Raw genomic sequence first — 72,089 nt, forward strand, 5'->3', positions numbered from 1 at the left:
GCGAGGGCCCCTGCAGATCACCCAGCCGTCACTCAGGCCGATAGGCCGCCACAGCCCCCACCGGGCCCACCGTCTCGATGTCCTGGCAGCGGATGGAGCGTTATGTCGCAGGGGCAGTGCTGCCAGCGGGGGCCGGTGGCAAAGGAAGGCCACGAGGCCAGGCCCAATCCAGGCGTGTTGCGACCCTCAGCCGCTCCCGCCGACAGCCTCACCACGCCACCGGTGTTCCTGCTCGTGAGGGGGTCCGTTCAGATTCCTCCGCCCCCCGATGATCCCCACGCTTAGAGGTAGGTCTGCTGGGCCTCGGGGGGGGTGCCCGTCCACACCCGCTCCTCACCTCCGCTCTCAGGGCTCCTCCGCACGCCCCTCTAGCTGGCACCGTTACTGTCCGCAGCCGTTAGGGGTGATCCGTTGGGCGGCAAGGTGGTGCAGCAAGCCCGCAGAAGCCCCCGACCAGGGACCACGGGGGCCTCGCGCTCAGCAGCGCGGGCCGGGCTTGCTGTCGCTGCAACCACCGGGTTCAGGAGCACTCGAGGCGGCGTTCGGACTCTGACCACTACGGCCTCGATTCCCTGCACCGCTCTCCTCAGGCCGCCGGAGCCGCCAAAACTCCGGGCAGGGTCAGCCGGGGCCCCACGCCGGGAACCGGCAGCGCTACTGTCCTGCACACCCCCGCGGCAACGCTGACCTCGGGCCCGCCAGGGAAGTGCTCGGGCCGGGACAATTGCTGTGATAATGCTGAGAAATAGCGGCCGGCGGCGGGAGCTCGACAAAGCACGTCCGCTCACTCCGCCATCTTAGCCACGCCCCCCCACGTTGCTTTTTAAAAGGATTTTGAATACCTTTAACGTTCCATGAGATAATTCGAAGACCAGTCATGTATGAAAGTGGAAGAAGATTAGGCAAAGAAAAGTGAAACCAACAGGAGAGTTTACAGGAAAAGATAAAAAGATTTTAGGGAAGAAAAAGAAGAGTAAAAGGTATTGCAAGAAAAAAAACAAAGAAAAAATATTCAAAATAGATAATAGTAAAAAAGAGAACTAGAACAGAGCAAAAGAGTTATAGAAGTCATAAGGTATATTGGAAAGAAATGAGAGAGTGTAAGAAAAGGAAGCCAAAGGAAAAAACAAATAGCCACCACAATAGTAAAAAAAAAGTGAATGAGTGAAGAAAAAAGAAAAAAAGCAGAGAAATGTAGAAAGGAGAAAAAAAGGGTAGGGGTGCCAGAAAAGCAAGATAAAGAAAGAGAGGAGGGGTAAAGAGAGTTAAAACAAGGAAAAGAAGGAAATGAACGGAGGGGAAGAAAAGGGGGGGAAGGAGGGAGAGGGGTAGGAACTCGGGAGCATAAACTCCCAAAAAAGTTAAGAGAGAGGAGATGACAAAAAGCCAAGAAGCTTTAGTCATGATATTGAAAAAAAGGAGAACAAGCAATAAAGGACTGGGGGGGGGGGGGGGGGGCGGATAGGAAAGACCGAGACAGCCACGTCACTGAGAGGGAAATAGAATAGAATCGACAATATACCATGGGGTAATATGAAGGGAAAAAAATCTAGACGAATTAAAACAAACGAGCATGGCTAAAATAACATATAAATACGAAAGACAATGTAAAAGGAGAGCATACCAGGATAAATAGGTGAACATCAACGGGGAGTAGTAGGCAGAGGTACGAAAAATACATACAGGAATCCAAAAATCACAATAAAGGACGGATTTAAATCAGACAAAATAAAAAACAAAAACAAGGAACAATGAGCCATGGCACCAATCGGAAGCGTTAAACAAAAGGGTACAAACAGAGGGAAACGTAGAACACCACAATAAAAAATGTTAGTGTCTGCTTAATTCCATCTACTCTTTCCGAGAAGTGTAAATGAACTTCCCGTTGACCTAAAGAGAAAAAGGAAGTAAAACATTAGTTTTAGTAACTTTGGTAAAAATTAACAAGTCAATTTGTTTGCCCAATTCCATATGCTCCTCTCGATGAGTGTGGATGAACTTCCGAAGATGAGCTGGGTCGTCAAATGAAAATGCTCTGTCTTTGTAAGTTACTTTGAAAAAGCAAGGATGTATAAGGCCATGGCGGGCATTCATGGATTTCAAAGCCGGTCTGAGATCTAGGAATTCCTTGCGCCTAGTAGCAGTTGATTTAGACACGTCTTGACTGAAAAAGATTTTATGGCCAGACCAGAACATCTGCCTATTTTGTTTAGTTGAGATGAGAATAGTCATTAGGTCAGAGTATAACAAAAAATAGGCAATAATGTCCCTTGGCTTGGTGGCAGAGGATGCACTTTGGGGTCCCAAATGATGAGCTCTTTGGATGTTGAAGTCAGATGATTTTGGGAGGCCAGCAATCTGTAGGACTTGAGACTTCAAGAAGGCTATCATGTCAGACCCCTCAGAACCTTCAGGAATTCGATAAATGCGTAAATTATTAAGCCAATTTCGATTTTCTGAGTCCTCTGTAGATTTCTTCAGTTGGTTAACTTCCTTGGTTAGAGTGTCAACTTTAGCAATAATATCCTGAGCATCGCTTACTTTTTGTTCAACATCAGTTAGTCTCATGTCCAGGCCAGACCATTTTTCTTCAATTCTTTGGAGAGTAGTAGTAGTGTCTGACATGAATGGGCGGAAGAGACGTAGTTCATCCATAATATCCTCTAATGTTATAGGAAGAGGAGATTTATTTGGAGAAGGGGAATCTTTCTTCAGACATTTGCTGTTACTGCCGATAGAATCCTTACGGTACCCAGAAGCAGATCCTGAAGCATTATGTGATTTATTGGACTGCTTGGGTTCCATGTTGGATGAATGCAAAGGGCAGCGAAATACTGGCGTATTGAAATCTTCAAAGACCAAAACTCGCAGTGCCTGATAAAGTAAACTGTGGTAACACAGCGCGTAGGATAAAAGCTAAAACATGCAGCCAAGAGGATATCAGCGTGAAACTCAGGCGCATATGAACTATGCAGGTAGTATCAGAGAAATTGTCCAAGGGCATGCAAAAAATAGCACTAAAAGATCCAACTGTCACGAGGAGACAGATTAGTACAAATAGAGATGCTGTTCTGGAAGAAAAAAAAAACTTTTGAAGAAGATTTATTGTCTAAGCATCAGAGTGTGCAGTTATGTGAGGTAAGTCCAAGTGATATTTATGCCCTCATAATACCGGCTGAAAAGCACTGCCAAAAATTCAGAGAAGGACGTATCTTAATAAAAACAGACATGCAGTGGAAGAAGTAGCACTTAAACAGAGGAAGAAACGCCCATTTCACTAAAGATGTCTGTGAAAAGATAGCTGCCAGTTCTATTGAGCTGAGGCAAGAGAATGCCACACTTGCAAGGAACTCAGTAGAGTACTCAAGTCGAAAAAATATCAGTGCTGAACAAGGCGGAGAAGGGCAAAATAGTTGTTGTTACCGCTCCACAACACCGGCAAACATCACTGGCATTGAAAATTTGGCAGCCACTATTAAATTTGAGGAGGTTCATTGCGCTTCTGCTAACGTGCGTAAAATGGCGGGCGCGAGTGTGAGGCAAAAGCGGCAGAAAGGAAAAGTCAGAAGAAACTAACCTAGAGTCACATATCGGGAGTCGGAAACCCACTACAGCAGTCCAGGCGGTTTCCGACGTGTAATCTGCGGCCAGGAAGCAAGAGGAACGTCAAATAGAGCCTCCTTCACGGCAGAGTAAAAGCCGATTCCGCGGAGCTCCCTCAGGACGCGGCCATCTTGCCGCTGCTGCTGCGCGCTCTCCCCTAATATAGGTTTTAACTAATGTATGTCAGGAACCGGGGGCCTGTGTGATTTACTAGCAATCGTTCTGGGTATATAGTAGCATAGCAGATCGAAGAGGGGGGGGGCTCGGAGCGGGACTACCCCTGAGATCATTATAATGCTGTGTTAGTGGCTGTTAACAATACATATGTGTCAGCTCCATCACAACCTTGTCATAGGGCGGGGTTTGCAATGTTTAATTTGGACTCTATGAAGGTTAGATATCTGTGCCGTTCCACAGGTGGGCATATGTATGGTGTTGGCCTGGAGTATCCTGTGTTCTGCCACTAGTTTCCTACGGAGGTCAGTGCGCCATGTATGTATGTTAGGCACCATTGCTGACTTCCAGGCAATTGTTACAAAAAACAAGGGAACCCAAAAGGTATAGTATAGAGACCTTGGGCAGTATCATGTTATAGAGAACATTGGTCCCTATTTTCACAAGAAGAATCACATTTATACAATAATCATACTCTAAATAGGTAGTATGTCTTTTGTCCAGCCGGACAAGAATTTTTTTTCCATATATATAAAGGAGATTAACTTGTTAGTAACACTTAGTAACAAGTGGGCACAGCCGTGACCCACGGAACAATGAGACAAAACAACGAAACGCAGAATGGCCAAAGGGCATGGTGAAATACGTCTGTACACTCGTATTTGGAAATTTTAACAGACTTAAATCATTATTTTGTACACCATTGCACATTACAATATTGTTTAATCATATTGCATATGACGTTTTTTAGGTGTCGACGACGTTTCAATGCCAACACTAGATACTGGGCATCAACCTCAGGACAACTAATGATTCATTGTTGTCTTTAGGAATTACAATTACATTATGCCTTTATCGCATTACTGTACATATAAATGACACAGGGAAAGAAAATGGGGAGGAAACAAAAAGCACATAAATTGATAAACATGAATGCTGCTAGGCATGTAAAATTGGTGACTGTCGTGGATTTAAAAAAACGTCGAGAAGTGTAGGGCATCAAGTGAGTGAGAAAGGATTACAAACGACGAATAGCGTGACTGAGAGCTTTGGATTTTAAAGACCTCCAGCCATCGTAGCTGCAACACAAGCACGCTGGGCCTCTACATAGTGCATACTAGAGAGAGCGGCTGACGGCTAGCTACTGGCCACTCGCTCCGAGCAAACATCCCTGCAGGACTTGTCTGGTTCTGCCATCCCGACGTGGCCTACATAATAATAGAGTGGAGGCCTGTGGGGCGCAGCAGGAGGCAAGATCCCGAGATCCGAGGAACAGCTTCCAAACGGCCCGGGCGGAGGGGCGGACCCCCAGGAGGTCGGGAAGGCTTGATTACCGTCTGGTGGGACCAATCCTGAGGTCTGGACTATACGGGCGACTAACAATCCTGTGGGCCCCGGAGCCATGCCATGGCGGGCAGACAACGTAAGGACAAACCTAACAAAGAGGGGCTAGTCAAGGTAGTGCCATCTTCATCATCACCAGGACCCAGCCAGTCGCCCCCGCAGAATGACGATGAGGCCCCAGCCACTAAGGCCTTTATGGTCGAACTCTTTACAGCCATTAAGGATGACATTTCGGAACTCCGCTCATCGTTGGCATCAGACCTCCGCGACGTGAGGAGAGACGTAGATGGAAGAACACGATCTGGGTTTAGCGGAGGACGTACACCAACTCCAGCAAGACGTCCTCCGGCTCACGGCTCATGCCGAGGGTTTAGAGAACCGGTCCCGCCGGAATAACGTCAGGATCCGAGCGGTGCCCTGGGCGGGAGAAGGCAAGGACCTAAGAGAATATGTGAACGCCCTCTTTAAGTTTATCCTGGGTGAGGAAGATCCGCAGGAGATTCGCATGGACAGGGTCCACAGAGTCGGACTACTTAGAGGCCCGAAGGCACCACCCCCTGACATTCTGGTGTGTGTGCACAACTTTCAATTGAAAGAACGGATACTAAGAAAAGCACCAGACATCAACCCTCTGCAATTCCGGGATCATCATCCCCAACTGTTCCAAGACCTGGCGGCCTCGACCCTGCAGAAATGGCGGAAATTTTGCCCCTTACTAATTTCCTTCGGGACCAGAAGGTGGCCTATTCCTGGGGCCACCCCTTCAGCCTCATCTTTCTCTTGCAGAACAAGCTGGTCCAGGTCAGATCCCTCACAGCCTTGGTTTAGTCGACTCTACGGCGGCACCCAAGACCGACAACTTTCCATCGAGGAGACAACAACGCTCCCCGGCATGGCAGAGAGTGGGCGGTGCTGCAGCTGTGGGGAGACCAGACACCTCTACCGGCCTCCAGGAGAGAGGGGCTGCAGTGGCCTATGTAGCGCTGGTGACAGACTCTGCATCGCAGGATGGCCCTACCACTGAGTGAGTCCTGTGAGGCAGAACCGCGAGCGTCGGAGGGACACCTCTTCATCAGGTACTGAGAGTGCTTAATGTTACCCCTGAATACACGCTACCCTAGTGGGTTCAGGAGGGACACCCACCGCCTATATGAACCCCGACCCTCGTGTTCGTTCCCAGGGACTTTTTCCTCGGGCCCTTACACCATTTTAAGCTGCCTTGTTTGGCTAGGCCTGATTGTATTTAGAGCTAAGGTTGGGGGAGGGAGGTCTGTTGGGGAATGGGGGGAAGGAGGGGGACGGGAGGTAGTGGTGATAGCTGGGGGGATGGTCGAGAATTCTGTTACAACTGAGACACGGCTTGTGTGGAGACACGGAGAGACTGAATGGGGAAGCTGGGAGGATATCTGATATGCATGGATTGTGCTGCACTTGAGTACACAGATGGTTGGGGTGTGTGAAGCTGGAGCGGATCATGGCTGGGGAGTGGGAGGCTGGAAGGCCCCAGAGCTCCCCGATATAGAGAACGACCTATCACCACAGCAATGATGCCCCTCACTTTGGGGACTTGGAATGTGAAATGGCTGAACTCTCCCCAAAAGCGCCAAAAGATCTGGAAGTACATACTCGATCACCTTCTAGATGTGGTGGGGCTTCAGGAAACACACTTGGCTAGGCTGGAAGACTCCTGCCTTCGGCACAAGCAATTTCCCCTAATATATAGATCCTCAGCCCCCACAAAGCATAGGGGAGTGGCCCTCATGTTCCACTCGTGCCTGCACTTCCAACCCATGGGAGTTCTTAATGATAAGGAGGGGCGCTGGCTGGCGGTTAAGGGGGTGCTACGCAGTACGCTTTGCATGTTTCTGGTCCTCTATGCTCCCAATGTGGGTCAGAACGGATTCATACAGGGTCTCCTAAAGACAGTTCTAGACTTTGTTGAGGGGCCTTTAATTGTTATGGGGGATTTTAACCTCGTTTGGCAGAGGGAATTGGACAGTACTCATCACCAGAGATCTGAAACCGGCTAGTTCTCCACTGAAACACAGCAAATGATTGCACATGGGATTAGTTGACAGCTGGCGGTCTCTGTATCCGCACTCCAGAGATTACACCTATTTCTCGCATGTCCAACGATCCTACTCCCGTCTGGACCATTTCTTCCTTAGCCAATCTCTTCAGGGGGATTTAAGCGAATCCAAGATCTTCCCTTTATCAGTCTCTGATCATAGCTTGCTTACTATCTGCCTCCACTGGCAAGCGGTCGATACCACCCGCCGTAAATGGTACTTTCCGGCCTCCCTGGTTCAGGATACACCCTCCTGCCAAGCGTTGAGGAAAGCTATCAACGAATTCTTTGACCTTAACGCCACGGGCGACACTTTGATATTTAACACGTGGGACGATTTCAAAGCTTCTATACGCGGCAGCTGTTTAGCCCTTAATGCGGCCCTTAACAAATTGAGAAGGAAAGAGCGGGAACAACTGGAGGAGGAACTCTCTGTGCTTGAACTCGCTCACAAGCTGAATCCCTCCCGGCAGGCGGTGCGCCAGCTCACTATAATAGGGGGTTAAGGATGAGGGAGGGGGAGCTCACTATAATAACAGAGCGGAGCTCACGTTGCTGAAATTACGGCGCCTCTCATACTCCCAGGGGAATAAGGTGGGGAAACATCTGGCCAGTCAACTCCGAGACAAGAGGGAGAAGGAATATATTGGGGGTATACAAGACGCAGTGGGGACCCTCATACACCACGATGGCTCCAAAGCAGGGCTCTTCGGCGACTTCTATGAAGCGCTTTACACCTGAGTAGCCCATAATGCCAGGGCACAGGAAGAATACTTGAGGGCGCTCCCGCTTCCCCAGGTATCGGCGGAGTGGAACGAGTTGCTCACCGCCCCCTTCCCCAGGGAAGAGGTCCTATCAGCCATCAAGGCCCTGAAGCCTCACAAGGCCCCGGGGTCAGGCGGATTTACCGCGATTTTTTACAAAACTTTCTCCTCTGAACTAGGCTACTTTCTGGTACAACTATTTAATAGCATGGCGGAAGAAGGTGTGACTTCCGGGTCCATGGCAGAAGCGATTATCTCAGTTATTCCCAAGACCGGGAAAGACCCGTCGACGTGCTCCTCGTACAGGTCGATCGCTCTGCTCAACCTGGATGCCAAACTTTACACGTCCATAATTGCCGGCAGGCTGAATGACTTAATGCTGGCACTTATTCACCCGGATCAGTCCAAATTCATAAAGGGACGCCAAACCAATGACAACACCAGGAGAGTGGTGCATCTCATCGAGAAAGCCAACAAGTTTAAGATCCCTGCTGTCCTGGTGGGCCTCGACGCCGAAAAAACCATTGATAGGGTGGACTGGGGTTTCATGTTTCAGACCTTGTCATCATTCGGCTTTTCGTCCAAATCTTTAACGATGCTTAAGGCCAACATCAGCTCTCCCCGATCTAGAGTGGTCGTCAACGGCCACATGTCTGAACCCTTTCCACACTCCTGCGGCACTCGTCAGGGTTGCCCTCTCTCCCCCCTGCTTTTCTTACTGAGCATAGAGCCACTGGCTTTGGCAGTGAGGGAGAACCCGGACATTCGGGGTCTTCCCTTCACTGAGGAGTCACACAAGATCACCCTGTTCGCGGATGATGTCCTGCTTTCCCTCTCGGACCCCGCCCACTCACTCCCCCACGTTCAGGAAGCCTTACTATGCTTCGAAGGGGTGGCAGGCTTTAAGATCAACTATGGGAAATCATTTGTCCTCAACCTCACTTTGTCCCCAGCAGACGTTGCACACCTCCAAACTCTCACGGCTTTACCTTGGACCTTCTCCTCTATACAATACTTGGGGATTCACCTGACTCCCAAGGTTGAGAAGCTCGACTCCACCAATTTTCCCCCACTGCTCACATCCATTCAGAAGACCCTGGCTCGGTGGAAACCGATGTTCATATCCTGGTTAGGGCGAATACACTCGATCAAGATGTCCCTTCTCCGTAAGCGCTTATACCGCTTTCAAGCATTACCCATTACTCCAGATGGGGAATTCTTTCGGCGCATCAAAACACTGATGCTTCGCTTCATCTGGCAGGGTGGTCGAGCTCGGTTCTCCTATGCTACTTTGCGCTGTCCGAGGAAGGAAGGGGGGACGGGCCTTCCCGACATGCACCTGTATTACAAGGTGGCGCAACTCTGTGTATTGGTGGAATGGACCCAACCTGCGTCAGAAAAACACTGGCTACACATGGACAGAAGCATAGCAGGGAGGACGATCTGGGATCTAGTGTGGAAACCCAAGGGCGACAGGCCCAGGAATGCTTACATCAGCACCCCCACGAGCACTACCCTTAAGGTCTGGGACTTGATCTCTGGTGATGACCGATGGACAACCTTCCCTTCTCCTTTTACTCCTATACACTTTAACCCAGCCTTCCCGCCGACGGCACTTGAGGGCCCCTTTGACAGCTGGAGGGAGGGGGGATGCCTAGCTCTAACGCACCTTTTCCATGGCTTTGCGCCTCTCACGTTTGATAACTGCATGCGGGACTACGGAATCCAACAAACCGAGAGATACCACCACACCCAGCTTTAACATTGGGCATTATCCTCCCCGGTGAGAGATGCAGCCACCAGGCCTTTTGAATCCTTTCTCTCAAGGACCTCTGCCATGCGGGGGTCATCGCCTTTATTTATAACCTTCTTCTGTCAAGTGTTGTGTCCCCTAGACCTGGCTACATGTCCATGTGGGAGGGTCTGCTTGGCCGGAACGTCACTGAGGCGGAGTGGTCCCACCTGTGGGCCGATGTGGCGAAACATAACCATTCGGTAGAACTTCGAGAGGCACACCTCAAAATGATGATGGACTGGTATCTCTATCCAGCCAAGCTGCAACAGATTTTCCCGATACCCTCGGATAGGTGCTGGAGGGGTTGTGGCCTGCTGGGGGACTTCCGCCACATCTAGTGGGACTGCCTCATCATTCGACCTTATTGGGAAGGGATTTTATCCCACATTAAAGAGATACTGGGCTACCCGATCGAGGACTCGATAGCTCACATTTAGCTGGGCCTTCGGGACCCGGAGCTCAAACATCAAACCAAGGCTGATAAGAGGATATGGTGGCTATGTGTGGGGGCGTGGCTAAACTCACCCTGGCGGCAGCTTGGAAGAAAAAGGGAGCCCCTGCGATTTCTCTTTGGTATGCAAGACTATGGAAGTTGTTGAGTGTGGAAAGAATGGCTGACATATTCCGAGACAATTTTAAAAATTTTGAATTTGGCTGGGGCCCACTGGTTCAGTTTTTTTCCAAGGGACTCCCTTCCGCAGTTTGTCCGCCCAGTGTGCGTGCTCTCCACTTGTTCCAGCTGTAATGTTCACCCTTTCAAGTACAGTCTTGCCTATAAAACTCGCTATCACCACTGGGGAGGGGGGAGGGTGAGGGGGGCACAGGGAGGGGGGTTCATGTTCCTTGTTCGAACGGAGTCCCGTCACTATGATTTAACGGAGCCCTTCCCTCATGAGGGGGCGTTGAACTTTGTACCATTGCCTCAATGCTTATCATCGCTCCTCATCCCTCTCCTCAATGCGAACTATGTTTCATTGACTAGGGAGAGGTGCTGGTAGAGCTAATACTGCTCCCCAGATGACAAAGACTTCCTAGACCTGGACTCAAGACGTTACTCCGGGATAAGGGGTCTTTGTTGCCTTGATTCTATATTGCCCCCTGCGTGGGAAGTTGTGCGGGACTGTCGCATATTTTCATTTGTCTTTAACTATCAATAAAAACACTTTTGACTAAAAAAAATATCTGTGAGGTACTTCATAAAATTTACAAAAAAACATAAAGTGTAGCAAATCCTGAGGAGACACTCTGTCACAGCCACAGGATGCTAACACCTGACCCCTGCAGCTCCCTTTTAGGACAGCAAGCAACAGATGGAAATAGACCAATCGGAACCTGATCAATAAAAACCGCTCATGAGATGACAGTGGCCCCAGGAGATATGGCTCAATGGATGGGGTTGTTTTAAGCAACATATGTTTACAGATGCTAGATTTTCCCATTTCTAAGTCGTCTCTACCAAGCTTTTTTAGGGTAGTGAAAGTTTTCTTTACAAATTCCACATCCTTCAAAGTAATAGATTCAGGCTTTAAAAAAAGGTCCGGCTCCTCCAGCTCTTCGAAACATCCCTTAATGTATTTTAACCATGGAGCGTGTGTCATATGATCGAGGCTCATCTTTTCTCTTAAAATCTGATGGTTAAGAACTAGATCTTTATTCAGCCAGGAGTTAAACCAAAACAACAAGGGGTGCTTAGCCAAGGTATCACCTATAAATGGCAAGCCCAATTCTTCATGTACTACCAGGTTTAATGTTCCGCCGGGCACTCCTAGGAGACGTTTTAAAAAGGCATTCTACGCCACCTGCAAAGCATCAGTTGCTGCATAGCCCCAAATTTCGCTCCCACAACTAGACACAGCAACACTTTTGGCCTGGTATATTTTCAGCATTGTCGCAGTTGGGCGCTTACCTTTCTTCACAGCAAAGTTGAAAATTACAGCATTCGTCCTTATGACCTCTGCTTTTTTCCTCTTGATCAGGGCCGCCCCAATTCAGGCGGTCATCTACTAAAACACCCAGGTAAGAGAATATCATAGTCATTGGTACTTTCTCATTACCCACTTTAAAGGGGTACTGTTTCTTTGGGCAAGCCCGACCGGCATGATATAAGATTTAAAATCAATTTAGACTCAATTGCGACTCGCAATTTGGCACAATTTGCGAGGCGCAATTGCCAATGGTTGTACAACTGGCCCTTAGCTTTAGTCAGGGAGGGTATTATGTTTGGATCAGTGGGGGATGGACGTTCGCAGCATTGGATTTTGGCTTCTAAATCTTGCAGCTCTTTGTTGAGGGACATGCGAGATCCATATACTGCTCATATTGCATGCCGGCGCCACACCACTTTGAATGTGTCCCATTCTGTTTCGGCGTGGGATGCTGTGCCTTCATTAGTTTGAAAGTATGTTGTGATGAATTGTGAGAGGGAGGCACGCAGAGGTGCATCCCTAAGTGCTTCTAGGGGAAGATGCCATATTGGGATGCTAATTCTGGGTGTGTCCCATGTTCATTGTAACAGTAAGGGGCTATGGTCCATTAGTGTACGAGTGAGGTATTCTGCTTGAGTCATCCTTGGCAGGGCCCTGCCAGAGCAATATATTGCATATATTCTTGCGTGTAAGGCGTGCAGCCTGCATATTGAGTGTACACCCATTCTGTGGGATGCATGCCCCTCCAAGCATCCTGCAGATGCATATTAGTGGCCCACATCCGCCTGTGCTGTGTCAGAGTGATTGTCTGTTTCCGCAGAAGTGGTGAGCATGACAGATCTAGATCAAGGTCTTGAGCGCAATTGTAGTCCCCACCCCAGTATGCGGGAGCAGATGGGTCTCTGAGCAGCGATGGAGTCAGTGTATGCATAAACGCAGACTGTCCCGCTTTAGGTATAAAGAGATTAGTGCAAATGAGGAACCACTTAATAGACCCTCTAGTGTCACGTAGCGGCCCTTCGGATCAATGCTTGTGTGAAGCGACTGCAACGGGGTCCGGGTGAAACCCATATTAAGGAATCTCTGTCACAGCCAAAGTAGGTGATCCCTATTATTGTGCCCTTTTAGCGTTGTAGTAGTGATTTGAGCATCTGTGAGGTCAGATGCATCTCTTGCAGGTGTGCTATAGAGACCCTGCATCTAAGAAGGTATTGATATACCCCATGTCATTTGGCTCTACCCGCCAATCCCTGGACATTCCATGTCATTAGAAGCAGTTGATTACCAACTGCTCACATGTACCATCCCAGCAAATTTAAGGAACCCAAGGGAAGCCCTATCAGGTGTGCGATTGATGTGTACTATCTGTAATTTATTAGTGTGGACAGAACTTTTAAAACAATTTTGATACCTAACTCCCAATCCCAGGCTAATTTGCCAATGGGCAGATGGCCACACACACTTAACTGAAAACAAACATAATAGTAAATAAAAGAGAATTATGTATTGTAAGAAAAGCAGTGGAGAAGAAAGAGAAGAGAAAGTAGAGAATAAAAATAACATTTGGTTGTTTCTATGACTTATTGTGAGTGGGGTGTGAAGACGTATCAAGTTCAACAGGCCCGCTTTGGTGGTTGTTTGATGCTGAGCTCAAGGTCCTTCCCAAGTTGCGCTGCTTAGGTTGCTGTGTTTACACGCCTCATGGCGGCAACTGCCACAGAGACAGGATGCGGTGTTGGGACTGTCAGCGCTGGTTCACATTAAGTCATCAGCGGTTTGAGGAATTACAACTGGTCCACCGAGCAATGCTACTGTTTGTTGCGAGTCTGTTAGACAAAAGGCATGATCCAATGTGTTGTCGGCATCCGACCCTGACTGCATGGGGGAGCCAGAAGACTTGACCTTTCCACGCTTTTGAGTGCCTGCTCTCTCTCTTTGGCTGCCTGGATTTTAGTGGGATGCTGTAGTTGACCTCCACCCCATGTCCCATGTCTTCTCTGGGGCTGCCATTTCTGGTGTGGTCCCGCCACTGATCCCGGGGTGCTAGCCACACCGTTTTGCTCCAGCCAGCTCCAGGCATCCTCCAGGATGGAGCAGACTGCATTATTCTCGTTGTATTGGATTTGCAATGTAGCTGGGAACTGTAAAGCATACTTTACTTCGTGATCCCCATAAACAATTTTTGACTTCCAAGAAGGATGCCCTGCAGTGCTGCATCATGAGCGTATAGTCCGGGGATATGTGAATCTTGGTGCTCTATATCAGCCACAGCCCACGAGCCTTCGTCACCTATAGGATATGGTCTCTGTCACAGTCATGGAAGAGGTGTGCGACCACCAGCCTGGGAGGTTACCTGGATGGGGAGGTCCACCTTGTACCCTGTTGGCCAATTCCACGGAGAACTTGGAATGCTTACCCTTTAGTATGTTGACAGAGAACCAAAATTCGAGGTATAATTCCATACTTTGGCCCTCAATGCGCTCTGGGAGGCCCACAATTCGCACGTTGTTCCTTCTGGATCTACCATTTTGGTCTTCTGCTCAGTTCCTTAAGAACTCACTTTTGCAGTCTTTGATTTGTTCTGAGGCAGACGCCACTGTGGGTCTCATAGTCACCAGGGTTGATTCAGTTTCTTCAACTCTGTTCTTTATTTTTTGTGGCCTTTTCATAGGAACCCCATTTCTGCACATAGTGTATCATAGTGTATCTATTTTGGGGCCCAGGGTTGTTTAAATGTCCATGACTGCCGCCAGAAGCTCGTCAAAACATTGCGAGTGGTTTACCTGGTCGGCTGCTGTTAGTTTTGAAGTTTGGACAGTATCTCCGGTACGGTCTGCCTGTTCCATTGCACCCCCGGCTTGGGGAGGGAGCTGTGTTGCATTCCTGTTGCCGATCACAGAGGCCGTTGCACCCGGAGTAGCACACATTGCACCCTCGCTGGTCTGGCACTGGATCACATATGCCAGTTTAAGGGCTCAGATGTGCCTGACAAAGGGTCCATCTTAGTTGCCAGACAGTTGTGCCAGCCGAGGTCTCAAGCAGCAATGGAGCCCAAGGCCACCCCATTAGCCCTGGCCACCGTGCTCTACCCCCAGTAACAGCTCTGTGTGCCTGTGCAACGGGGGAAGGCGGGGGGATTTTTTGCACCTTGTCAGTGCCATTGTTTGCGATACTGTGAAGGAGTATCGTGGTCAAGGGTGAGTGTTCACTAGGATCGAACACCTGTGCAACTTCACTGACGTTCAGGCTAGTTTCATACTCTGTGAGACTCTCTGTCCCTAAGGCCTCCCATAATCCACTGCACCAGCTCCACTTTGGCACCACCTGGTGTGCCCAATCAGACTCAACAGCATGAGATGGCAGCGGCGCCAAGGACCAGCTGCCTGCTACATCCAAAGGGCCTCGGGCAGTGTCCCTCCATTGCAGAGTGTCCTCAAACATTTCAGCCTGCTTGTCAGGGCTTCCCCGCCAAGCAAAGACAGGCCAGCGGCCCGCCCGACGTCCTGTGCTTGACACAAACTTTCCCGCTGGGGCTCCGTTGCAGTCCCGCCCACCCAGGAAGGCATGTCAGATCCGGGCCTCGCTACTTGCAAAGGTCTGTCACAACCGCTCCGATATGTTTAATCAGTCGCAGTGTCCCGGCGAGGGCTGCTCTAATATTCCGCCAAGTCCAGAACGGCTCAGGAGCACCATGCTTCCCCTAACAGCCAGGTCCATGGACCGAGCATGCTTTTTAAGACAGGATATTTAACTGGCGCTTTGCGGAGCTGGTTAAAGCGTGTCTGCTTTGGCTGCCATGTTGGCCATGCCCCCCACACTGTCACACTTGTTTCATGTCTTCAAAGGAAGCTCTTAGAGGCCATGCAATACCACACTTATTTCATGTCTTTGAAAGAAGCTTGCAGTGGTTAGTCCTGCGGTATCACACTTGTTTCATGTCTTTGAAGGAAGCTTGCACTGTCCCTTGAATGCCACTTTTATTCCATATATTTGAATGATGCATCAACTGGCCCTGCAGAACCACATTTGCTCCATGGCTTTAAAGGAATCTTGCACTTGCTGGCACTGCAGTACCACAATTGTTCCATGTCTTTTGAAGGAAACTTCCACTGGTCCTGCAGTACCACAGTGTCCTTCAGGGAAAATTGTGATGCTCTTGACCAGTGCTGTATGTCTTATGCATGTAAGACAAGCACCCCCTGTGCTCGGTCTATTTCTGTATTTTTGGTCTGACCAAAAAACTGTTTTAGCTGTCTCACCAACTGCCCATTTCTGCAAAAATAATAATTGCTTAGAGAAAATGGGCTTGGGTAAGCCCACTTCAGCCACAGACACGAGTCTGACCTCCTGTTGCTGGACGAAACTCCAGCAGGGGAGGGCTGGACAATAGGTTTCCTGTCCAGGGAGGTGCCAGCACCTCCCCACACAGACTTTAGTGTATTGGGGCAGGGAGGGCTGCATTCAGTGAATGCTTTCCAGACACTGCCTGGGGCACACAAGGTGCTCCATGCATTTCCCAGTTCAAACCGGTTGCTGGGGCACTCTGCCCCAGCTCTGGCGCGGAACTGGACAAAGGGAAAGGGGTGTAACCACCCCCTTCCCAGGTCCAACCATAGGAGGGGCCTTAAGGGTAGTCCAGCCCCTAAACTTAGTATAGGTATAGGAGCCCAGTCACTAGGACTTTAGATTACCCTGGACGAACTCTGAAACATAAATCCTGGTCCTTCGACATTCCATTTTGACTGGAAGATGTAAGACATCTCCCTTGTGGTCAAGGGGTGACCACCCTGTTCAAACAGGCACCAACAGCAACTTTGCCAGTCTGCATTTTCGAGGCTCCCACCGAATCCCGAAAAATCTGCGACACAGGACACAGACTTCTAGACATCTCTGACCCCGACCTTTGCTCACAGTAAAGCTGAGACCCGTGGCGGACACGAGAGACGTAGGACCGGAACTCCTGGACATATTTATTTTTCTAAGTGCATCGACTCCCGAGGTATCTCACAGCTGTGCATTGGAGTATGAAAAGCCCCAGCCCCAAGCACCATTTGCACTGAAGCTCAGGCCCCCACACTCCACGAGTGTCCCGTGGGGCCCGCTCTTGCATTTCAGCTTGACACATCTTCCAAGATCCCTAGTCCGTTGGCTAGTGAGCCCCTGGAAGATTCCATTTTGAATCTAACTTACTTTGCTGGTTGCTCCAGGCTTGCTCCAGCTTCCCTACAAAGGCGAAGTACCACAGACCTTGCTGGTCTGCACCGAAGCCAATCTTGACATTCTGCGTGGATTGCATCTGCCAAGGCTTGTTGAGTCAAATCTGGATACCAACAACACTGCAACTAGATCCTTTGTGGGACAGCCCGAATCCAGCTCCTGGTTATAGTTGACACCTCCTGGACCTCGTGGCTGAAGAGACAAGCTTCACCTTTTCACCTGAAATCACTGACATCGCCTGGTTCCTTCCTGGTTCCATCCTGGTCACTGGCAAGGGACCCAGACTCTGTCCCTTTTGCTTTCAGGTTCTACAGATCTTCGATCCACCCTTGGATCCACCCGGACACTTTTCCTCTGGTCGCCTGCAGCACTTCTTTGCAGCTCTCTATTGAAAACGATGACGAAACCCGACACGAAAAGACGCCTATGCACCCGGCTTCCCTGGGTGAGGTAACACGAGTACTCCGGTGCTCCCGTGGGTCTTGGCTCTCGACGTGTCCCAGTTTAAAAGGGTTTTTATCGTAGTCCATCCGGAAGTGTCCTTAAATTGTATATTTGTAACTTCTACGTTTCCCTTGGAGCGACAATGGTAACCTGCGCCTGTATTTAGACACTGCACGCGTCTCCTGTGGGTCTCCTACTTCCTAACCTTTGTTTGTTTAGAGTGGCCCCAGCGATTCCACAGGTCCCAGGCCTGCTTTCTAATTCTCTCGTGGTTCTTATACCACTATTTTAGTATATGGTTTGTGAGGCCCCTAGGGCATAACGTATACTGTGCAACTTATTGTATAGTAATTGAGTAACTTGCATTGTACTTTACCTCTGACCTCATAAAGAGTGCAGAGGGGTTGTGTTTAGAATCAATACATATATATTTGATATATACCTTGTGTGGTGTCCTTTCATTTGGTACTCAAGGGATTATAATTGGTAAAACAACTTGCTTAATACTCTCTCTGAAATCTTAGCCTGATGATTGCTGGTCCATGCTACCACTAGGATAGCTTTCTATAAGGTTGACTTTACAACCACCATCAATAAGGGTTGATTAGACTTGTGCAAGGTGCCCACAAGAATTAGTGGACATCATATGCCAGGCTAACTTCTCACATTGGTGTGCAGCAGATGGGATAAGAGCTTGCATTGGTTTACCAAATAATCTTGAGAATATCATTTGAAAGATCATATCAAGGTACCTGTAGGTGCATATGAATCAAGTCTTATATACATAAGTTCTACTGAACGTAGCAGTAGTAGGTGGTAAGGGCTTAGCACACCCTGATTACAACTCCTGGAGAGGTTATAGTAGGAAAACAAGTAGTGTAGGTAGGTTCACATACCACACCACACTAGCCATGTCTTTGAGAGCAGGAGGTAGTGCCTCTCTGCCAGATGTCAGCAACTTGCAGACAACTAAGTATGACACATTCTCTTTTCAGGAACTGAGAAGCTTGTGTGTAGTCAGAAAATTAGGACAAGGACAGAGTCTAACCACCCAGCACCTGATAGGGCTGTTAGTGGCAGATGACTAGGAAAAAGCATCAGACCCAGAAGCACATGGTAGCAGGGAGGGGGGCCATCCTTCATCAGAAGAAAGCAACCATGGGGATGCCACACTAATCTCTGAAGATGATGAGGATGTAGATCAGGATAAGGTTGATGAACCTAACCTGAACACAAGACTACCTGAGGGTGGAGATGGTATAGGAAGGCCTCCCTCCATTCCTCCACGTAGGCCTAATGGTGTGCCTAGAAGGCCCAGATCTCTTTCCAGCGGATCTGAGCATTCTGACTCATCAGTAGGGTCCAATGCCTTTGCTCAAGGAAGAATGACTTCCCCTCAGAGAAGAGAGCACCACACTGGCCATGTCTTTGAGAGCAGGAGGTAGTGCCTCTCTGCCAGATGTCAGCAACTTGCAGACAACTAAGTATGACACATTCTCCTTTCAGGAACTGAGAGGCTTGTGTGTAGTCAGAAAATTAAGACAAGGACAGAGTCTAACCACCCAGCACCTGATAGGGCTGTTAGTGGCAGATGACTTAGAAAAAGCATCAGACCCAGAAGCACATGGTAGCAGGGAGAGGGGGCCATCCTTCATCAGAAGAAAGTAACCATGGGGATGCCACACTAATCTCTGAAGATGATGAGGATGTAGATCAGGATAAGGTTGATGAACCTAACCTGAACACAGGACTACCTGAGGGTGGAGATGGCCTAGGAAGGCCTCCCTCCATTCCGCCACATAGGCCTAATGGTGTGCCTAGAAGGCCCAGATCCCTTTCCAGTGGATCTGAGCATTCTGACTCATCAGTATGGTCCAATGCCTTTGCTCAAGGAAGAATGACTTCCCCTCAGAGAAGAGAGCATAAAGCTAGGATGAGAGAAGTCAAGCTTAGGATCAAGAGGCAAGAAATTGCCCTTGCCAAAGATACCCTGGCTCTTGAAAGAGAGAAGAAATTGTGTGGCTATAGCCCACTGGTGGCAGAAACAACCCTAGTGGTAGGGAAAGGTCTCATGACCATAGAAAACTGAACAAGATTGTCCCTCCCTATCAGATTGGGGATGACATCCACAAGTGAATAACTGCTTTGGACAGGGCTTGCAAAGTATAGCAGTTACCCCAAAGTCAGTGGGCGCAATCTTGTGGCTCTCCTTTGCAGACAAAGGCAGGGACAAGCTCCTCACTGTTAGAGAAGAGGATGCTGACAACTACAATGACCTGAAGAGTGCTCTGATAGATGGGTTAGGCCTAACCACTGAGCAGTACCGGTTGCTGTTCAGAGATACCCAAAAGACACTCAGGACTAGACTGATTTTGTAGATTGTGCTGCTAAGGCTCCTGGAAAGTTGGTTACTGGGCAGTAAAGTAAGTGACTATACAGGATTGTATAACCCTGTTATGAGAGAACAGATTCTTAATAACTGTCAGCACCAGCTATTGCATCAACACCTGGTTGACTCTGATTTGACCACTCCCCAATAATTGGGTAAGAAGGCAGACAAATGGGTCAGAACAAGGGTGAGGCAGAAGGTACAGAACCTAGGTGGTGATCAGAAGAAGCAAGACCAAAAGGGTTTGGAGAAAGCAAAAGCCCAGAAGTCTTCTCAAGGTCCCCCAAAAGCTTCTAATGGTGGGGGTTCCCAACAATCTAAGAAGAAAGAAGGCCCAAAGAAAGCTTGGTGCAAGATTTGTAAAGTAAATACTCACTGGACCAGTGATTGTGCCAAGAAGGAGACAGCTCCAGCCACCATTGACCCTAAGGCAACTGTTCCCCCTAGTTCAGCTCCAAGTGGTGGTTCCCAACAGAAGGGTGTAGTAGGGTTAACCCTGGGAACTGAGATGGATTCTGGCCTAGTCAGAATACCAACTCAAGCTGTTTTGATCTGTGATGGGGACATAATCATGTCCTCTACTGTGAGTCCCAATAACTTGGGCAAGTACAGACAAACTCCTTTAATTAATGATAAAGTGGCTCAGGCCTACAGGGACACATGTGCTAGTGTCACAATTGTGACACCCAGCTTTGTGAACCCTGGAAAGATCATACTAGGTGAAAATTACCTAGTGACCAATGCTCGCAATCTCACTACCACTCACATTATGGCAGTTGTTAATTTCTCCTGGGGAGGGGTAACTGGCCTCAAGAAGGTTGTGGTTAGCTCTGACCTTCCTGTAGAATGTTTGCTTGGCAATGACCTTGAGATTTCAGCCTGGTCTGAAGTGGAGTTTAGGACCCATGCAGAAATGTTAGGAATGTCAGCGCATGTCCTTGCTATGACTAGGTCACAGGTCAAAAATTGCAACGCTGAACAGGCCCTGGATTCGGGAATAATGGACCAGTTGCCTACCAGGAGGAGAAGTAGTAGGGTTAAGGCAGTGCCTTCCCCCATGCCTCAGGAAGAGGATCAGCCTTCTGAGGAAGCTGATTGTGAGACCCAGAAAGGTACTGTCCTACAAGAGCTTGAGCCTGATCATGTTGGGTTTCTTTGGACAGGGGGACCTTCCAGGGCAGATCTGAGGCAGGCGCAGTTGGACTACCTTTCTCTTGAACACCTCAGACAGCGAGCTGCTGCTGAGAATGCAGGGAAATTTAGTGGGACCCATAAGACTTATTGGGATGAAGGGCTCGTGTATTGAGAGGCTAGAGACCCCAATCCTGGAGCTTCTAGGAGATTGGTCATACCTTTGGCATTCAGGGGCTTCCTTTTAACACTAGCCCATAATATTCGCCTCGCAGGACATCTTGGCCAGAACAAGACTAGGGACAGGCTTGTCCCTCACTTTCACTAGCCTCACATGTCAGAAGACACCATGGAGTTTTGTCACTCCTGTGTCACCTACAGAAGACTCCACTACAATTATGGGAGATTTTAACTTCCATCTGGAGCTTCCCAGTGATAGGGACACTTTAGCCCTTCTGTCTGACTTAGACACAATGGGACTTACGCAGCTGGTCACGACCCCTACTCATCAGGCAGGCCATACACTGGATGGAATATTTACAAATGCGGATGGACTTAGTATTATTTCAGTTCTCCCTATGACCTGGACTGACCATTCGGTCATCCTTAGTAGACTCTCTATTAAAGATCCACAAAGGAAAAAAGCAGACCACGAAAAAAAGGCTACGTTCAAAGCTTGGAAGGATATTAATGACAATGACCTTATACAGCTTCTTAACACCACAATTCCCGAATTATCCTCCGATCCCATCATTGCCACAGATCAATTTCAAAAGTGGTTAGTTGATGCCACGACCCAGCTGGTACCTATAAAAACATTCTCAAAAAACCGAAATTCGCCAAAAGCCCCGTGGTATACACCAGAATTAAAAACCCAAAAACAATTAACCAGGAATAGGGAAAGACATTGGCGAAGAACTTATGATGTTGTGAATATGATAAATTATAAAAAAGCTCTTGGCACTTATAAAGCGATGATAATAGTAGCCAAAAAAGATTATTTCACACGTCAGATTGAAACTGCAAAAAACTCCAGCAAAAAATTATTTATCGTGGCCAAAACACTTGCTGGAAACTCTCCCGATCTCAATCCTTCCCCATCACAAGCTTTATGTGATGCCTTATCGGAGTTCTTTTTTGCAAAGGTTAATGACATCTACCAAGCCTTCAGCTCAGTTCAGGTTAGTGGCATAGCCACCACTTCCATGATGATTCCCAAAAATTCTATGACCTGTTTCCGCCCCCTTACCACTGACCAAGTGATGGACATTGTCAAAACTATAAAATCTGGCTCAGTCCTGGACCCTTGCCCGACCTCCGTGCTTGCAACTGTATTAGATACAGTTATCCCCATCATCACCGCCGTGTGTAACACTATCCTGACAGCTGGAATCTTCCCGGACTCACTAAAAAACACCTTGATCAAACCCCTGTTAAAAAAGCCGGGCTCTGATAAAGGCGAATTAAAAAACTACCGCCCTATAGCGAGCCTCCCTTTTCTAGCTAAGGTCCTAGAAAAGGCCATGAACCAGCAGCTATCAGCCTATATAGAAGACCACAAGTTGCTAGATGACACCCAGTTTGGTTTCCGCAAAAATCATGGCACAGAGACAGCTCTCATCAAAGCGGCTGATGACATAAGAATCATCCGTGATCAAGGAGGAACTGCTCTATTGGTCCTCTTGGATCTCTCAGCGGCTTTCGACACGGTTGACCATAAGATCTTGGTCGACCGTGTCGAGAGGATGGGCATTCAGCTCACTGCGAGGGATTTACTTGCATCTTTTCTGGCCAACAGAACCCAGGCGGTTACACTGGGCCCCTACCAGTCGGCTGCTCTGTCGCTACCGTGTGGGGTCCCCCAAGGCTCATCCCTTAGTCCGACACTGTTTAACATTTACGTGTCGGACCTTGCTAGTGTCATCAAAGAGCATGGGATGAGCCTGACCTCATATGCTGATGACACTCAGCTGGTGCTGGCAATTAAGGGCGATGGACAGAAGGTGGCAGAGGGATTCCAGAAGGGGATGATCACCATCGGTGAGTGGATGGCAAGGAATTGCCTAAAGCTCAATTCCGATAAAACGGAGGTGGTCATCTTCGGTAATCTCTCACCAGCATGGTCAGATGCATGGTGGCCATCAGCCTTGGGTACACCTCCATCCCCCACGGTCAAAGTTAGAAACCTAGGTGTTACTTTCGATGACCAACTCAACTTCATGGCCCATGCAAACAAGGTGGCAGCCAACGCACACTACAAGTTGAGAACGGTAAGGAAAATTATACCGTTTCTTCCAGACTCAGCAGCCAAAACATTAGTCACTACTTTAGTTTTGTCATCATTGGATTACTGCAACGGTCTGCTGCTCAATGCTCAGAGTAGAGTCATCAAAAAATTACAGACCGTGCAAAATGCTGCTGCTCGCGTACTATCAAAAAAAACCAAATTTGCACCTATCTCAGATACTTTGAAAAATTACCACTGGTTATCCATCCATAACAGGGTAAAATTCAAAGTTTTATGCATAGTGTATAAAACACTACAGGATCAAGGACCTTCTTTTCTTAAACACCAACTGATTCCCTACAATCCATCGAGAACCCTCCGATCCACTTCGCTTAACCAACTAGTGGTTCAACGTAGTCGAACAGTTTCATGGGGTGACCGCCGCTTCTCAATCGCGGCTCCTAGACTCTGGAACATCCTCCCGAATCACCTGAAGGTCTGTCCCTCTCTTATTCAGTTCAGAAAAAAACTGAAAACGTGGTTATTTAATCAGTAATCCACATCCCTGTACTGCCGAGATTACAATGCATCTTAGCGCCGAGACGCCCAAGGGTAATTGTACGCGCTTTATAAATATCACAAATATCACAATAAATATCACCTGCCAAGCCAGTGGCAAATAAGGTGGCACCAAAAAAGCCCCCCTTATACCACTACCTGTGGTGAGGGTTCCCTTTGAACGTGTAGGATTGACATTGTTGGACCAATGGATCCCCAAACAGCCTCTGGGCATAGATTTATTCTGGCGGTAGTGGATCATGCACCAGATACCCAGAAGCTATTCCCCTTAGGACCATAACAGCACCTGTTGTGGCAAGAGCCCTCCGGGGAGTTTTCTCAAGAGTAAGTTTCCCTTAGGAGGTTGTCTCAGACAGAGGTGCAAACTTCATGTCTGGATACCTGACTGCAATGTGGAAGGAATGTGGAGTGTACGACAAGTTCACCACACCCATTCACCCACAATGCAATGGTCTAGTTGAAAGATTCAACAAGACCTTAAAGGGCATGATTAAGGGTCTCCCTGAAAAGCTCAGGCAGAGATGGGACATCCTGCTGCCCTGCATTTTGTTTTCTTATAGAAAAAGGTTGGCTATAGCTCTTTTGAACTTTTGTTTGGACATCCTGTAAGAGGACCTGTTTGTTTGGTGAAGGAAGGATGGGAGTTACCTCTCAAACTTCCCAAACAAGACATTGTGGACTATGTACTTGGTCTCCACTCCCGGATGGCAGAGTACATGAAAAAGGCATCCAAAAACCTTGAGGCAAGTCAGGAATTGCAAAAGGCCTGGCATGACCAAAAGGCTGTGCTGACTGTTTACCAGCCAGGATAGAAAGTGTGGGTGTTGGAGCCTGTGGCCCCAGCAGCTCTCCAGGACAAGTGGAGTGGACCCCACACTATTGTTGAACCGAAGGGAGAAGTCACCTATTTGGTTGACCTTGGAACTCCCAGGAGCCCCCACAGGGTGCTTCATGTCAACAGACTGACCCCATATGTTGGCAGGGCAGACATGGGCTTGCCCATGGCTGCTGATGAAGGACAGGAGGAAGAGAGTGACCCTCTCAAAGACCTGCTCTCTCAGAACCCTGATGATGGTTCAGTTGATGGTGTAGCCTTGGCAGGCAGCCTCACTGACCAACAGCAGCACGACTGCAGACAAGTTCTGCAGGCCTACAGACATGTGTTCCTGACTCCAAGTCAGACTACATGGTGCACTCATGATGTGAAAAGAATAACTAGAAAGTTGTTATCCTTGTGCACTCGAATTTCTTTAGAGTTTTTAACAAAGTATACTTGAATTAACAGTTGGCGCAACTCATGTCACAAGGCGTCCTGCCCTTGTCTTGCAAAACACAGTATATGGTGTGGAAGGAAACTCCCTCCTACAAATGAGTGCACTCAATTTACAATGAAACACTCAATTGTGATAGCACAGCCCCTACTCCCACCTCAGAAGCATCTGTTTGAACAATGAATTCTTTGGAGTAGTCTGGACTTTGCAGAATTGGTGCAGTGCACATGTACATGTACATGTACATGTATTGATATAGCGCAAATCGCCCACATCGCAGGCATCTATGCGCTTGCTTAGGGAACCCGTCCTGGTATTCCCCTGTGAGACACCCCGGCAGGGTATCCACAAGGTGAAAGCCAGGCATCCCGCCGTGAGGGGCCGTTGTGGAGATTAAGCAAGCTATTGCCCAGAGTCGCAGAGTGTGAACCCGTGAGTCGAGTAGGCACCGGAGCGAGAATTATCGAGTCCGTGGAATTATTGAGCCCAACCCCCGTCGGGGCAGGGAATTGAACCCTGGTCCAGGGCCGATCTCAGCTTCCGGGTCTGCCGCCTCTAACCCCTGAGCCACACTTCTCCACATGGCCTGCTTCAGGTCATCAAATGCCTTTTGACATCTGACTGTCGACTGAACTTTCTTCGACCATTGACGTTACGGCCCTCTATACCTCTATCCCCCACAACGAGGGTATAGAGGCATTGGAATGGAGCCTAATAAACAGTGATCTTGAGGAGGAACAGAAACTGTTCATCATAGAACTCATGCAACTTGCATTATATTGCAGTTATTTTGAATGGGAAGGAAAATTCTACAATCAAAGTAGTGGCACATCTATGGGTTTTGGGGGGGCGCCCTCATACGCCAAGATTTTCATGAACAAATTTGAAACTGATTACATTCTTGAAAACCCTTCATGGACAGAACATTTGGTTATGTACAAAAGGTACATTGATGATCTATTTATAATATGGAGAGGTGCAAGACAAGACTTGGAAAATAACATCATGGCACTTAATTCATGTAATGAACGGATCAAATTTACGCACACCATAGATGAACAATCAATAGCATTCCTTGACGTAAAAGTGGCAATTGCAAATAACACCATCAGCACGAGCGTCCATATAAAAAAAACAGATAAAAATTCCTCACTATTGTTTCAAAGTTTCCACCCTATGTCTCTGAAAAAACATTTACCAACTTCACAATTTATCAGAATGAAAAGAATTACCTCCAATGAGGAAGAGCTGACTAATGTTTTGCAAGAACAAGTAATCAAATACCAATCAAGAGGATATCCAGATGATGTGTTGCAAACATCTTCAAATAAAGTGGTTAATCAGTCTCGAACCAGCATGTTAAAAGAGACAACTAAAACCCAAGAAGCAAAAACAGTGTGTGTATTGAAATTTTCCACGGATGCACCTAAAATTAAAAAAATTGTCAATAAACATTGGGGATTAATTCAGCAAGAACCTGATTTAAAAGACTTATACAACGAGAAAATAACCTTTGCGTTCCAAAGGTCCAAAAACATTAAAGAACTCTTGAATACTCCGAAGAAATATACAATGACCTACCGTGGCATGCAAAAATGCCAAAATTGTACCCACTGCGGAAATGTTATTGTGGGAAATCAATTTACTCACCCCACTAAAAGACACCAAATTGAACTGAAACATAACAGCACATGTGATACAATGAACTGTATATATGCAATTAAATGTCCTTGTGGAAAAACATATGTGGGTCAGACCGAAAGAAAAGTTAAAACACGTATAACTGAACACAAGAGCAATATAAGACTCATGAATTCTAAATCCACCATCGCATGTCACTGGCTAGAAGCTCGACACCAAATTTCTCAACTACGTTTCACGGTTTTGGAGAGAATCTCACCACGCAGAGACCTGGATCCCTCTAAGCAGAGACTCAGATGTGAATATTTTTGGATCAAAAAACTTAATTCTGCACACCCCATTGGGCTTAATGATCGAATTGAATACTCGTGTTTTTTGTAAATTTTCCCAACATCAGACTTGTACTATATCCGAGACCCGTTAATTAATTTTGGTTGCATTTAAAAACATGTTTTCAATTATTGTATTTGTTACATGCACATATAATGTCAATAGCCTTTTTCAGCAGAGTTATCACAGATATGTTTTACTTCTGAATATAGTGTATTGTTCGCCCACAGTATGTTTACATAGCTTACTTCCTTGAAGCCACAGTAGACCCTGCCACGTGACCGTGATTGGAAGGCTTTCTGATCACGTGACCGGAACTATAATGCTTCCGCTTACTTATTAACATTTGGCGCGTAACTCTTGAGAACGCCAAAACGACAACAGCTAGTACACTTCGTGTAGCAGACCCGATGGTCGATAGTAAGTAGAACTGCCGTTTGACTGTATGCTTAAAGCTAAGCGATCTTGAATTGTACCATTAGTATAGTTTTTTCCGTGAGGCAGTTAGTCATTTTTCATTAGGAATTTTATATTATCTTATTGGTTTCGTAACTGTTGTAACTTAATTGACATTGTGACTATTGGACAGTGAATTAATTGGTCCTGTTTCTTTTCATTCTTTTCATTTTATAGTCCCCTGACGAAGGGTCTATTCCTTTGGACCCGAAATGCATTGGGTGTTAAAGATGTATTGACCATAGGCAAGATAACCTGCAATGAACTGTGTTATAAAACAATAATCAAATGGATTACTAAATGGATTTTTTGATTTGTAAACATTCGGAATAAATACGGATGAAACTCAAAAATGTGGTGAAGAAACCAGAGTGTTTCATTGTAAATTGAGCGCACTCATTTGTAGGAGGGAGTTTCCTTCCACACCATATACTGCACTCATGATGTGGACACTGGGGACATTCTGTTAAAAGTAAGATTTACAGGCAACCTGATCATGTCAGGGACTGTATCAGGACAGAGGTCCAAAATATGTTGGAATTATTGGGAGTCATTGAACCCTCAGAGAGCCCTTGGGCCAGTCCAGTAGTCCTTGTGCCTAAACCTCACACCCAAGATGGTAAGAAAGAGATGAGGTTTTGTGTGGACTACAGAGGTCTCAATGCTGCCACTAGGAGAGATGGCCATCCAATACCCAGGGCAGATGAGCTCATAGACAGAGTGGCATCTGCCAAGTTTTTGAGCACATTTGACCTGACAGCTGGCTACTGGCAGATCAGACTACCTGATGAGGCAAAGCCAAAGACAGCATTTTCAAGCCCTGGTGGACATTATCAATTTGTGGTAATGCCCTTTGGTCTGACAAATGCACCTGCCACATTTCAAAGGTTGGTGAACCAAGTACTCTCAGGCCTGGATGACTACTGTGCAGCTTATCTAGATGATATTGCTGTCTTTAGCTCCACTTAGGAAGATCACCTGTTCCACCTGACAAATGTTTGGAGGCCCTGCAAAAGGCAGGCCTAACTATCAAGGCTACCAAGTGCCAGATAGGGCAGAGTCAGGTTGTATACCTGGTCCACCTTGTGGGTGGAGGCCAGGTTCAACCATTGCAGAGCAAGATCCAGACCATAATTGACTGGACTGCTCCAACCACCCAGACTCAGGTCAGAGCTTTCTTGGGCTTGACTGAGTATTACAGGAAATTTGTCAAGGGGTATGGTTCTATAGTGACACCCCTTAATGACTTAACTTCCAAGAAAATGCCTAAGAAAGTTCAGTCGACAGTCAGATGTCAAAAGGCATTTGATGACCTGAAGCAGGCCATGTGCACTGCACCAATTCTGCAAAGTCCAGACTACTCCAAAGAATTCATTGTTCAAACAGATGCTTCTGAGGTGGGAGTAGGGGCTGTGCTATCACAATTGAATAAAGATGGTCAAGACCAGCCAGTAGCTTTTATTAGCAGAAGGCTGACCCCGAGAGAGAAACGTTGGTCAGCTATTGAGAGGGAGGCCTTTGCTGTGGTTTAGGCACTGAAGAAGCTGAGGCCAAACTTGTTTGGTACTCAATTCAAAGTTCAGACAGACCATAAGCACCTTGTGTGGCTAAAACAGATGAAGGGTGAAAATCTCAAATTGCTCAGGTGGTCCATTTCCCTACAGGGTATGGACTTTACAGTGGAACATAGACCTGGGAGTAACCATGCCAATGCAGATGGACTCTCCAGATATTTCCCATTAGAACATGAAGACTCAACTGGTCAAGGTTAGTTTAATGTCCCTGTGTTTGGGGCGGGGGGGGGTGTGTAGGAGAGTAGGGTCTGCTTCCTATGGTTACCCCCACTGTTTGCTGTGATCCTCTGGTATTTCGACTTTAGTATGGCTGTGTCCCTGCTAATCAGGCCCACCGCCCAGTTGTTCTCTCTCTAAATTGATACCATGTACTTTAGGTACATACCAGATTGGTTACTGGGCCACCCTTGTGAGCCCCTGTATAGTGTACCATAGGGTATAGGTGCACCCTAGGCCTACCAGGGGCTGCAGCATGTATTATGCCATCCCTGGTTGGCCTTCCAAATTGACACCACAGGTCTGTTCATACATCGTGGGTAAGGTGGTGAAATCACCCCTTAATTAGATATAGTATACCTATATCTATATATACATATGATAGAGCGCGCAGGTCACCCGACTGTAATTTTACCATACTCACAACTTAACCAGGTAACTTTCGCTCTACTACCAGTCTATTTTATTTACTAAGTCCTATACCATTGACTTACCAATCCTTGTCGCTGGTACATGTAAACCTATTGGATCAGGGTGTTAGCATAATAGGAAAATAACATTTGCACTCATATAATAACCACAGACTCGGGAAAGTTTTAAACTCTTTATCTAAGTTTCTTTAAATGGTCATGATCCAAAGATTGAACACCACAAGACTCTCAATAATGAAAATCAGAACCAGAATGTAACTATGCAAAAGATGTATTAAACTGATTTTGATCATTTATCAATAAGGGAAGGTAAGAAAAAGGAACACGATATATAATCAAACAAATTGAGCATTTATCGAAGGGAGGGTAAGAAAAGGACACGTTAATCAAATGATTTTCTAAAGATTTTAAACAAAGACAGGTAGGAAAAGGGGACGTATATATGCATACATATATAATCAAAACTTCACGTTTAGGGAGGGTAAAGAGAAGGAACAAAATATATGATGACAAACCCACACAGATTTATATTTACCTAAAATGGTGTGAAGACCAACCCTGGCCACCGGTCAGTTGAAGAACAGAAAAACCCCAAAAGTTGCAGTTGCCAGTAGGCCAGCAGGTGCAGATCAGAATCGGGACAGGAAAAAACAGATTTGGATCAGGACAGGACCACTAAAGGTTAAGACCGGCACCCGCAGTTCAGTTTCAACGCCTGCGCTACTTCCTCTCTGCAGCTAACAGTCAGAACCCCGATTGGGTTATCAATTTCACCGACAAAGTACTTTGCCAGCACCTCAGCTTCCCGGACCCCGATTGGGTCAGCGAATCTTCTGACAGAGTGCTTCGCAGCACCTCTGCTCTCGATCACCTATTGAGTGCGTTGGGTCAGTGACAGGTCAGCTATTCGGACAAGTCAGACAAATTAACTAACTAAACCTACCCTAGTTATATTGTTTTCCAGGTCAGTGACCCACCCCCCCAATGTTGCAAGTGTAAGAATCCCCAATTTTGATTGGACAAAAGAGGAGGAGAGGTCATCACACCACACCAAAATGAAATCTTTTCTGTCTCATATTTAAATTTATGTTTCCGCCCATTAATTTAGGTTCTCATGAAATCTTTATTCCACCCAAAAATGGAGGAGTTTAATATGGCATACAATGTATTTAATATTAGTACATTTGGTCTTCCTTTCGTGGGGTCATTAGTTGATCTTCCCAGGCGCATCTTGGCTGAGACTGTCCTTTGGCTGAGTTTCAATGACAAATGGCTTCAGCTCCCTCTGGAGTTTGACATGCACAGTTTATTTTCAAGATGGAGTATTAACATCTCCCAGGCCCAAAGATTATGATGCATGAAAAGTAGAAAAAAAACAATTTTATAACACAGAATAAATGATTGTACTGTATACCACTTATTTCTACTCTATTCCCATTACTTTATTTTTAACTATTGCATTATGGTTAAGCAGTACGAACAGCTTAGCAAAAGCATCAGTGCAAGCTTCATGCATGCGGTTACACAAAAAAGCCATTTTAATTCTAGTGCGCAGAAGCGAAGGTTCCCCCCCAAGCGAAAGATACGCCATTATGACAGATGCATGCGCAATAGAAAATCCCACGTAGCAGCAGCCATTTTAATGCAAGCAAGTTATTGTTAGTAAAACACATATACAAGTTTCATCTGGATACCCAATATGTATGTAAAATGCGATATTAATAGAACAAACATGTTGATTAATTTATTAACATTATGTTGAATGGACTGAATTCAAGCAAGTCGCGTTAAATGCAAATCCTTGCTCCATCACATAAAAACACATATACACCTATAAGTCACTCCTATGGCAGGCCTTAACAATCCTGGAGGCAGAGTGCTTGGTTTTATGTGAGAGGGTGCCCTAGCATGAGCTGAGCCCCTCTGCAGCATTCGGAACCATCTCCTTATAGCTGTTCTATGATATAACCATACCATATACTCTTAAGTGCATTATAATCCTCGCGGTTAATGCTAACTTTGGTTTGGCTTTGTCAAAACATGTTGTGTAAGGTTTCAAACACTTTGTAATACTCCCCCCCCTGCCAGTCCTGGCAGCGGGGGTAGCATTCCACCCTTCTAGAGGGAGAAGACATGTAATTACTGGTTTACCCGGTTAAAGTTAAACAGAGCCTCAGCATCACAAAATGGATGCTACTTCCACAGACACGAGTCTGACCTCCTGTTGCTGGACAAAACTCCGGCTCCAGGGGAGGCCTGGACAATTGGTTTCCTGTCCAGGGAGGTGCCAGCACCTCCCCAGACAGGCTTTAGTGTATTGGGGCAGGGAGGGCTGCATTCAGTGAATGCTTTCCAGACACTGCCTGGGGCACACAAAGTGCTCCATGCATTTCCCAGTTCAAACCGGTTGCTGGGGCACTCTGCCCCAGCTCTGGCGCAAAACTGGACAAAGGAAAAGGGGTGTAGCCACCCTCTTCCCAGGTCCACCTCTAGGAGGGACCTTAAGCGTAGTCCAGCCCCTAAACTTAGTATAAGTATAGGAGCCCAGTCACTAGGACTTTAGATTACCCTGGACGAAACTCTGAAACATAAATCCTGGACCTTCGAGATTCCATTTTGACTGGAAGACGGAAGACATCTCCCTTGTGGTCAAGGAGTGACCACCCTGTTGAAACAGGCACCTACAGCAACTTTCCTGGTCTGCATTTTCGAGGCTCCCGCTGGATCCCGAAGAATCTGCGACACAGGACAGGGACTTTCAGGCATCTCTGACCCTGACCTTCATTCACAGCAAAGCTGAGACCCGTGGCGGACATAAGAGACGTGGGTCCGGAACTCCTGGACATCCTGCATTTTGCTAACTGCATTGACTCCCAAGGTATCTCACAGTAGTGCATTGTGGTACGAGAAGCCCCAACCCCAAGCACCATTTACACTGAAGCTCAGACCCCCACACTCCACGAGTGTCCTGTGGGGCCCACTCTTGCATTTCAGCTTGTCGGTTGGCTAGTGAGCCCCTGGAAGACTCCATTTTGAATCTAATTAGCTTTCCTGGTTGCTCTAGGCTAGCTCCAGCTTCCGTACAAAGGAGATGCACACAAACCTTGCTGGTCTGCACCAAACCAAACTTAACATTCTGCGTGGATTGCGTATGCCAAGGCTTGTTGGGTCCAATCCAGATACAGACACCGCAGTCAACTAGATCCTTTGTGGGACAGCTTGAATCCAGCTCCTGGTTGTCATCGACACCTCCCGGACCTCGTGGCTAAAGAGTCAAGCTTCACCTTTTCACCTGAAATCACCCGACATCGCCTGGGTCCCTCCTGGTTCCATCTTGGTCACTGGCAAGTGAGCCAGACTCTGTCCCTTCTGGTTTCAGGTTCTACAGATCTTCGATCCACCCTTGGATCCACCCGGACACTTTTCCTCTGGTTGCCTGTAGCATTTCTTTGCAGCTCACCATTGAAAACGATGACGAAACCCGACACGAAAAGACACCTATGCACCCAGCTTCCCTGGGTGAGGAACACGAGTACTCCAGTACTCCCGTGGGTTTTGACTCTCGAAGTGTCCTAGTTTAAAAGGGTTCCATTGTAGTCCATCGGGAAGTGTTCTTAAATTGTATATTTGTACGTTTCCCATAGAAAGTCAATGGTAAACCGCGCCTGTATTTAGACTCTGCACGTGTCTCCTGTGGGCCTCCTACTTCCTAACCTTTGTTTGTTTAGAGTAGCCCCCTGCGATTCCACAGGTCCCAGGCCTGCTTTCTTATTATCTCGTGGTTCTTATACCACTATTTTAGTAAATGGTTTGTGAGACGCCTAGAGCATAACGTATACTGTGCAACTTATCGTATAGTAATTGAGTAACTTGTATTTTACTTTTACCTCTGACCTCATAAAGAGTGCAGAGGGAGAGGGGTGTGTTTAGAATAAATACATATATATTTGATATATACCTTGTGTGGTGTCCTTTCATTTTGTACTCAAGGGATTAAAATTGGTAAAACAACTTGCTTAATATGCTCTCTGAAGTCTTAGCCTGATGACTGCTGGTCCATGCTACCACTAGGATAGCTTTCTATAAGGTTGACTTTACAACCACCATCAATAAGGGTCGATTAGAATGGTGCAAGGTGCCCACTAGAACTAGTGGACATCATATGCCAGGCTAACTTCTGACAGAGATATTTCCTTTATCCCCAGTAGCTTATGCAAATGCAAACCAGTGTTAATTGAGTAATGAAATTACCAGAAACAGTAATGCTATTGCTACTGGACCTCAACTATCATATGCGGAGCACTAGGTGTCACTCCTGCAACCTTCAAAACCAGGCCACCATCTTGAAACGGTATTCTGCATACTTTGTAAACATTTGTTTACAGTTCCAAGATAGCAGACCAGGGTGAAACTTTACTTTTCCATTTTTATTGAGGCACCTGACCTCCACATTTAGTTGACATTTTTTGTTTTTCTTTATTTATTTTAGCATATGCTTGTCATACGAATAAAACAATCACCTTGCTCTTTAGATGATACGTGGGAAATTTTTTAATGCCAAGGCTGTTCTCCGCACTAATCCACAAAGATCAGAATCACATAGGGCCAGATGTATCAAGATTCCGTTTTGCGAATCCTAAATAGTGATTTTTAGCAAATCGCTATTTAGAATGCGCAAAACGGTATGTATGTACAAAATCGCTATTTTTTAGCGATTCCTTATTATTCTTTATTTGCTAATTCGCAATTTGCGAATTCGCAAATAAAGAATAATTTCCAATGCATTCCTATGGGCCAGGAGGCCCATAGGAATGATAGTGCAATAATTCTCAAATTGCGAATTCGAAATTTGCTAATCGCAATCTGAGAATTATTTCAAGGATGCAGGGGTGTCTCAAAGACACCCTGCTGCACCCCTGAAATCTACATGTGTGTGCATGTGGCACACATACATGCCCTATGGGCATGTATGTGTGTCACATGCCAAGGGCATTTTTAAAGAAATCGCAAATTACCACCAACTACAAGTTGGTGGTAAATTGCGATTTCTTAAAACAAATTCGCAATTCAAAAATGTTTCATACATATCATTTAAGGAATCGCAAAATTTGCGATTCCTTAAATGCTATGGCAAAATAAGGAATCGCAAATTAATGCGATTCCTTAAATTGCGATTTTTTGATACATAAGAAAAAATGCGAATTTCGGCCTTTGCGAGTCGCAAAAGCCTTGATACATCTGGCCCTAGGTCTGCAGTGCTGGTCCAACTGTGGCTAATGAAGATTTGATTACCTCAGTGGGCATTCATGCACAGTGTAGCTTACCTCAACAGCTTTGAATCACACCGGTAGTTGGATAGTGGATCAGACATTCAACCTGTGCCTCCTATGCCACCATCTACCCAAGCTCTGCTCTTTCCTAGTGAGCGGTGTAACTGTGTGTGAGCAGTGTACTTGTGTGAGTCCAAGATAGCGGCCATGTATAGTGAGTGCATTATGAGGTGTGTGCCTGTGAGAATGCAGGATTAGCATTGTCTTTTGAAAGTGCAGGGTAGGTGGTCTACAGGTTACAATTTGTGCCTGTTTGAGTACACAGTGATGCTTATGCCTTTGTGATTGCAGTGGCAGGAATGTGCCTAGTGAGGGTAGCAATGTGAATTTGGGATTCCTGCATGTTGTGTCTGTGTGTTCATACATTTTTGAAAGACCAAACATATTGGCTTTGTTAATGCTTTTTTAAGATATGGCCTTGACTTGCAGAAACACAGTGCAGAGACTGCAAATACAATAGTGTGCATATGAGAATGATAGAGAGTTTTGAAATGGCAGTTGCAGACTCTCTCGAAGGAGGTTGAGAAGTGCTGAGAACTGCTGACAGACTGAGATGTCACCCCAGTGAGGGGGCAAGTTACTCTTCTTGAACTAGTGCCCATGGCAAACTAGCTACTCCGCTGGATGATATGTGCCACACTGAGGGTGACAGTGGTGCAGATAAATGTCCTACGTTGCCAAAGTGTACTGTTTCATAAGCGCTGTTAAATGTAGGGCATAAGAGCCTGTAACTTGATTGCAGCTTCACCTCATGGTGCCAGGTGGATCTCGACTGACTGGGAGTTATGTGTGCCTTTCGCTAACAATGTGCCCATGAGCCCTCCCTATGCTGGTTTGGGAATCATAAGGATGCAACCATAGGACATGCATGACTCCTTAACAGGGAACCCAAAACCTTACTTTTGAAAGGACCCAGGATCCATGGTGTTGCAGTCCATAATTGCCGCCAAGCATGGGAGCACTGGAAGGTTCTTGTGAGCATCATGCCCCATTCCGAAGATCTCATGGGGAAGGGACAAATTGTACAGCACTGTTTGTGTCATGTACACATTACACCTTTCTATGTGTGGTTGATATTTCTGACACTATGTTGCTATTCATTGCAAGCAATTTAACAAATTGTGGGGGCGCTCGCCTATTTCTGAAGAAAAGTTGCCTGAAACAGTTTACAAAAAGAAGTTCTTCATCTTACCTTTCTGATTAATATTTAGAGGGCTGTGATACTAGGAAAGTTATATTTTTAAACATGGAGAGTTTGAAATTGTATTTGCGTGTGTGCATGTCTTTGTGGTGCAGTAGTGGTAAGAGACAATACGATCTGATGATGGCAAGGTCTTTGGTTTCGCACTGCATGCCATATTTCATATGGTAACCTGTCTTCCTCTTCACTTTGCATATTTAAAAATAGAAAAGTGCTCTCATTGCCCTCAGCTATATTCAGAACAGTCATTACATAATAACCGCTAGAAAATGAAATGTTGTTAGATTTGGGAGCATTTAATTAACACCTATTATAAATATTGAAGACATTTCGTTTGGTGCTCAGAAAGTCGGGGCAGATAATGATGTGCTACCTTCAACTTAGCATCTTCTGCTCTATGAAGTGAATATGTCTGGAAATGTTTAATACAAGAAGACAAGTGTTTTCCCTTAGGCAATGAGACAAAAATAATTAAAATGTCAAATGACTGTAGTTGATTTGTTTCATTTTAATGTTCTCATAAAACATATTTACCATACAGAGATGAATATGAAGCGCACAAAGAAAAATAATGTCTCTTTTGTTCTTGAAACATTTTTTCCCATACAATGCTCTGGTTTCACTTACTTAAATATCTCAACAATTATGTTATGTTGTGTTATGTTATTTTTCATCACTTTACGGCCCTCTGATGTCAAAGTCACACACCGGAAGTCTGGAACCGGCAGACTCTGAGGCAGGTGCTTGAAATTTAAGGAGTCCCTCATAATGAACCTTACAGGACAGTAAGCAGTCACCATGTGTCCCTTATCAGTCATAATTTGCAATGGATTAACATTAAATGGAGTACCAGATTTACGTTTCCACCTCTGCTTGACCAGGACACGGTCTTTTTTCTGAAACGTAATGTACTGAGCACATCAACGTTTATCTGCATACGTTTTCATTCTGTACTTGTGAGTTGAATCAGGGATTCAAACTTCCTGAGAATCAATTATTCTTTCAGTTGACCACTGGGGAAGTTTGGTATCCATGGCTTTCCCGAACATTAGGGTGGCTGGGCTTTTGAAGGTTGTAGAATGGGGGAGTAGATCTGTAGGCACGAAGACTAGAATGAAGAACGGACTTGAGCTCAAGTCCCTCTAGCACAGCGTGCTGGACAACTTTCCTAAGAGTGCTCATAAAACAGTCAACAATACCATTAGCCTGGGGCCAGAAAGGTGTGCTTTTGTGATGCTTTATATTCGAATGAGTAAGAAAGTCTTTGAATTCCCAACCATTGAATGGTGGGCCATTGTCAGATTTTAGAATGGAAAAAACATCCTGGATTGCAAATATGTCTAGTCTTTCAATTACTTGATCATGTGTGATTGACAAAAGGTCTTCCACCGGAGGAAACGGGGAGTACTCATCTCTAATTACCATGAGGTAATGCCCATTTTCAAGGGTTCCAAAGATGTCAACTGCAATTTTTTCCAAGCAGTGTTTTGGACGATCTGAAAAAGGATTCTGTGTTGTTTTGGGAGATGAACACAAATGACAAGCTCAGAGCGCTCTCTCAACTTGCTCGTCAACATGAGGGAACCAAACATGGTCTCACAGGACTTGCTTTATAGCGACAATTCCAAGATGTCCCTCATGTGCCACTTCAAGGACTTGCTGTTGTACACTTTCAGGAATGACAATTCTTTACCCTGGCAAGATAATCCCTTCTTGTGTAATGGACAGTTAACCCCTTAAGTGCTGCTGACGGCCAACGGTCGTCAGCAGCGCTACCTCCCCAGTGCTGCGCACGACCATTGGACGTCCATTCAGCACTGGTTCCAATGGACAGCGCAGCACTGGGGAGGGATGTTTACACGCAGCTAAGGTGTTAATCATGCACATTCTTGAATTTCTGATATTCACTGTCGTTACTAAGAGGTCGAGCATGTGTTCTCCAGGATTAATACATAATAATGTCTTTGGGGAAGACCATATTACTGTCTGCATTGGTAGCAGCACTTAATTGCTCCATGAACCCACCCGCAGGAGTGCTGGATCTCACAATAAAGTTAAAGTAGGCCTTGGCCATATTTGAAAATGGTGCACTACATTTTTCGAGTGCATGGGGACTCGAAAAATGTAATTGTTAGATTTTTGATCTTTTCCTAGTGGTTGCACAATGGTGTATTCATAGTCTTGTAGCCTCAGCCCCCACCTCTAAATGCAAGGGGACACCTTGGCCTTCTGGAACTTTCTGGCAGCCATTTTGTCGCACTCACTTTTTATCTCATTTTGCAAACTGTTATAACATTTTTCTCTTTCCCGTACCTCCACATATCTGCCCAATTGTGGGACATTTACCTTCATTTGGAAAGGAAAATCCACATCAGAAACACAGCTTCTTCTTCTTCGGAAGCATCATTTTGCGGCCTTCTACCTTGTGTTTTTTCTTGCTTTTCATACCCAATGCTGATTTACTCTGGGCTCCTCTGGTCTCCCTGTCAGTGGCTTGTTTGCCAGCACATTCTTCAGCTCTTTGAAGATCTGCGGAGTTGATCTGAGCCCCATCCGGCTGCTCCAGTAGGGTGCCTCTTCAGGTATCAACAGCCCGGTAAGCAGAACTCTGGTGTGTTCACTTGGCCTGCTGCACCCGCAACTAAGATCGGAGTACTTTCTTTTACACTGGTTCTGGTGAGTGAAATTGTATTTAAGGCTTTGCTTTCCAACAACTGGTTGATCTCTGCCTTTAGCACTTCTTTGCCTTTATCGACTTCTGATAGCAGCACTTTACTGTGGTTATTTGTTGCGCTGTTTGTGCCTGGTTGTCATTGCCTTTAGCGTTATCATACTCAAAGAATGATTGCTCTGTGTTGAATTGTGGTGTAGCACTTCTTATCTCAGTTGTATTAGCAATTTTCTTACAGAAGATAAATGAAATTGTCTGACCTTCACTGTCTTTGCATATCTCTTACTGGCTGGAGTTGCACTTTGAATCCACATGAACCAACTATGGATTCCTAACTTCGACTGAGGTGCAGGTGGCACGCACAAGCTGTTTGCTGGACCTCAGCAAACTCTCTGAGAGAGAATTCGTGACACTTTGGGTTGCGGAGTTTACATATCCCCTATGTTGTCACCGGTTGGCTTCCTCCCCAGCCCGATAGAAAGTAACCAAATCATGTCACACAAACAGCTCTGTATTGCATGTCTTTATTCTCTAAGGTGAAACCGTTAACTGAAACGTACTGCGTCATGAATCTTATTAACCACACCCAATCGCTCATGTCACTCGACTATGGAGATCATTAGGGAACATAAGGGTCCAATGCTCTATAATACACAAGATACTACAATGTACTTAGACAAAATATATCTGCAAGGTACTTATCTTATATAATATATATATTTAAGAGCAGGCAGTGGTCCCAAAGACCACTGACTACTCTTAAAAAATGAAAGTTCAATTTTTTCTTTTTAAATGCCTCTCATTTTCCTTTAAGAAAAACGGGCTGCATTAAAAAAAAAAAAGCAGATACAGACATGGTGGTCTGCTGACCCCACCAGGCCATCATCCTTGTGATGGCTGTGATTCCTACTGGGTCGCAAATTGTTACCTACCTGATTAATATGCAGGAGGCATGTCTATTTGCAAACCCACTAGGACTCGTTAAACAGTTTCAAACATTAGGAATATAGATTTCCTAATTATGATTCGGAGAGAACCTCAATTAGGAAATGTATATTGCTAATGTTAGTACATATAGCCCTAGATTATGTATGTATGTACTTATATATCTATGTATTTATTTAGTTTAGGTTTTGTACAGCCCAGACTTAGATATATACATATATATGTAGCTGAACACATCACAAATGACAGCAAATATCCCAGGATGACAACATCATGCTGTTAAAAGAGAAAAGAGAATAGCATCATTAGTTTGACTATTTTGTGAAAAGGGGTTTTGGATGTCATTTCAGATGGTTAAAAGTTTTGGAATGAGTCTCAGTTCTTCAAGCAGGTTGTTGCATATTCTTTGTATTACATCGAAGGCTAGATTTAGAGTTGTGGTTGTTTTTCACTTTGGTTAGTGTGATTACCCTTATACATTGTTTCTCCTTTTCTGATACAAAGTTTATTTTTGTAATAACTGAGAAAGTTGCAGTGCAGTTCTTTATTTGTGATGCACGCAATTTTGAAGACTTGTGGCCTTAAGGAGTTACAATTGAAGGTCTCTCAGAATGAGGATGAAATTGTCCAATTTCCATGCTCTTGTGCTGTGGTATGCAGAATGGTGTTTAGCTGTGTTGGGGTGCTTGGTTGTAAAGCATTGCTGCTGTACTGTCAAGGAGTTTGGAGGAGGAGGAGGGAGAGGAGGAATGTTAAGTAAGGTTTCGTTTTCTGAGATGAGGACGTTGAATGGAAGCCTTTTTCACTAATTTGTATATGGGAGGTACACATTATTTGTGGTCAATGAGGAAGATAAACAATTAAGCAAAAGGTACAAATGTAGGAGTTGTGTCTGTTAGTGAGAGTTATTCTTAACATTTTTGGACTGGGGGATAGAGGTCGCTTCGAGTAACGCGTTGGCTTTTTGCAACTTCAGGGAGACGCATTTATATAAAGATTTGTTGATCCTGAACATTTTCTAGGATTGTAAGTCAGAATTGTTTGACATTTTTAGGTAATGCTGGGCATAACTGGCATATTTCTATAACATGATCTATTTTCCCTTAAGCATTTGATTGAGTAGTTCCATGTAAAGATTGAATTAAAAGGGGGACTATATCAATTAGTTTGGTGCTACTCAACAGTGGATGGGTGATCTGAATAGCTCTGATTTTAGGATCTGAGATCTCTGCTAGAAGAACATAATATGTCCATGGCCCCACCCTCTTTGTCCTTCCTTGTTGACAGAATTTTAAGAATGTATTGTGTCATCAGTTGTCTTGAGTATGCTTGCAAGTGAAGATGCACCAAGAGACTAACATCATCTTCATCCATTATGCATAGGATGCCAACCAGTAGTTGCATATCTCTATATTGAGGTCAACGATATTTAACGCCTCTTGAGAAGCAGCAAAGTTCAGTCCGGATGACTATTTTGCTAAGTCTGAAAAACATATCTTCTGACTGTATGAGAGGTATTGATGTAAATGTTAGCGTTCACATGCCAGTTACACCCCATTAAGTGAAGCTGATACTATTGCAAAACTGCTTTTTGGGGAGGCTTTAGATGTTATATATCTGTTTTATAACATATATATATGTAAATAGTGCCTCCATTCCTATTTTAAAATATGTTTGTCTAATTCTTCATTCCAATCTATGAGTTTTTTTGAGAAATGAATTTATGTTTTCACATTGTATCATTGTATAAATTGTTGATGTCAGAGTTCACAAACTGCATTTTGGCATTTACTGTGCTATTAGGCAGACAAAATATCGAGTTTTAAATATCGACATACAATAATGTCGATGTTTAAATATCGAAGGTACATAATATAGAAGTTAAGTTATATCAATATGTTTAATATCGATGTTAGTAATATCTACGTTACTAATATCGATGTTACTAATATCGATGTTAGTAATATCAATGTTACTAATATCGATTTTTGTATGATTTTTATGTATATTATTATGTATTTATTATGTATTTAATTTTTATTTATGTAATTTAAGTAAATGGGGTGGGAAGTAATTTAATTATAGTAAATTAATTATTAATTATTAGGAATTATAAATGAATTTTAAATAATTGGTAATTAATATTTATTAATTGGTAATTAATTTTAATTAATTGATTATTTGATAATTGATAATTATGTTCTGTAGCAGGTTATGGGTTTATAGGGGAATCGGGTGGGAAGTAATTTAATTAAACTAAATTAATTATACATTTTTAGGAATTATGAATTAATTTTAATAAATTGGCAATTAATTTTTATTAATTGGTAATTCATTTTAATTAATTGATTAATTGAGAAATATGTTCTGTAGTGGGTTATGGGTTAATAGGGCGGGAAGCAATTTAATTATACTAAATTAATTATTAATTTTTAGGAAATATAAATTAATTTTAATTAATTGGTATTTAATTTTTATGAATTGGTAATTCATTGATTAATTGATAATTATGTTCTTTAGTGGGTTATGGGTTTATAGGGGAATAGAGTGTGAAGTAATTTAACTGTGATTAAGTAATAATTTATTTTAATTATTGTTTTGTTAATTATATTATTGTTATTTAATTATTAATTCGTAATTTATTATTATTATTGGTGTTTATTAATAATTTATTTTTACTTAATTATTTATTGCTAATCATGTTTTTAATAATTATGTCTTGGTATTAGTAAATAGTTTATATTAATTTAATAATTAATTTTTGTATTATTTTAAATTATTAATTTATTTATAAGTATGTTATTTTTACCTTCCACGCTATCCAACACTTTCCCTACTGTTGCGCTCTCTGGAGTGGGAATAGTAATTTTGACCCCTATGCTATCCAACACTTTCCCTACTGTTGCACTCTCTGGAGTGGGAATAGTAATGTTTACCCCTACGCTATCCAACACTTTTGCTACTGTTGCACTCTATGGAGTGGGAATAGTAATTTTTACTCCTACACTATCCAACACTTTCCCTACTGTTGCAGTCTCTGGAGTTGGAATTGTAATGTTTACCCCTACGCTATCCAACACTTTCCCTACTGTTGCACTCTCTGGAGTGGGAATAGTAATTTTTAACTCTACACTATCCAACATTTACTTACTTTTTTTAATTTGTTTTACATTTTTATAAATTTTTATTTGTATTAATTTTTTATGTGTATACATGTATTTGTAATTTATAATATTTTTATTTATGTATAAGTTATTAACATTATTTTTAAAAGTTAGAATCAAAGAAGTATATGATATGTATTATATTTATATTATTCATTTTTTAAATCAATTATGTATTAATTATTAATTTTAAATATTATAACATATTTTTAACTATGTTTATTACATTTATAAGTATTATTTTATTTATATTACATTTTTAAAAACAATATTTTTTTAAGAACAATATTTTTGACTTCAATATTTTTTTCTATATTTTTGTACTTACCTGGATAGAGATAGCATGTCGATATTTTTGTAATCAATATATTTGTTTTGCGATATTTTTGTGGGTAGATATTTTTGTAATCAATATTTTGTCAGAGATTCGTTAGGGAAAGTCTTATTGATTCTCCAGGGACCCCTCTTCATGAAATATCGCTTTGGGATCACATTGTAAGTGCCTCTATAGGTGCACCCTGCACCTGGGGCATTGAGGGTGGGGGGCTGAGGGGGGATCTAATGACCCCAATTATAGTGGGCATAATGTATGACCATAACTATTTGCCTGGTACCACCCAGTTATTTAGCCAGTTGTAACCAAAAAATATCAATTTAAGACATGGAAAGGAGCACAAAATATGTGATGTTTGAAGAATTGATGTCTAGATTAGTTACACTGAAAAGAGTAACTTTTTATGCGAGGGACATAACAAAAGTTTATTCAGCGTGGTGAACCAAGTGTTTGGCCTTTTACATTTCATGCCAGTTATATTCTTCTGTATTAAGTAGGATATAGAAGTTAACAGCTCCTTTTTATAGTAAAATAATGCAGCTAGGCATAGCTTGTTGTAGGACTATAAAGTCATCTAGTAGCCACAGTTCTGAGCCCAACTTTTTGGGGGGGGACTTAAAAGAGGGAATGGTTTCCAGCATTTGTGCAGGTATTTTAACTCCCCATATCTCTGCTAAGAGAGTGGGGTGAGATAGCAGTTTGTTATGAAGCCTGCCACATTACCTATCGGACATTCTCGGCCTGATTCACCAAGGTAAACTTATACTTTATACAAGTAGTATTGTCATGAGTACAGAGTCTCCACACATAAAAAGATAGGAAAGTCCTATCTTGTTACATGAGTAGACTCTGTACTCCTATGGACATAACTCATAAAATGGCTTTGTGAAGGGCAAACAATTGTAAAATTGCACGTTAGTGCATGTTTACCTTTGTGAATGAAGCTCTGTCTTCTCATCACCACCACCTCCACACCAGTATACAATAACAACATTACTTTGTGTTCCATAAATTTGTGCACTTTTATGCCATTATTCCATTAAAAATGCTCATATGTATTTGAAAATTAACAAGAGTTCACTTTATCGTAATTTTTATTTACAAATAAAAATATTTAAAAAAGGAACAGATAAAATACCATAAAAATAATATCATAAAATATTGACCTTTGTAGATTTGGTAACAGAATTAGTAATTTTCCTAGAGTAAGGGCACCATATTAAAAACAATGTAACATATATTAAATTAAATATAATTAGAGGTTCTGATTTTATGGTATTTATTTTTTAACATTTTCTTCTGTATTTATCCATATTTAATTTTCAACCATCTTATCAGGTTTTATCCATATTTAAGCTATGTTTTGTGAATTACGCATCCATGAAAAATGACACCCATGTGGAAATATTAGCATTATAGTACAAACATCAATCAATCAATCAACCAGAGCATTTGTAAAGCGCACTACTTACCTGTGAGGGTCTCAAGGGGCTTGGGGGGAGGGGGAAGCTGCTACTGCTCAAAGAGCCAGGTCTTGAGGAGTCTTCTGAAGGTCTTGGGTCTTGGGTCTGCCGTAGGGGGATGGAGAGGGTGTTCCAGGTCTTGACGGCGAGGTGGGAGAACGATCCGCCCCACCGGAGGTCACTCTTCGGATGCGGGGGACTGTGGCGAGGGCGAGGTGGATGGAGCGAAGCTGGAGGGTGGGGGTGTGGAAGCTGAGTCATTTGTTGAGGTACGCTGGTCTGGTGTTGTGGAGTGCCTTGTGTGCATGGGTGAGGAGCTTGAAGATTATCCTCTTGTTGACCGGGGAGCATGTGCAGGTCTCTTAGGTGGGGTGTGATGTGGCTGCGGCAAGGGATGTCGAGGATCAGGCGTGCAGAGGCGTTCTGAATGCGTTTAAGTCGTTTCGGGAGTTTGGCTGAGGCTGAGGCTCCTGCTTAGAGGGCATTTCCGTAGTCCAACCTGCTGTTGACTAGGGCCTGAGTTACCGTTCTTCTCGTTTAGGTGGTGGTCCACCTGTAGATCTTGTGAAGCATGCCGAGGGTGTTGAAGCAGGAGGACGAGACGGAGTTGACCTGCTTTGTCATGGAGAGGGTGGGGTCGAGGATGAACCCTAGGTTGCATGCATTTTCGGTGGGTGTTGGAGCTGTTCCCAGTGCGGTCTGCCACCAGGAGTCGTCCCAGGCTGAGGGGGTGGATCCGAGGATGTGGACTTCCATCTTGTCTGAGTTTAGCTTCAGTTGGCTGTTCTTCATCCACTTGGCGGCGGCTTTTATTCCTTTGTGGAGGTTGGTTTTGGCGGTGTGGGGGTCATTGGTGAGGGAGAGGATCAGCTGGGTGTCGTCGACGTAGAAGATGATGTTGAGGTCATGCAGTCGGGCGACATTGACGAGCGGTGCGATGTAGATGTTAAACAGTGTTGGGCTGAGGGATGAGCCCTGGGGTACGCCGCAGATGATCTCGGTGACTTCGGAGTAGAAAGGGGTGAGGCGCACTCACTGGGTTCTGCCGGAGAGGAAGGAGGTGGTCCAGTCCAGGGCCTTCTCTTGCATCCCCGCATTGTAGAGGCGTGTGCGCAGTGTCCAGTGGCACACCGTGTCAAAGGAGGCTGACAGGTCCAGGAGGATGAGGGCCGCGTTTTTTCCGTTGTCTAGCAGGACCCTGATGTCATTGGTGGTGGTGATGAGAGCAGTTTAGGTGCTGTGGTTGCTGCGGAACCCGGACGAGTGCAGAATGCTGTTCTCCTTGAGGTAGCGGGTCAGTTGTTTTTGACGATCTTCTCGATGACCTTCGCCAGGAACGGGAGGACGTAGATGGTCCAGAAGTTCTTGAGGTCCTTGGGGTCTGCCTTGTTATTTTTTTTAGAAAGGCGTTGATCTCGGCGTGCTTCCAGCTCTCCTGGAAGGTTGCTGTCTCAGAGGAGATGTTGATGGCTTTTCGGAGATGGGGTGTGATGGTGGTGCTGGCTTTGTTGAAGATGTGGTGTGGGCATGGGTCTGACGGAGATCCGGAGTGGATGGTGTTCATGATTTTGATTGTGTCGTCGTCGCTTATGTTGATCCAGGAGAGCAGGCAGTCGGTGTGGGTTGCGGACGTGGGGGCAGATGTCTCAATGGTTGTCGGGGCGGTCGTGGTATTGAAGCTGTCGTGGATTTCTGCGATCTTGCGATGGAAGAAGGTGGCAAGGGAGTCGCACAGGTCTTGCGAAGGTAGGATGTGGTTGGTGTTGGAGCTGGGGTTGGAGAGTTCCTTCACAATGTTGAAGAGCTCTTTGCTGTTGTGTGCATTGGTGTCTAGGCTGTCTTTAAAGGAGGCCCTTTTGGCGGATCTGATGAGGTGATGGTGTTGTTCTTGTGGGCTGCGTGGCTGTCTAGTGTTCGTTAACTGTGTCATTCCTTCTCTAGCTTTCGGCAGGTTTGCTTGGAGGCCTGGAGGTCTTCGGTAAGCCAGCTGGCTTTCTTGCTGGGGTGACTGTTGGAGGGTTTCTTGATCGGGGCAGCTGTGTTGGCGCAGTTGTTGATCCACTGTCTGAGGTTGCAGGCGGCGGTGTCGGGGTTGGTGGGGTCTCGGGTGGGCTACGGGTGAGGGTGGTGGTTAGCTGGTCTTCGGTGACTTTGCTCCAGCAGCGGCGGTGGATCTGTTGAGTGCTTTGGTGCGTGGTGGGTTTCTGGAAAGTTAAATGGATGCAGCGATGGTCGGTCCAGTGGAGTTCGGTGGTGTGGTTGAAGGAGACGTGGGAGCTCGCGGAGAAGATGGGGTCAAGCATGTGGCCGGGGGAGTGGGTGGGTGTTGTGACGAGTTGTCTGAGTCCGAGGTTGGCGAGGTTGTCGATCAGGGTGGTAGAGTTGGTGTTGTTGTTGTTCTTGACGTGGAAGTTCAGGTCCCCAAGGAGGATGTAGTCAGTGGAGGCGAGGGCGTGTGTGCTGACGAAGTCGGCGATGGAGTCACTGAATTGTGGTCGGGGTCCGGGGGGTCTGTAGACGAGGGTTCCTCTGAGGGTGGTGTTGGGATAGGTGTGGATCTGGAAGTGCAGATGTTCGGCAGTGCTGAGGGTGTCGTCGGTGTTGGTCGAGTGTTCCTGTGGACAATGGCGATTCCTCCTCCTACTTGCGGAAGATCTTGTAGCCGTCCGGGATGGCTATGGCAATATCGGGTGCTGAGGAGGGGTTCAGCCAGGTCTCCGCCAGGAAGGCGACGTCTGGTGAGTTTGAGTCGAGTAGGTCCCAGAGTTCAACAGCGTGTTTGTGGGCAGAGCGGGTGTTGAGAAGAATGCATCTGAGGTAGTTGGGTTCTTTCCTGGTGGGTGGGGTTGTAGGTCGGATGCTGGTGAAACTGCAGTTCCGGCAGGAAAAGGGTCCTTGGGTGCGCTTCGGGGTGGCCAGGAAGCAGGTATGTGTGCGTCCTGTGTTGAGTGCGTGGAGGGTGCTGGCATTGTAGCGGAAACAGGTGTCATGGCGTTCACGTGGGTCAGGGGTTCTGGAGCTGGGTGCGGTCCAAGCACGGACGGGCACAGACGGGCTTGCCTTAGGTGCTCCTTTGTTGCGCCAGTGGCCCGCTCGCTGCGCGCGTCTGCTGTGCAGCCGCGCAGTGGCCACCATAAGAAGGGGAGGTAGGAGGGAGGACGCAGCTGAGAGGAGGGAGTGGACAAATGGGTGAGCGGCAGCGGGCCGCAGGGGACGCAGCAGCGGGAGAACGGGTGCAGAAGTCAAGGGGCACACTGCACAGAATAAAAATGGGGAAGAAACACTAAACAAATGAGGCAAAACAGAAACAATTACGGAGGAGACAGGGGCAGGGTGCAAGGGGCACGGGGCACAGAGAAAGAATGGGAACAAGGAGGAAGAGACTCTAACAAATAAGGCAAAACAGAGATATGCAGTCATTTAAAGAAATATCATATGTTTAGTTTGAACTCTCTGTGGTGTTAATCTGCATAGCTATTGACATGGAATTCATGAATGACAACATGCAGAGTCATACAAAAGAAAAACTATTTTCTGGATTTTCTTCCTTTTAATAATAAATACAGTCAGGAAACACACTGTTTTATATCTGTAGTTAACTGCAAATATCAGCAAAAACAGAAAACTGGGAGCCTTACTTATAAATATTAAAGCTTAGAAATAAAGTTTACAATTAATATTGGTGGAGTGAGGTTTGGTGCTCACTGGGGCTTGGTTAGATAAAGTTTTAGACCCATCAGCGTTAGGATGGTTACCCCCAAACGTTGCCTACTCCCCAAATTTTGGGTGAATTCCTTTTTTTTGGCCTTAGTATTCCGTGCACTTTACTACTGCTAACCCATGCTAAAGTGCCTGTGCTCTTTCCCTATTACTGAGTAAAATTGGCTCACGTCTGATTGACATATTTAATTTACTTATAAGTCCCTAGTAAAGTGGTACCCCATATACCCCATATACACAGTATCAATACACTAAACACTACTAGTGGGTCTACAGCATTTATTGTAACAGCCACTTGAGTATCCCTTTAAACATGTCTCATGTCCGCCAAATGCAGCCTGTAGTGCAGTTTAAACTGCCAATTTGACTTGGCAATATAAACTTTTCGCCAAGTCTAACGCTACCTTTTTAATACATATACGTCAGTTTTGACCCTGCTCCCCATGGGAACAGTTCAGCCTGAACTGCTGGGCAAGGCACACCCTAGACCAGAAACAAGCTTCCTGGGACCGGCTTTAGGGTATCACCCCATGTTAGTCAGATTAGCTTGAATCTGGTGGCATAGCGAGCACGGGATCCATGGCTGGGCAAACCCTTCCCACTTACGGCAACATATGCAAAAAGAACGGAGTTCCATGAGCAACAGAGTGTTGTAAATTAGACTGCTTGCGCTGATTTGTAGTGCCAGGAGTTGGTCCTGCTTTGAAAAAGAAGTGCAAACAGCACAACATGCAGTGCAAGAGAGCACTGCTTCTTTCTGCCACTCAAGTAGATGTTCTATTCGAGCAGCAGCTCCCTCAACGCCAGCTTCAGGTTTTTCAACGTGAGGGGTATTAACCTGCCATGACCTTTCGCTTTGAGAAATCATGCCAGAAGCTGGACTAGCATTTGATTTTTCTTGCTGAGCGTGAATAGAGCAAAGCTCCTAAAACTCCACAGGCTGAGCGAAATTCATCACCCACCTCTAGTTGTGAGCCTTTGGCTTGAATCTCCGGAAGCTCTTCCTGGCCTAATTTAAGGTTACACCAAATCCAGCACAAAGTAAAGCGAAGCCCTGCAAAGCCTTGCCATACCACTAAAAGCTTCATTAGAACCAGCGCAGAGGGATGCAAAGCCTCGCTGCACATCTGCCAGCCTCATTGGAAATGATGCTGAGCAAAGCAAAGCCCCACAAGATTTAGCTGCATAGCTGCCAGCTTCATCAGAACCGACATTGACAGACACAAAGCCCTTCAAAGCCTCGATTCACAACACACTGGAACTCACGCAGAGTGATGCAAAGCCACGCAATACCTCACTGCATAACTTCATCAGAATCAACACCCTACAACCAAAGCCATGCATAGCAACACTGCACAGACCGCGCAGCAAGGACATAAGGTACAATCCTCAGCTGCCCAAACTTGATCCTGTTCTCGACCTGTACTCCATCGTGGTCAGCCTGAAGTTGAGACTCTGTTTTGTCCAGCATGACCACCAGATACCCTCAGTTGGCGCATTGCATCTTTTGGCACTACTTTTATCTAAATCTTTAAAATTGCATATCTCCATTTCTACTGATTGGGATAATGTCATTTTCTCAATTAGGGCAGAGGAGCTTCACCCCACTGCTTTCTCACAGTGCAAGAAGCAGAAGTATAAAATGGTATTTTAAATACCATTTTATGTTTCTGCTTCTCGCACTGTAAGAAAGCAGACGGGTATGCCTGGTTGGGGGCGGGCAGGTGGGCGAGTCCGGGAGGAGTGGTTTGCCCAATGCTGTGGGCCCTGACTATTTGGTCGGCCCTCTGGGGCAGACCAAACCAGTCATGCACAGTCTGCCCTTCCTCTATGTAGGTTGCATGGAGCATGCATAGAGAAAATGGCCTCCCCATAGGCGCACGGCTAGGCGCCATCCCCACCAACCACAATGCTGACATTACAGCATTGTGTCCGGCTGGGGGGGCTGCCTGTGGCTGCTTCCTGTTCAGGAGAGCAAGACTCGGCCAGAACACGAGAAGGTACGTTTTTTATAATTTACATTAAACCTGTCCCGCCTCATCCCCTGTGACCCCTTGCAACCCCCCCCCCCCGCGACTCATGCCGGCCGCGACTGCTGACCAGTGACATTCTACAGCAGTGCTTCATGGAGTACTGCAGAGGATGGAATCAGTGAGCGTGTCTGAGAATATTTCCTGCCTCTGCAAGCAGGGGGCACGAGTTTTGGGGGCTGTGGTGGCTCCTCCTGCTCTTTCAGGAGTATGCAAGCGCAGAATTCATTTTTAGCACCCCCCCTGCTCTTCAGCGCAGCTGCGGGGTGGCAAAGGCAGGGACCGCCATGGGGTAGAAAGTGCCTAGCAACTCCACTGTCTGCAATAGCTGTAATTACGTGGTGCTATGTGTTCTAAATTATCTGAAAGTGATCAACAGAAGCAAATGAGGCATTGAACAGGAACTGGTGTGAGTTCCAACTTCCTTCCTGCTGCTGCATTGTAGTTGACAATGTCTACAGGAAGACATAGAATTGAGCAGAGCGGTATGGTTGCAAGTAAAAGGGGCATCTGTACTATGTAGACAGAAAACTGAATAAGGGAACTGAGGAGTTGAGAAGAGCAGTAGTGCTCCTTCAAGAAAACATATGTCCAAAGATTTTTATTTGATTTCTTCCATTTGAAACCTACATTGATTTTAATTAATACATTTCTCCATTGTATGTTGAATTTACACTGTACTAAGAGACAGTGGCAAGACCAGACTATGTGTTTACAAGAGGGAAAATTAACGCTGTATCTGATTATGATTTGTGTTCCTGGCTTCCATTGAACAAATGGTATATACTGTGCCATCGGGCAGTGGCACGACCACAGTTTGTGTGTATTTCTGTAATTATTATCCAGCACAATTGATACTTTCCTCCTCCAATAAACACACGTTAGCAAAGTTTAACTTTCACAACTTTCATAGCACACAAAAACAACTCGTTAAATATAACATGAAAGGTTACACCATCACACAAAAACAACGTGTTAAAACTAACATGAAAGGTTACACCAAAGCACACAATGAACTCTTGGCAGAACGCTACTCTCAAAATATAAATGTGCACTTAAGTTGATAATCCTAATATTTACTTATTGTCTCTCTGCTGCTCCAACTCTCAGGTCCCTCAGGTACAGTGGTGTCATGTAAAAAAAATATAAGGTGGAGTTATTTTCTTTGTCAAAGTAAGTAGAGTGCAGCGCTTAGGATCTATAGACTGTGCAGGAAGAGATACCCACAACTATTGGGTTCTCCATATTATATGTGTCTACTATCTGGTATAGCAAGATTAACACATATAAATCAACCTTAAGAGAGCAAAATGCAATAGTGGCAGCCACACCTGCACAAAAATCGTGGGTCCTTGATATGGAGACACCAATCCTGCTCTGCTATAATTTTTGGGGGATTTTAAAAAAAAATCTTTCGAATGTAAAACTCAGCTCCATAATAGTGCACATCAGTCAGCATCGGAAGTTCATTGGCAAATACAGTCAATGTCAATCAAAAGAAAACCATCCATCATCACCCAGAAAAGCCTACCCACAACAAACAATCCCTTATGAACATCCCCACTACAATAGAAGGCCACCTTTAGTCCTCCCCCCCACAATCAACCACCCCAACCCCCCCTCCATCCCACCCATGTCATAATGTGTCCAATTCCCTCCAAGTCATCAGTCCATTGGGCCCCATGGGACAGGGCAACCCACATCTTCACTATAGACATTTTACACATGAGGACGATTTATATTAACATGCACCCCATTAAACCATTGCAGACCCAGTTTGGGTGTCCATCCATTCCCCCTGTACCGCCTCCACGTCACCCATATTTTCTCCCATTTCTTGGGGCACCCTCGACTTTCATAGATAACCTTCTCTGCCCTCTGGCACCAATCCAAGTCACGCTCCCACTCTTCCACCATTGGCAATAGATCACTCCCCCATAACCTCGCTATATTTCTCTTGGCCACCATGCTAGCCAGGGCCAGCCATGTCATGTCCCATGTTGGCCATGTGATGTCGCCTGTCACCCCCAGGACATGCCATCAGGCCTCTAGCAGGACCTCCGCCCCCACCACCTCCTCCATTATACCTGTCAGCCTAATCTAGTACGCTCACATTTTGGGGCAGTCCCATAGTATGTGGAAGAAAGTTCCCTCCCTGTCACAACCCCGCAAGCAAAATCGTGATGCTACATACCCAATCCTGTACTGTACCGTACGAGGGGTGTAGGACCTATGGAGGATACGTAACTGAACCAGCCTGAATCTGGCATGGATCGCCACCTCTCTGGGACACTGCAGGGCCTCACTCCAATCATCATCTTCCAACAGCCCTATGTCTGATTCCCACTTTTCTCGCAGGGGCCCCAGTGGGTCTGGAAGGTTGTTTATGAGCTTTTTATAAGTAAGGGAAATAGCTTTATCAATCATGGGATCTAACAGTAGCCTATCCTCGAGCGGGCGTATTCAGGCAGCTGATCTCCCTGGCTCATGTGTGCGTGTATGGCATGTTTAAGCTGTTGATAATGCAAAAATTCTCCACCCCCATCTGAAATTCCACCTGCAGGGCCGCAAAGTCCACCATCTTACCCCTTTTCCACACGTACCCCAACACATCTATACCGATGAAACTCCACTGTCGTAGGTCCCGTAGTTTCGCAACTTGCGGGAGGGAATTGCAGGCCCATAGCGGCATTTGTTCCGTGAGTTTTGTCTTCCATACCAGTAATTTCGTCGCCCGCTTCCACATCCCCACAACCACTGCTGTCTGTGGTACACACCCAAATGCCTCCGCCGAGAATCCGTTGAGTCCTGGTGCCTTTCCCGTCTGCAAGTCCCCAATAGCCTCCTCCACTTCCTTGATGCTCTGCTATAATTAAGTCAAAAAGCACAAGCCACAATGACAAAGGGTCATGCTTGTGCGCAGGGATAACAGTAATGCATAAACCAGCATATTTTGATCAAACTTCTGGGGTACTTAACACTCAAAGTCCCAGTAAACTAATCCTCTCTTGAACCATATTATAATATAACAGGAACCAAGCACTTACAGCCATCTTCACACTTCCCAATTAAGGATAACGCATGAATTGACTTAATTAAATTCTTTCACAGTGTGTATCTACAGGGTGATGCTCCCCTGATTGCCCGAGTTAAAACTAGTAACCTCAAATCTTGGGTAATGTTATTCTGAAAAAACATTGCTTGATGGACACAAGTTGTGCATGTACTGTGCTGTGCTTCAGTGTGTGTTGTGTCTCGTGTCACTAGTGAAATTGGATTCAGGAAAATCTCCAGAGAATAAATATTGTGGCTAAAATGGTACATCGTAATTACACTGTGTGCTCTCTCATCCACACTAAATATCCGATGGTGGAAATGCATACCAGGTGTCAGTAACTCTCAACCATGCATTGTTATGGTTCTGTTCATTTCTCTTTATGTTGCATTCAATAACGTGTTATACATGTGCTAATGTCTGATTAACAACAAATTGCATAGATAGCCAGAGACCTTGATGTCGTGATGAAGGTTGTTAACCCTGTGGTAAATAAAATTACCAGGACTATTTTTCTATACATTAAATAACAATAAGGATAGCTCATAAAATGAGAGGCAGAGTCCGTGGTATCTGAGTTAAAAGGGCTTTATTGCAATGGCTCGAGCCAGGGGAGAATCGGGTTCCATCACCACTAAGGTTCAGGAAGGGATATCTAACGTTTTATTAACATCACACATTATATATAGTAAAACCACATAATTGCAATGAATACAGTAGGCGGAACACTCCAGGCGGAGCAAGTGAAAAGAGAGAGATAAGAACACATGGGCGTGAAAGAAGGCGTGTAAATAGGCGTACACGTGGATGTTCACTTGATGAGTCATAGGAGTGTCATAGGTGGGTGGATGCATGAAAGAGGGCTGCAGGGTCAGCAGAAACCTTTACCCTGTATGTGCGAGCAACTGTCCATGACGAGGAACTGACGTGTAACTGGAGAGAGCTGGGGGTTGACTTTAGCACTAGTAGAGGAGTCTGGAGTCTGGGATGTCAGAATGACCTGTGCCTTTTGCATATCTGATATCTTGTGTTTGGAGGATGTATTGTCTGAAGTAAAGGTCTCTCGAACAGAGGCCGTTCATCACTAAATGCTAGTGTGTGCATATATTTCTTCGTGCATTGCGTGGGGACCATGGGCCTACTATGGCAACGGGGTCAGTAAATCACTTATATGGAGACAGGAAGGCTAGGCCCTATGCTCTGCAGGCGGAATATGTTTACCGCTTTCACTAGACTGGAATGTGTTTTCGCGGAGCTGAGCAGATAACTGTAGGAAAAATACCGTCTTGGCAGGCCAGGCCAGGCCGGGCACCTCTCGGCTGAGCAGGAAGTAGGGGAGAGGTCAGGGATGCATACCTAAACTGCAGCTTTCAGAGTCAGAAGAGGCTCGGAGCCTGAATTCAGGGCCTGGCACGGCTGGGCCATGAAAACGTTCGCGATATTTAAACGTGTACCATGTAAATGCATTGGCAACGCAGGCCTCAGTGCAGAATTAACGTATTATTCATGGAGGGCCTAATAACTGACATACTAATGTTGAACGGAAATGCAGAGGCATTATTATTGCAGGCATGGGAAAGGAATTACATGATAATATGGACATACATGGGGCATAAGGTACATACATAGGGTGCATGTAGGGTACACACTGGCCACGTAAATTTCTATTTCCTCATTCCCTCCTTGTTCCCTACTGTGCCCTTCAGGATACATCTATTTTCATGAGGCCATCTACCTGTTCATATAGCATCATTTGTTCGTCTTTCTTCATTCGAGCATGGGAACGTGAACGTGGACGGGGAATACAAGCAGTGGCACACAAGCCGCAAATCGCTGGGCCACATTGCAGACAGACACAGCAACTGAGTACTATAAGCTGTATTATTCCTAGGAATGACAATACTTTCCATCCCCAGGCTGATATCACGCTCCAGAGCCAACCGGACCAAGTTCAGGTGCCTGGGTTCTGGTGCATCTCGTGAGCTATCTTATGGAGCCTTGTTATTGCTGAATACACTGATGGTGCGTTGTTAGGAATAAACACACAACAACTGGAGCCGATTACTCTACAAGCTCCGCCCCTATCGGCCAGGATGACGTCAAGAACAAGGCGGTTCTGAAGAACAACAAGTCTCATAGCAGACTGCTCTTCGGTTAAGTTACCTAGGGCAGAAGTAGTCTCGTTCACTACTGCTTCCAAAGTTCTGGTTAACCTGCGTATTAATTTACTATTTTGAATGGGACCTATGAAGAAAAAGAATCCTTTATTGAAATCTGTATATTGTTCCAGAGTTGTCTCAGTCTGATCGACGATTGGGGACTCGATCTCCCTCTTTTGCCTTACATGTACAAGTTGGGAATCTCGGTGATAATGGGGTGGGGCTAGAAAAACAGGTGGCAGAAGGAACGCAATATAACACGTTCCACCCCAGTCTAAGGGCAGACGTACATAAGCTGTCTGACCACAAATAAAATAGGAATGGCGGGAAGCTTTGAAAGTAGACTTTCCTTTATCATTAAATTCGACCACAGTAGTACAATCGCTGTGTCATAGGTGTACTGAACCATTTTTCCTAACGCATAATACACCTTTCACTGGTAAGACTGTTATAAACGATGAACCTGTATTGGTCTCGGACTGGACGTTCAGAACCATGAGGCTAAGGGAAACATTCCCTAATTTGTACACTTCATTCTCCAGATCGGTCCCTGTCCTTTGGGGAAGACCGTCCTTGTCTGGAAAACATGCTTTATTCATAACTGTATTCAGGTCTCCCCATATCCAATCGTCCTGGGAAACTGTGGACTTACTATCTAGTGATGACATTAAAGCAAACCATGCTCCGCACGAGCCATTGTGCGAAAACGGAAAAGGAAAGAGGGGCAGAGCTCCCTTCATTTTCTGGTAGGGTGGGAGTCGGCCACATACCCAGCAATTTGTTACATTACTGGTCTGGTGAGAATGGTGTAACATACGAATAAAAGTATTGTTGCGCAGTGCTAGTCGATATGACAATTCATGAGGTGGCAGGTCGCTGAAAATGTGTTCTATAGTGTCATTGAAGGAAGAATGTATATGTGAATCAAGAGGAGGAAAGAAAACATGTAGCGTCAAGCTTATACATATATTAGATACACTAAAAAAAAACATAATGATCAGGGTTATTATGCATCTGCTGCGTAAGTTCTTGCAGTACTTCTCTTTCATTATTTTCTGCCTATCTCTCTCACTATTTGGGTCTACAGTCTTATACATGTCAGGAACCTGTCTAACCGCTTCACCCGAGGGGGACTTAAACAATTAAACGCTATCTGACTTACTAGACCGTAGTTTCATTTTATATTCCTGTTGCGGAGTCTTTTCTAGCAAAGGGGGTTTAGTGTCAATATCGGAACAGTTCTCAGAGACTTTCGCAAAACAGTCCTTGGGATCCTTTACCGGGCCAAGTCCATGGAATCGTTTGACGTGGTGGGCATGGATCCAGCCCTTCCTTCCCTCGACCTTCACGGCGGTCCTCGTGGTCAGCAATACCAACTTCGGCTCACGCCAGCGGGGCTCCAGAGGGCTTGAACGGTCGAAGTTGCGGATGCGAATCAGATATCCTGGAACGATTTCGGGACTTTTCACCTGGGTGTTGTCGGGGAAAGCAGCGGCAACCTGTGAACGACAAGAAAGTAGTGCAGACATCAAGGAAGCCAGGTAATCTGTCAGCATATTACTGTCGACATCGGTGATTTTGCGTGGCATAGGCGTACCCCACATATTTGGTGGTCTACCGAAAATCACCTCGTACGGTAATAGTCCGGTTCTGGAATGAGCTACCATACGCATGTAAAAGAGGTCAACCGGCAAGGCTACCATCCAATCTACGCCTTTTTCTTTACAGATCTTCGCTAGTCGTGTTTTTAGAGTCTGATTGTGTCTCTCTACGAGACCTGCTGCTTCTGGGTGTCGTACGCAATGGAATTTCCACTGGTACCCTAACAGGAGAGATACCTGTTTCATTAATTCAGAAGAGAATGGCTGTTCATTATCGGAGTACACGACACGGGGCAAGCCGTATCGCGGGAAGAATTCACGGACCAACTGCTTGGCAGTGGTCACAGCAGTATAATCTGGGACTGGATACGCTTCTGTCCATCTAGATAGGGCACATACAACTACAAGGACATACTTGAAACCTTGACATCTGTCCATCTGAATATAATCCATCTGGAGGACTTCAAAAGGGTGATCAGGAGGATGAAATCCACCTTGTTCCACGGGAATGCCTTTGCCTGGATTGAACTGACAACAGATCATGCAGGTACGCACTTTCTGTTTCGCTGCTGAACGTAAATGCTTGTTGAACCAGATGTTCTGTATGCTGTCTAACATGGCTTTTTCCCCTAAGTGTGCTGGACTATGTGCAGTATTAATGATAGCTTGAACACAAAGTCAAAAGGAAATCCCTGGGATAGGTTTGTTGGGCTGTGATGTCTATACCCTTGCAGTTGCACTATAGTGTCTAGTTTACAGACTACTATAGATCACTGTCTGGCAGGAAAGGATTAACATAATGATTTCCACAGAGAAAATGTTTGTTAACAATCTAGTACTTTATTAAAACAAAGAATATTTTACAATAAAAAAAAGCATACATTTAAAATTTCAAAGGATCTTTCCCTGAAACGTAAAAAGTTAATAAAATATGAACAGACAACACAGTGGTAAAGCATATAAGTTCATACACAACACATTCTATATCATACACAATGAAAGATACCAAAATCAACAGCAAAGCAAACAGACCCCCTTTAAAACAGTGGTACTTAAATATTTTCACCACAATTGATTATCAGATCCACTAGCCTAACGTTACATGTGCGATCTTACACAAGTGCGACAAAATTGCATGTACATCCCGTGTGTGTTTAGGCTTAAGTGGATTCTCTCGTATACAACTGCGTCGACGCGTTTCGGTGCTATCCACTTATTATGGTGGCACCTTCTTCAGGACTTCTTAGTTGGGGTTTTCCCTGTACAAGCAGGACTTCGCTCTCCCTATTATGAGGGGCAAAATAATATCATATCAGTGTCTATTATTCTGATTACATGTTTATATTGTAGACAGATTGTCTCAATAGTCTCATTTTTCCACAGTTGTCATGATGGTACATTCATACATCGTGGATTTGTATGTCATTCACACCTTTATCTACCGACTGGTTATCTATATGTTTTCCGTTGGGTTATGGGAGACTGCCTCCCAGGTATCTGCCTCCTAGTTAGGGATCTTATCAACAGTATAGTATACACATGGTATAAAAATTATCTTTCGTTGTATATTTACACTCATTTTCTTTATTCTATATTCTGAATTACAAAGGCCCTTGCGTCCTCCAAACATAATTCATTGTGGAAACCGATAGTTAGGAGCTCTTAGATTCAGAGTGAAAGGGTTATGGCGTTTTTGGATTTACCCCAATTCTCTCCTTGGGATGGAGGAAGGATGGATCCTTGAATCCTATAGCAACAGATAGTGACTGGGCGCCAATGGCGTCGTTCCAGGACAGTAAGTTAAAAAAGTTTTTTTGGTCTGGCTGGTTTGGCCTGAGGATAAACATATAGGTTTCAGTTGCATGAAGGAAGGTCAACACCATATAATCTAGGTGGACAGCTTGTGGGCATTGTTTACCTTTTTATCTTCTTTAAGACTCCTTCTTCGGGGATCTATTATCTCAGAGTTTGTCTGGTCTTTTTCTTTATTAGGAACATGTATCTAATAGAAAACAGAAGTATATTTCTGATTGTTTATTCTAATTTTTAATCTAACACCACATGCTGACAGGTCTCGGTTAGTAATTACCTTTTGTCTTTTGAAAGACTCCTCATATGGGATTCTTTTATCTTCCTGTTTGTCTGGTATTTTTCTTCTTGTTTTCAAACCATGTATCTAATTAAATGAAAAAGGGGATTTTCGTTTCTGGTTGTATGTCTATTGGTTCTTTTTGCCCCAAAAATTGTTTTATGTTTATTTGTTCTACTTGAAATCTTACCTGAAATCGTTTTAAAACCCACTTCAAACGGGCATATATTGACTGGGGGCCTTGCAGGAACTGGATACGTTCTAATAGAATCAAAGGAACATGTGGGTCGGTTAGGGTTAAAGCATCGATCTCTTAGGCTAATCATTAATTCAAGTGGAAATGATCTCCAAAGCCCGAATTTTATTTTTAATGTGTTATTTAGTAGGCCCCCGATCATTTTATAAGACTCGGGGTCGGGCACATGTGGCAGTCGGGTCTTGCTATATGGCTCTAACGTCACCGCTCCTTCTCCAAGCCTGTGCTTCCAAGTTAAATTTAGGCGCATCCTATGATATGCTCCTTAAGATGTGACTGATGCCAAGTGATTTTACATGTGAAGCGAAAAAAACGCCACATCCCGCTTTTCTTACATAGCGAGAGAAGCTCTCTTTTTACATGGGGAGGAAAAACACCCGCTCCCGTTTTTAAATTGGTCGAGCAGCCCTCTTTCCATTATTTGGTGAATGGTTACTGAATGGTTAGAGCGTACCCATCCTGGCAGGCACTACCCCACGGCTATTCTACCTAAATCTGGGATCTCCTCCCCCCATTCGCGGAGACTGCTCCTTTACAATAGCTCGTCCTTACCTTAATGCTTGTGGCGCCGTGCATCTGCCTCGTTTGAACCGCTCTCTGGCGTCCATGTCGGACAGCCTTCTATTTATATCTACTTGATGTCTGATTATAACTAACAGCTGGTTAGTTTACTTCTGCTGGGGGCGTACTCTATGTAGGTAGCGCCGCCATCTTTGAGTGGTGATTTATAACGTCCTACGCCCAATGTGCTGTGTGTTCACTCTCACTGTTTACCCTCGAGGTGCCGTTTGTGCTAAAATAAGGTGTATTTAATATCGCTTTTTGGCTAAACCGAACTATCCCTAACCTTTTTCATGTATTTTAATAATTGGCTGATAGCTTACTATCCCGCACGTTGTTCCGCTTTATTATGGCGCCATCTTAAGACGGTATTGGCCACCTGTATATTATGTGAGTCTACTTTTATCCTTCTCTTTTTATATTGACATTGGTTATTTATTTTGGACAGGGGGCGTCCTATTTTAATTTTAAAGTATATGATCTCTCGTCCCATTTTTGTTTTACCCGTTGTTAGCGGCGATCATCCATATTTTGGAAAACTACATGGTTCATTAAGCTGTATCATACATAAAAGACCTGGGTCTCTATTCTTTGGGGTTGCCGTACCCTTTCTAATCTTAGGTCATGCGGGAGATTTTTTATTATTGTCAATTGTATATATATATAATAACGTGCTATCGTCAGATTGGGGGAGTGGGAAAATATTTTATCAATTATCTAAGGGAGAAAAGTTCAACCTACACCTCGTGTTGTATGGTTTTGTAAAGCCACATAGTAGTGCAAATTTTTGTTTTTCTTCTAGATTGCCGGAGTTGTCTTTAAGTTATTTATGCCTATTCGTATTACCTCTATTGTGCGGGTTCTATGGGCTATTGGGTTCCACCTGATTTTATTTTGTGTGTATCATATTAGTGCCTCCCATTCTTCTCTTGAGTTGAGGCCTTTCTTAATTGTATTGAATTTAATCATGTACCACTGTTCTTGTTGTTTGCGCCTGCTGGTGCTGTCGCCTAGTCTAGTCAGCTCTTTTATACGTTCTATGATAATCCATCTGATATCTTTCTCGTTATGGCCTTTCTCCTTCCAGTGTGCTACCAGTGGGGCATTTTCTTTATTGTTTTTGATCGCGGACTTGTGTTCGCTGATCCTAACTCTTACTTCACGACCTGTTTCGCCTATGTAAGCTAGCTCACATGGACAGAGGATCATGTATACTGCATTTTTAGTTCTGCAGTTATTTAGTGTAGTAATATTATGTGTGGTTCCATTGTGTACTACTTTCTTGGTGTATGCTTTTTTTTATTGTAAAATATTCTTTGTTTTAATAAAGTACTAGATTGTTAACAAACATTTTCTCTGTGGAAATCATTATGTTAATCCTTTCCTGCCAGACAGTGATCTATAGTAGTCTGTAAACTAGACACTATAGTGCAACTGCAAGGGTATAGACATCACAGCCCAACAAACCTATCCCAGGGATTTCCTTTTGACTTTGTGTCCTTGCACCCTGTTCCCTGGTGACAGTGGGGTACCCTCTCTTTTGAAATTTAATGATAGCTTGAACCATGGAATCGGGGAGAAACCATGTGGCTTTGCCTTTTGTCATCCATCCCTGATCTGTCTGGACCCCTCCTTGTTCAGTCCATTTCTTGATTTCGTCTGGAGTGGCATGTGTCTGTATATCGAGTACATCTTGTGAGGGATCCCTGACTGTCATGCAATTCGTCAGTGATGATACATCAGTTTTTGTCGTGTTAGCTGGCATGTCTGTATGAGTCTGTGCTGTACGTTTGGCTGTTCGATCTGCCAGATCGTTACCCTGGGAAATAGTGTCAGTGACTTTCGTATGTGCTTTGCACTTCATGATTGCTATTGCTGTAGGCAAGTGTATTGCATCTAACAGAGCGTGAATGAGGGGACCATGCTGTATTTTGGCTCCATGGGAGGTCAGAAAACCTCTCTCTTGCCAGAGGACACCGAAGTCGTGAATGACTCCGAAGGCGTACTGTGAATCTGTGTATATGTTTACTCTCAGGTTCTTGGCTCGTATGCAGGCTTGAGTCAGAGCAATGAGCTCTGCTGCTTGGGCTGACAGGGTGTCAATTCGTTGTGTTTCTATGACTTCAGTATCAGTGGTCACTGCATACGCGGCCACTAACTCATGTGCTTGTTCTCATGCATGAACCATCCACATAAAGTGTCAGGTCTGGGTCAGGTAATGCAATGTCTGTCAAGTCTTGTCTTGGCTTTGTTACTGTGTTAATAACTTCCACACAGTCATGTGGTGTAGGGTCTGGTGTACTTGAGGGTAAAAGTGTCGCAGGGTTTAAGATGTTACAACGTCTGATCTCTATGTGTGGCTGGAACAATGTCAGTTCATATCCTGTCAGTCTTGCTATAGTCAGGTGTTGTGTCTGTGTCCGGTTCAAGAGAACTTCCACTGAATGTGGAACCTGTACTGTCAAAGGATGTCCTAACACTATGGAGTCGCTTTGTCTGATTGCTAGAGCTGTTGCTGCAACTGATTTCAGGCATGCAGGCAGAGCCTGGGCCACTGGATCCAATGTACTAGAAAAGTATGCACAAGGCTTGTGTTTTCCTGCTTGATCTTGTGTAAGGACAGATAATGCTGTGCCATCGCATTCAGTGACAAAAAGTGTAAAAGGTTTGCTGTAACATGGTGTCGCTAAGACTGGTGCTTGACATAGAGCTTTCTTCAATTCATCAAAAGCAAGTGTATGTTCCTGAGTCCAAGGGAAGGCAATCGAAGTCGCTGCCTCCTGTGTTGTCAACTGTATGAGTGGTTTGGCTAGATATGCGTACTGGGGAATCCATTGTCTACAGTAAGAAGTGAGGCCAATGAAGGCCCGTACTTCCTTTTGTGTCTTGGGCTGTGGAAGATGTGCAATTAACTGAATGCGGTCAGGTGTCAACTGTCTACCCCTCTTGGACAGCAAGTGACCCAGGTACACAACTTGCTGGACACAGAATTGTAGCTTTGAAGGGGACATTTTGTGTCCCTTATCTGCCAGGAAGTATAAGACTGTCAGTGATGCACGTTCGCAGTCTCGTTCAGTTCGTGCTGTGATCAAAAGATCATCAACGTATTGGAGCAGTGCAGTGTCAGTAGGCATGTGAATACTGTCTAGTTGTCGTTTCAGTGCTTGACTGTAAATACTAGGGCTTTCTGTGAACCCTTGAGGAGCCCTCGCAAATTTGAAGCTTCGGCCATTTAAACAGAATCCGAAAACGTATTGGCTTTCCGGATGGATCGGGACACTAAAGAAGGCGTTCTTGAGATCAATTACAGTAAAGAACGTCGCTTCAGAATCAATTGCAGTCAATAGTGAAGAAATGTCTGGGACCACTGGGTACTGTGGTATTATGCATTTGTTCAATTCTCGGAGGTCAATCACTAATCTGTAAACCGGTGGTGCATTCCGGTCGGTTCGTTTAAGTATCGGAATGATAGGAGAATTACATACATTGGAGTCAGTTTCTACAACCACTCCTTGTGTAATGAGTTTGTCAACAATTTTCAGTAATGCTACTACAGCCTCAGGTGGTAACTTGTATTGTCGGATTCGTGGCAGTACAACTCCTTGCTTGAGTGTGACACGGTATAGTGTAATGTGCATGTAACCTACGTCAGTCGGACCTTGCGCCCATAAATGCTGTGGTACATTCTGAAGTCTGGGGTCAAAATCTCTCAACACATAATGACCTTTAAAATCACGTAAAAACAATCTCACTCCTTCCGGAGAACAACAAATCACTGCTCCTAGTTCTTTCAACGTTTTTATGCCAAGCAAGTTTTCTGGACATGATTTCGTAAGCAACAGGTCTGTAGTGCGGGACAGTGGACCAACTTCTAGGGAAACTGGCTTTGACACTTTGTTAACAATAGGCTTTCCTGAAAATCCCAGGGAAATATTCTGTGAGCCTGAGAGGGGTGCCCCTGGAACCTCGTCATGACTGATCGTAGTCCTGCTCGCCCCTGTATCAATCAGAAATTTTCTGTCTTTCCCTAATACATGACTGTGTACATAGGGACCCTCTTGATCTACAGGAACCTCTATAAGGGGCAAGCCAACCTCCCTCTCTAGGCCGTTTCATGAATACTGTTGATAATCTGGGTAATCTGACTGTGCGTACTGGTACATTTGTTGCGTGACATGTTGTGTGGCAGCTATGGGTTGGGGTACAGCTACTGTCTGTTGTGCGTTCTGTGGAGATTGCGTGTTCTGCGGGATGTGTTCCTGTCTAGGAGGACGCGGTCTTTCTTTCGTCTTGCCTGTAGCTATATTGTGTTTCAGGACAGCACATTCGTTTATATAGTGACCTGGCTGTTTGCAGTAGTTGCAGTTCCCTTTGACAGGTGCCATGCCCTTTCTCTGGCCATCGACGGCTGGAACTGATTGTGCAACTAGTACTTTCATTTTCGTGTCTTTCATGCGTCTCTTTTCATGTTCCTGTTCTTCTCTAATTCGGTTTTGGTGGTACTGTAACATTTGTAACATTTGGGAAGGGCTATTAGCTTGCCAGGTACTTTCAACCTTCAGTACTCTATTTTTAATCTGGGGTGAGGAATTCTCTACCAATTTGGTCACAAACAGATGTGGGTACGATTCACTACTTGTCTTCAGGCCGCTATTAATAAGAAAACATTTTTCAAATCTAGAATAAAAATCACTAGTGTCTTCATCTTGTTTCTGTTTGCAGGCTGAAATAGCATCCCAATCTTCCTTTTTAGTAGTCAATAATCTCGGCAAAACCTGTATCAATAGCTCGGGTAATTCTTTAGCTTTATCCCCGAGACCAGTACCAGGCGTTCGTGTATTATCCTCGTCTTCTAATTCAGCCCAGTTAATCTTTTTCTCTCCCACCTCCCATTCTTTTTCTTTCAGTTTTTCATAAATGCCTGCTGGTAACAGGACTTTCAACATTTTAAGGGTATCAGCATATGTATACTCCCCCATGCGGAGCATGTATTTTAATTCACGGTGGAACCCTGCTGGGTCTTTATCATGACAGGGCAATAATTTTTTCATTTCCAATAATTCCATTTTCGTCAAGGGTGTGTAAACGTATACTCGTTGAAGCACACCCACGTCTGTTCTAACGGGATGAACTTCTCGTAGGGGATTCTGTCTGTCTATGTAAAAGGTCTTTCTTTCTCGGTGTGGAACAGGAATCGAGTGTGGGGTCAGGAATGTCATGTATTTATGTCGTTGATCTAGAATGACGTTAATTAATTCGGTGCCTAGACCTCTCCATCTTGCTAGGAGTAAATCGTCCAATAATTTAAACAGGGGACCTGGATCGGAATGCTGACTCTCGTACAATATGATGAGATGTTGAATCATGTAAATACCATCTAAACGCTGTTCTTCCGGAGGAAGACTCAAAAATGTTTGCGCTACTATGTCATCCTTATATATGTTAGAATTGCCAGCCCATTGAACTGCTGACCGGGCCAGTTCCTGTTCATGCATAGTACTAAGTTTGCTACTCCCTACTCGTTTTTTCAATGCTTGGTCGGTAGCTTGGAATATATGTACAAGGGAATATTGTTCTGGTATAGGAGAAAGAGAACGTTTCTTGTATTCTAGGCGTATGGGTCTATCAAACGGTCTATCCAACTGTCTTGCCCTACCTACGTAATGTATTTTACTTGTGTCTTTAGTTACTAAATCATCGTCCTCTGAGATTTCGTCATCCTCTTTCTCAGCTTCTTTCTCGGCCCGTTCTTTCTTGTGTATTTCAAGAATTTCTTTACGAATTTTTCTGTACATTGCGTCTACACAACTCTGTTTATCATGTTTACCAGCAGCTATGTTGTCACTCCAGTTTGTCATGACTTTAGTTACTTCTTTATTTGGCTGGTCTTGTTCCCTGATCAAACAATTAATCAAAAACTGTAGGAGCATACGTTGAAGCTCCACTTTTCTATGTGCCATGGCTTCATGTATACTTTCTGGTCCCTCCCCCGTTCTAATGAAGTGATATATTTTGTCTAAATGGTCCTTCATGCCTGGTAGAATAATCAAATAATCTGCAACGCGTCTTAATCGTATTGAGTATATTAGCATTGGACCCTCCCCTGGTACTGGATCATAAATACAATCAGTAAGGTACTGTCTAAGGGATTGGTATGTAGCTGCTTTAGGCGTGGACTGTAGTGCTAGATCTCGTAGTGATGATCGTTTTAATGGAGGTGGGGTGGAGGGACCCCCTCCCGCTGCTCCTAGACTGGAATCGCCTTGGCTTGAATCAGGTTTTACTGCCAGCGCTGTCGCTGGTAATGCGGGTTGAGCTTGTACTACGGGTGCTGTGCGGAAAGGATTTGTAGGGTCGGTGGCAGGAGGAATAGTGGGGGGATTAGTATTATTGACAGGATTGGGAGGATTAGTAGGAGGTACATGTACATTTACATACTCTGGAGCAGCGTCATCTAAATAGGAAGAAAGGAAAATGTCCGCGGCGGTCTGTTTATGACTACGGAATTTAGTCGGGATCAGTGGTGGCGGCAAGTTACTGGGTACTTCCGGGGTCTCTTTAGATAGGCCCTCGGCGAGGAGGGGATACATACCTTTAATAAGGGCATTTCTTTGTCTCTCTAATTGTTCTACCTTAACCCGTTCACCTTCTTCTAATAGTTCTTTTTCTTTGGCTTTCTCTGATGCTTCTCTACTTCTCTCTGCTTTCTGGATTTCTTTCTCTGTTCTTCTATGCGCTTCTTTACGCCACAACTCTATGGCATCTTTCTGGGATTGTCTAGCTTTCTTTTTCCATAGTGCTTCCTCTACTCTCATGATGCAATCAGCATCCCATGTCCCTGAGACAGGCCATCTATATTTCTCTTCCAGATCCTTCGTGTAGTCGACCCATAAATCTAAGTACAGTATGGCATCTAGGCCATGCTTGTGGTACATAAAATGTCCAGGAGTGTCCCTGGGCGGGACGGGAACTGCCTCTTCGAGTATCCCTTTCCTGGTTCCTATCTGACGTAATTTCGAGAACAACGGTGTGTTTGAACTAACTTGGACAAAAATACAATGAGCACAATAATAGACTGCAAACACTCATTCATACCACGACATTAAAACATTACAGATACTACCTGGTACATAGGATAACACAATTCTAAAAATTTCAAAATACAATACTATACTGGATGTACTGCTAGAACAGTACAGTCATACCGGTCTCATAAAGAGACACGTCATACCGTATCCACCGAAATGGACACGTCTTTACCGGGTCTGTGTACCCAGACCCGTCTTGACCGAGCTCAATTAAAGGAACCCATCTATATGCGTTCCCAACAACGGTACTCACCGGGAAGCAAAACTGAAGGCCTCGGAAACTCGATACTGGACTGGACTGCTACGGCTTCTTGCTGCTACGTGCGCCTCGGAACAGGTGGGCCTCCGGATACCTCGGACCTTGCTCTCTCGGCTTGGGCTCTGGTCGGGATGGTCCGCAATCCTCACCGCCTCGTGTGGATGCCTGGTCGCAGTCTCCGTCTCCTTCGTGGGCCTGAGGGAGTCAGCAGGAAAACCCGCGGATGTGCACATGGAATGGGTCCGTCACGGCTGCAGAAGGGGTCAGGGGGCTGCGCTTACATCTCCGGCGCGTGGGGAAGGGGACTAGTACCTGTTCGGGCGCCAGAATTATGTGGTAAATAAAATTACCAGGACTATTTTTCTATACATTAAATAACAATAAGGATAGCTCATAAAATGAGAGGCAGAGTCCGTCGTATCTGAGTTAAAAGGGCTTTATTGCAATGGCTCGAGCCGGGGGAGAATCGGGTTCCATCACCACTAAGGTTCAGGAAGGGATATCTAACGTTTTATTAACATCACACATTATATATAGTAAAACCACATAATTGCAATGAATACAGTAGGCGGAACACTCCAGGCGGAGCAAGTGAAAAGAGAGAGATAAGAACACATGGGCGTGAAAGAAGGCGTGTAAATAGGCGTACACGTGGATGTTCACTTGATGAGTCATAGGAGTGTCATAGGTGGGTGGATGCATGAAAGAGGGCTGCAGGGTCAGCAGAAACCTTTACCCTGTATGTGCGAGCAACTGTCCATGACGAGAAATTGACGTGTAACTGGAGAGAGCTGGGGGTTGACTTTAGCACTAGTAGAGGAGTCTGGAGTCTGGGATGTCAGAACGACCTGTGCCTTTTGCATATCTGATATCTTGTGTTTGGAGGATGTATTGTCTGAAGTAAAGGTCTCTCGAACAGAGGCCGTTCATCACTAAATGCTAGTGTGTGCATATATTTCTTCGTGCATTGCGTGGGGGCCATGGGCCTACTATGGCAGCGGGGTCAGTAAATCACTTATATGGAGATAGGAAGGCTAGGCCCTATGCTCTGCAGGCGGAATATGTTTACCGCTTTCACTAGACTGGAATGTGTTTTCGCGGAGCTGAGCAGATAACTGTAGGAAAAATACCATCTTGGCAGGCCAGGCCGGGCACCTCTCGGCTGAGCAGGAAGTAGGGGAGAGGTCAGGGATGCATACCTAAACTGCAGCTTTCAGAGTCAGAAGAGGCTCGGAGCCTGAATTCAGGGCCTGGCACGGCTGGGCCATGAAAACGTTCGCGATATTTAAACGTGTACCATGTAAATGCATTGGCAACGCAGGCCTCAGTGCAGAATTAACGTATTATTCATGGAAGGCCTAATAACTGACATACTAATGTTGAACGGAAATGCAGAGGCATTATTATTGCAGGCATGGGAAAGGAATTACATGATAATATGGACATACATGGGGCATAAGGTACATACATAGGGTGCATGTAGGGTACACACTGGCCACGTAAATTTCTATTTCCTCAACCCATGAGGTAAATCAAAGTCAGCCAAAACATGTTGACGGTTTAAAAGACAGCAGACTTGTGATAACCCTAGCTCATCACCAACACTTCAATTTTTAATCCAGCCAGGGCATCCCGCAATAAACACATTAGTGGATAGATCTAGACTTTTTTAACTTCCCTTTCTGGCCCACAAAATCACTTCTCAAAAAAACCCTTGATCCCAAAGTAGGTGATTGAGTCCACCCGGACACTAAGGGGCCCAATACGATGGCGGGTGGACTGTGTCCGCCCGCCTCCGTAACGGTAAATGGGACCGACCGCCAGAAGTGCGGCGGTCCCGCTAAGCCAATTAGGATGCGCCCGCCACCCTGGCGGTCGCATCCTGTATATTATGCTTTGCGGCGGGCGGTGCTGTCAGCAGCACCCACCGTAATGCACAATATGCATGTTGTGCATTGGCATGCACAACGTGACAGGCATCACATTGTGCCTGCCACCTTGTGTATGCCAATGTAAGTAGGTACCATAGGTACCCCCCCAAGTGCAGCCCCCCACCCTCCCCAACTCCCCGGGGGCCCACAACAGGCCCCCAAAGTGATCAGTGGATGCCTTTCCATGACGGAGTCTTCGCCATGGAAAGGCCTCTAAAAATGCACATCCTAATATGGATGGTAGTGCCTGCAAGGCACCACCACCATATTGAGAGCCTTTTCTGCCCGTCCGGGAATCCGACTGGCGGAAAACGGTGGACGGTCTTTCTGTCCATCACGGTGCCCCTCCCCATTCTAATTTGGCGGGGGTGAAACGGGAGCATCTGGCGGGCGGATCACCACTGCCGGGCCGGCTGTGACCACCTCCGTCCCGGCAATGGCGATCCGCCTGATATGCAATAGGCCCCTAAGCGTGGCCCAGGTGTGGGAACCCAATGATGAAGTGTGCCACTATGCAAAGGTGAGTGCCCTGCATTTCCCAGAGAATCCTCTCTATATAAACACAGAAGGATGCATCAAACTCTAACCCTATCCTTTCCTTTTTTGTAATATGATGTCTAACTTGGGGGGGTGAAAGAATAGGTCGCCTGTACCCATTTGTATCATGTTGAATTTCTGAAAAATGGACATGCAGGGGAGTCTAGGGTGGTGCGACTTGAATTAATCTTAATATGTTTTCTTTCCCTGAATTGACTCATTTAAATTCTTTCACAATGTTTATCTATAGGGTGATGCTCCCCTGATTCCCCGAGTTCAGATTAGTTACCTCAAATCTTGGGTAACAGTATGCCGGAAAAAAACATCGCTTTATATGACACAAGTTTTGCATGTAATTTGCTGTGCTTCAGTATGTGCTGTGTCTTCTGTCACTAGTGACTTTGAATTCAGGAAAACAACCAGAGAATAAGTATTGTGGCTAAGATGGTACATCGTAAATACACTATGTGTTCTCTCATCCACAGTAAATATTCATTGGTGGAATGCATAATAGGTGTCAGTAACTCTCAATTATGCATTGTTATGCTTCTGTCTATATCTCTTTATGTTGCATGCAATAACGTGGTATACATGTGCTAATATCCAATTTACAACAAATTGCATGAATAGCCAGAGACCTTGATGTCCTGATGAAGTTGCTGACCCATAAGGCAAATCAAAGTCAGCCAAAACATGTAGACGGTTTAAAAGACTACCTGTAGATGATAACCCTAGGTCATCACCATATCTTCCCTTTTTAATCCATCCCATAATAAACATGTTAGTGGACAGATCTAGACTGTTTTAAGTTCCCTTCTCTGTCCTACAAAATCATTACTCAAAAAACACTCCTAAAGTAGGTGGTTGAGTCCACCCAGACACATAGGGGTCGATTCCAATTCGGGAAATGAATCCGTCCGTCGATTCGTCTTCGTAGCCGTTTCCGCACGAATCGTACTAATCCGTCTGGATCGCGTTGTACAATCCGTTCTGAGAAAATATGTCCGATTCATCGCGAACCTGTACGAAAATGAAGGGTAAATCATTACGACATCGACCCGCTCAGTGAACCATACGATTCGTAAAAATGCTGTTCGACCCACCAAGTACGATCCGGACCGGGGAATGAGCACGCAATTCGTACGGTAAACGTTGCATATGAGCAATTCGTATGAGGGCAACACTATCACATACGCACCGTACCCCTAAAATCAAGGGGTGTACGCACGGAGTGTACGCACCGTACACCTACGGCACTGGGGTGTACGAACCGTACCCCACGGTCCATACACATAGGAACATGGGGTGTAAGCACGGGGACATACGCACCGTACCCTTGAAATCCAGGGGTGTGCACCGTACCCCGATGCACCATACCCCTGCAACCATTGGGTGTACGCACCGTACCTAGGGGGGTCCATTTCGTACGCATTTCGAGGCGACATCTGCTTTTACGGACATTTTAAGCTCCCGTAGAGAAAGAGTTGTACGGAGTGTCATTGCTACGATTCGTACTTGCTGGGTCGGAAAATGCAGCTTCGATCCGTTCGGACATCGCGTACTGCGCGTTCCGAATGTGATTCATACGGATTAGTGAGTTGTACGGTCTTCAATACGATTTGTATGGAGAACTGCTTTGGGTACAAATCGGACTACATTGTACGTACAGGTACGGTTCTGCATACGATTCGTATGGGAAAACGCTCCGTACGGCTATTCGGAGGGCATTTTACCGAATCGGAATCGACCCCTCAGTGTGGTCCAGGCATGGGGAACCCAATGATGAAGCGTGCCACTCTGGTTAGCTGAATGCCCTGCATTTCCCAGAGAAACCTCTCTATATAACCGCAGAATGATGCATCGAACTCTAACCCTATCCTTTCCTTTTTTTGTGATATGATGTCCAACTTGGGAGAGTTAAAGAACAGGTTGCCAGTACCCCTTTTCCCTTGTTTGTATCATGTTGAATTTCTGAAAACTAGACATGCAGGGGAGTCTAGGGTGGTGCAACTTGCTTTGATCTCACTAGGTTTTCTAACCCAGAATACCCTGAAATCCTCAAACTTCGAGTAAAAACCATGCCTTTTCCTCATTTCTGTGAGGGAAAGTTGCGGAT

Source organism: Lissotriton vulgaris, chromosome 8 (assembly GCF_964263255.1).
Source record: "Lissotriton vulgaris chromosome 8, aLisVul1.2, whole genome shotgun sequence".
Taxonomy (NCBI): Eukaryota; Metazoa; Chordata; class Amphibia; order Caudata; family Salamandridae; genus Lissotriton; species Lissotriton vulgaris.